The sequence below is a fragment of the Solanum lycopersicum genome, chromosome 7 (assembly GCF_036512215.1).
Source record: "Solanum lycopersicum chromosome 7, SLM_r2.1".
NCBI classification, from domain to species: Eukaryota; Viridiplantae; Streptophyta; class Magnoliopsida; order Solanales; family Solanaceae; genus Solanum; species Solanum lycopersicum.
This window is the reverse complement of record NC_090806.1, coordinates 5,217,696-5,278,643: the sequence shown is the minus strand read 5'-3', so window position 1 is coordinate 5,278,643 and position 60,948 is coordinate 5,217,696. Positions and strand designations below refer to the sequence as shown.

The 60,948-nt window shown below is 30.7% G+C and overlaps 7 protein-coding genes across 7 annotated transcripts in view; 2 read left to right on the top strand and 5 right to left on the bottom strand.

Moving 5' to 3' along the window:
• Window positions 1-359: 359 nt before the first annotated feature.
• Window positions 360-4,259, bottom strand: ABCF3 (ABC transporter F family member 3). Its single transcript, XM_004242761.5, has 2 exons — window positions 4,058-4,259; window positions 360-2,810 (listed from the first exon to the last, which is right to left on the bottom strand). The coding sequence occupies exon 2, from the start codon at window positions 2,796-2,798 to the stop codon at window positions 612-614; it is 2,187 nt and encodes a 728-aa protein (XP_004242809.2). The 5' UTR covers window positions 2,799-2,810; window positions 4,058-4,259; the 3' UTR covers window positions 360-611.
• Window positions 4,260-7,675: 3,416 nt separating this feature from the next.
• LOC101256986 (receptor-like protein EIX1) lies at window positions 7,676-11,117 on the top strand. The gene has a single exon (XM_004242760.5). The coding sequence runs from the start codon at window positions 8,055-8,057 to the stop codon at window positions 11,028-11,030; it is 2,976 nt and encodes a 991-aa protein (XP_004242808.3). The 5' UTR covers window positions 7,676-8,054; the 3' UTR covers window positions 11,031-11,117.
• Window positions 11,118-11,290: 173 nt separating this feature from the next.
• LOC101256687 (receptor-like protein EIX1) lies at window positions 11,291-14,626 on the bottom strand. Its single transcript, XM_010325037.4, has one exon. It carries the CDS (start codon window positions 14,612-14,614, stop codon window positions 11,411-11,413), a length of 3,204 nt encoding a protein of 1,067 aa, XP_010323339.2. The 5' UTR covers window positions 14,615-14,626; the 3' UTR covers window positions 11,291-11,410.
• A 5,115-nt stretch (window positions 14,627-19,741) lies between these two features.
• Window positions 19,742-20,500, bottom strand: LOC138337185 (uncharacterized). The gene has a single exon (XM_069286816.1). It carries the CDS (start codon window positions 20,498-20,500, stop codon window positions 19,742-19,744), a length of 759 nt encoding a protein of 252 aa, XP_069142917.1.
• A 777-nt stretch (window positions 20,501-21,277) lies between these two features.
• On the top strand, window positions 21,278-25,577 carry LOC101263040 (histone-lysine N-methyltransferase ASHH1-like). Its single transcript, XM_069286815.1, has 10 exons — window positions 21,278-21,339; window positions 23,006-23,061; window positions 23,295-23,364; window positions 23,506-23,662; window positions 23,753-23,924; window positions 23,992-24,085; window positions 24,194-24,392; window positions 24,519-24,553; window positions 25,097-25,287; window positions 25,373-25,577. Exons 1-10 carry the CDS (start codon window positions 21,278-21,280, stop codon window positions 25,396-25,398), a joined length of 1,062 nt encoding a protein of 353 aa, XP_069142916.1. The 3' UTR covers window positions 25,399-25,577.
• An 11,255-nt stretch (window positions 25,578-36,832) lies between these two features.
• LOC101256393 (nucleotide pyrophosphatase/phosphodiesterase-like) lies at window positions 36,833-48,700 on the bottom strand. The gene is made up of 11 exons (XM_069286697.1): window positions 48,374-48,700; window positions 46,170-46,261; window positions 45,321-45,396; window positions 44,917-45,039; window positions 38,932-39,024; window positions 38,724-38,853; window positions 38,525-38,606; window positions 38,309-38,441; window positions 37,994-38,199; window positions 37,477-37,912; window positions 36,833-37,384 (listed from the first exon to the last, which is right to left on the bottom strand). Exons 1-11 carry the CDS (start codon window positions 48,605-48,607, stop codon window positions 37,079-37,081), a joined length of 1,911 nt encoding a protein of 636 aa, XP_069142798.1. The 5' UTR covers window positions 48,608-48,700; the 3' UTR covers window positions 36,833-37,078.
• Window positions 48,701-60,072: 11,372 nt separating this feature from the next.
• The window catches only part of LOC101255806 (probable inactive purple acid phosphatase 27), a 7,985-nt gene continuing 7,109 nt past the window's right edge, over window positions 60,073-60,948 (bottom strand). The window contains exons 11-12 of the mRNA XM_004242757.4: window positions 60,732-60,948; window positions 60,073-60,652 (exon numbers count right to left, since the gene is read on the bottom strand). The exon at window positions 60,732-60,948 is cut by the window's right edge and continues 93 nt beyond it. Coding sequence (XP_004242805.2) covers window positions 60,347-60,652; window positions 60,732-60,948 — 523 coding nt within the window. The 3' untranslated portion in view covers window positions 60,073-60,346. The remainder of the gene's footprint in view (window positions 60,653-60,731) is intronic.

Genomic DNA, 60,948 nt, shown 5'->3' with positions numbered 1-60,948 from the left:
ATATTTGAATGTCGATTTTAATGTGGAAAGTGAATCCTAAAGGCTAATACAACTGGATATCCAAGCTAAACGAAAAATATAATATCGAACTAAGCCATTCCAGCAACAAGAAGTCATTTAACAAGAAAAAACCATTTCCAATACCCCAAAGAGAAAGGAAGAATAAGCTGGCATATATTGCAATTTATGGACAGCAGCAGCATGGTATGAATCTGACTCAAGAAGTAGAAGTAATTCCAGCAACCATTCACGTTAAGAACTTATAGAACCTCTCCAGAGATCCACAGAAATGAAACAGCATAGATGTAAATGCTAGTTGAATTTGCAAAGTGAGGCAAATTTGAAAGAGACAGAGAGAATGAAAAGGGAAAACAGATAGAATGAGTAGCAAATTCAATGTTCCTTGACATTGTTGCCTGTGAGGCAAAACCATAATAAAAAGAAATAGACAAAATATGACACAGTACATATAACCCTAGCCACTATGTTCTCTTATACCCGCAACAGAAGATAACACTCTCCCTTCGATATGAAGTCGAAAAGAAAATCCTCCCTCAACAGAAGATTACACTCTCCCTCACGACAATACAATAGATAAGTCAGTTGCAACATCAATCATCAACTTCTTCCCTGATTTCCCTTACAAGTTCTGCCTTATACTCATCAAATGTATCTGGGAACTTTTCAACGGTCCCATTCTCAACTATCCAAATTTCACTTCTTTCTTCATCATCACAAACCCTTGATATGAGCCTCGAGTCGTGACTGACTAACACAACTCCACCAGTGAACTCATCAAGCGCATCTGCCAAAGCATCGATACTCTGCATATCCAAATGGTTTGTTGGTTCATCTAACAGCAAGATGTGAGGCTTTGACATAGAAATAGATGTAAATACAACTCTAGCTTTTTGTCCTCCGGACAACTTTAAAATGGGGGTAAGATGGTTATGACTGGGAAGTCCAAATTTTCCTAGCTTTGCACGAACAGCTTCTTGCTTACTAGGTCCTTCTTGATCTGGGTGAAGACGAAGCAGGTACTGGACAGGTGTTTCATCCATTGTGAGAAGATCAACAAAATGCTGCGAGTACCGTCCAATCCTCAACTTTTGGCTCCTGCGGGCTTCACCTTCTGTAGGAACTAAATCACCTGCCAAGAGGTTAAGCAAGGTCGATTTGCCTGCTCCATTGGGCCCAACTATAGCAACTCGAGTCCCCATATCAATTCCAACATCAACATCAGAGAGCCTGAAGTCTGGTCGATTAGGATAACTGAAGCTGACCTCAATTAGCTGAAGAAGTGGAGGTGTCAGTTCAGTAGGCTCAGGGAAGTGGAACTCCACACTGTAGTCCCTCCACTTCTGAGGGGCTTCAGGTGGAGTTTCATCTTCATCAACCCTATCCTTTCCTTTTTTCTTTGATTCTTTGGAAGCTACAAATTTGGCTCGGTCTTTTACCTTCTCCTGTTGTGCTCGACTTCCAGATCTCTTGGCAGCTTTTAACTGCTTATCATAAATCTCAAACTTCTTGTTCATCTCTTTGCGACGCTGTTCATATCCACTTTCAAAATCATCAAAGTTACCACGATAGAAGTGTAGTTTCATGTCATGGAGATGAATAATCTCACCGCAAACAGTGTTCAGAAAGTCTCGATCATGTGAAACAACGACCAAAGTTTTCTTCCATCTGCACAAGTACTCCTCTAACCATAGAACAGCCCGAAGGTCAAGATGATTTGTAGGTTCATCCAACAACAATAGAGTAGGCTGAACAAAAAGAGCCCGTGCTAGAGAAATTCTCATCCTCCAACCACCACTAAAAGATCGGGTAGCACGCCCCTGCATTTCCTTGGTGAAACCCAGCCCAGCAAGAATTTTTGATGCTTGGGCCTCAGCAGCATCTGATCCCATCAGCTGCAACCTTTCGTACAGTTCAGAAAGTTTTTCTACAATGTTGTCCCCATCAGCATCATCTTCATTCTCACCAACAGTTGCAGCAGCATTCTGTAAAGATGCAGCCTCTTCTCGGAGCTTGATTAGCTCCTCGTTAGCTGAAACAACAGCTTCAAGTGCAGTCCTATCATCACCAACTATCTCTTGTTCAACCAAAAGTACATCAATGTTTTTTGGTACAGGAATCTTCCTCCAAGCAAGGAGTTTTAGTAGGGTGGACTTGCCCATTCCATTGGGACCAACTAAACCATATCTCTTCCCATGAGATATCTTAACTGATGTGTTCTTTAAAAGATCTTTTCCACGAGCTGCTACAGAGAAATTCTCTATAGTTATATCCTTAACATTTGCATCAGCATCATCTTGACCTTCAAGGACAGATGCCCTGCTACCAATAACAACAGTAAAAGCATCATGATCGTCCCTAAGGGCCTCCTTTTTTGCCACCTCAGCTGCCTGAACAGCAAGCATATCCTTCTTTTCTCGTTTCTTTAGCTCTTTATAACTTATGGAGGTATCAATTGGTCCTGCTTCATTCCTTTTATGCCTTCTATTACCATCAATCTGTTCTTCCACTTCTTCGGGGCCAGGAAGATACTCTTCCTCGTCATCAGAGGGAGGAAGATCAATTCCATCAGTGTAAGCTGATGCTTTTGGAGCTGCTTTAGGCTTGGCTTTACTAGCACCAGTGGCTGAAGATCCTTTGTTGGGCTTCTCAGGTTTCTGGTCCATGCTGGCAAGCATGGCAGAGACAGAAAGCTTCTCCTTTTTCCCTTCCTTGGAATCTTTGCTGCTTCCCTTAGCCTTCGCACTTACACCAGCCTCATCTGTTTTTTTCTTCCCCATTGAATTTACAATCTGTTGTAACCAAAGAGAACAATTAGTAAATTTGAATAAATAGATCATCAGTACACCAGTCAACTCATCCAATTGAACAAGAAACTACACATACAAAATAATAATGTAGAGGCTTCACACAAAACATAAGAACATTATAGCAAGAAATAAGAACAATAGCATAAATAGAGAAGAGATCAGCATAAAATCACATTGAACAAAGTAAGAAGAGCACAGAAGGACAATAAAAAAATTTATGGCCGAGGTGCATCTGAATGATCCAGAAAAATATGAAAAGCTTTAATGGCATTATACAGATTCAAACACTGGAATGTTACAGGAGAAGTTAAGAGCAACACAGTGACAAATCTGATCATTCTAAACTTAAGGGGAACATATGATACAGGAAAAAAGAGAGCAACACGGTGACATATCTAATCAGTCCAAAGTCCAAACCTTACGGAACATTTGTTTCACACTGATTAGCACAAACCAGTGAAGAAAACAAGAAGGTTATGGTATAAAATTTCAATCATACCCCTGCTACACTCCCCTAGTAAATAAAATACTGTAAAATGAATGTTTAAAGCAATCATAAAATATTAAGTTCAATTATTCTTTCTCAAAAATGAAAACCAAATATTAAGTTTGTTTTACTCCAAATTGAATCTCAGAAGAATTCTCAAAAACAATCTGCAGTTTTTATCCTGGAAAAGAAGCACCAAAGCTTCATCCAATATTCAACCAAACCACTATCCCCACAATCCCCAGCTAAATAAGATCAACTATATGAATCCTCTTTATCCATTCCACTTCAAAACAGCATCATAGTTAGCTACTTTTATATAATAGTGTACTTTGTATCAATCCATTTGAAACACCAAGATTCAATTTTTGTCTAACACTCATTCCCGACTTTGTGGATCATTCAGAATCTATCACTTTGATTCAGTTTCATCCCTCTATAAATATCCTGAAAGTACTTTAATCCCATGAAATTAGAATACTATGATTTTAAAAAAAAAAAAAAACCAACACTCATAGTTCTATATTCAGCAGCTAAAAATCCCAATAATATTACAAATATCTCATCATTAGTAACACTCAAAAACAGATTAAAGCAACGTTTCTTCATAGATTTGTACCAGCTAAACTAAATCGAAACTTAATTCGTAAATTATAATCACATCACTAAAAAACAAATCACAAAAAGGAATCAAGATTCGTTTCTATTATAAAAGAAAAAAACGATAAATAAAGATGCTTACAGTAACAGAGAAGAAGCTCAGGAATACGAATTCGGCGGAAGAGGAAGATCGCCGCCGATGAGTTCTCGCCGGAGATATGAGTCAAGATGGTAGACGATAAGAGAGAAGAAAGCGAGTTACCTATAATTTAGTGTGGGTTTGGGGTTGGGCTGGGCTTTTATAGAATTAGAGAAATCCTAAGCCCAAAAGGAGTTTCCAATCTATGGTGATGATTAAAAAATGGGAAAATTATATATAATAGCAAATTAATAATCTAAAATAAATGGAGTAATTAGGGTTTGATTTAATTGTGATTCATAGCAAACGTTTGTAAAAAAAATTCAGGCGCCTCTCTCCCAATTATCTCGCTCGCCACTCTCCTCCAATCTCTCGCTCGCTTCCTCACTTTTTATACAAAACAAGTGTATAAAAATTGTTTTAATTGTATAAAACAGAGAAAATTGTATAAATACATATATTTTTATCCCCCTCTCTCCCCTCTACCAGATCTCGCTTGCCACTCTCCCAAATCTCGCTCGCTCCCTCGCCTTTCTCACTTATACAAACAATAGTGAAATGTATAAATTGCATTTCTGTTTGTATAAAGCGTGAGAAAATTATATATACACATGCAAGTACATATATTTTTCACTTATAATTATACAATAAAAATACTCTCCTCCCCAGTTTCTTTTGTCTTTCTCTCTTTCTCGTTTTATACAATTTTCAAATTGTATCTAATTTCTCTCTTTCTCGTTTTATACAATTCGATTCAATTGTATATTCCTTGTCAAGTCTCTTTTGTCTTTATCTCTTTCTCATTTTATACAAATTCAAATTGTATATAATCGTTCTATACACTTATAATAATACAATTCGTTTCATACACTTTGTTTTTATACAGTTTGTCTGCCCAAGTGTCTTTCTCTTTCTTGTTTTATACACTTCGTTTTATACAATTTGCTTCAACTGTATATGTATAGTGAATTATACAGTTTCTATGTTTGCTATGGAGCGCAATTATGCAAACTTTGTTATAGCATACAAATATAAATTTTTTATTTGCTATATGTGAAAGTTTCCCTTAAAAAATCAAATCGAATTGTAACTCGAGTTAAACTGATTTTAAAAATTGAGATTTGGTAAGATTTGGTTTAAATTATGAAGACTGATATCATTTGTTTTGGTTTTGATTTTTAGTTAAACAATCGAAAAATAGCCAAACCAAACCTAACCTAGAAATTATATATAAAAAATTTATAATTATTTATTAGTAAAATATAAATATTTTGTTAAATTTAAATTAATTTAAGTTTTTATCTTTATCATTTTCTCAAGTATAATAATTAAGTTTTAGGAAAATACATAAGTACGCTTAAAATTTCAGAGACACACTTATGCTATATTAAGATCCTATTATCTCTTGAACTTATTTTATAAATAATTTTCTACTCCTTTTCGACCTACGTTGATTTAATTGGAAAATTGTGTAGACCTTTCGTTTACACCAATGTCAGAAGAAGTATATTTTGATCGTTATCATATAATTAAACAATGTCACGATGAATTCTATATGCAAATATTGGGTTATGAGTATAATGGTAGATGGCCAATATTAGAATTTTATGAAGTATTAAAGCAAGTTGAGATTTTCAAGAATAATGAAACAGCACTAACACAACATATTTGTTATTTAGCTTTTGAACGTCAAGTTAAGGATAGTGTTTCGCATATCAAAAGACATTTTAGATTATATCCACATGAAGAGGCGATAGAAGAATTATGTTTAGCCTTAGATCCGAGTATGATCATCCATCAATATTGTCCTTATTGCTTCTTAAACATGTAGTTATATGTATTATTGAAGTTGTTAGAGAGTATACATGAGACACTTATTAGTTATTACCATTTATTAGTTATTACAAATGAAATTTTGGATTAAGGTTTGCATCGGTCTGTTCGGTTAATGTATTATTGAGTTTTGGTTTTTAAATATGTTAAATCAATAAACAAATTCAATAACGATTTTCGATTTTTAAATATGGTAAACCAATAACCAAATCAATAAGAGATTTTTTATCGATTTTGGTCCTTATGAAAATACTTATAAAATAAATATATGACTTCTCTAATAAATTTGCGATAATGTAATGAGAAAATTATACAAGTGTAATGCAAAGAGAAATTAAGAGAATAGAATTCTTAGTTTTTGAAGTGAATTGAAGGCTAAAACATAAAACGGTAACTAAAGTATTGAGATTAATATATAATATTTATGTACAAGTAACTGTAGCAAATTACAAGCTAAAGCATTAAAAAGACAAAAATATTTTCATTTTTCCCTTTTCAAACAATTTCCTCCATCTCATTTTCATTCATGTTATCAAGCATCTCGTTCGTTCCAACAATCAGAATATTAGCTTTCTCGACCATTAGTAGAGCAATACTAGGATTATCGAGATAATATCTCAGACAGTCATTCAACTATGAATTCTGTTCTGAGAAAGTCATTTAACTTGCTTTTTTTTTTTAATTTAAAAGTCACACTCAACTAATTTCTCGATTATTATATTTATTTGAAGATTGCTCGTAAAGTTAAAATAGCATAAATCATTTTTCGTACAAATTTAATTTGTATTTTATACCTTTTTTCCTTTCAAAAATACATTAATCAGTCAATTTTGCTACAAACACTCAATTGTTTAAATCGAATGACAACGAATGATTTACGATTTAATTTTATAATTGATCACCCAAATTTTAAAAATTGTCTACCAAAACTTTTGTTTTTTCTTTTAGAATCTTAAAATCATTGAACTATTTTTGTTTTTCTTAAAAAAAATATTAAACACCATAGACAAATTCTATTATTTTTTAAAGAATTTTATTAGTAGTTGACTCTTCAACGACCAAAGATAAAAAGTATACTACTACTGCCTGCCTTCATTCATTTTACTGATTAAGTATACTATTTTTAAATGTACAAAAAATACTTGTTAGATTTATAAAATCGATAAATAATTTATTATGTTATGCTTATTTTATTCTTATTATAAAATATTATTTATTTTTTAATATTTAGATACTTATATTTTATAAGGTGATTTGATAAAATTACTTTTATTATTTATCTGTACGCCAAGTTAATAATAAACAACTATTGTTGAATCGACGAAGTATAAATAATTTGAGTCACCATCCTAGGTGTGAATTCAATTTCTCATATCTTTGACCTTGGAGTTGAATTATTTTTTTATATGAATTACTTCCAATATTTCCTCTATTTCACATTAATGAAGATTGTTTTGTCATTTTTTTTTTCATTTTTCAGTTTACTCCACAGCCACAAAGGGTACAACTCTGATATCTATCTGTATTATTGACTTTAGAGTTGGCAAAGGAAGACTTTGAAAAATAATATATGTAGCATTATTTATTACTTTTTCTGTCCCAATTTTTATGAGATTGATTGACTTGATAAAAATATTTTTTAAAAAAAGATTTTTGAATTTTGTGATTCAAAAGTACTACAAATCATTTAATTAAGGGAAAAGAGAAATTTTAAAGTTAAATTGTATCAAATTATCGTAAAGTGACATTCTCTTTGGGATTACTAATAAAAGAAAGTGTATCACATAAATTGTGACAGATGAAGTACTTATTTTTATTCCACTCAAGTCTTGAAACAAATCATAAAGTTATCTTCGTATGACTTACGATATCATGAGCTCAAGCCGTGTAAGTCGTTATTAATGCTAATACTAAGGTAGACCGTTTACTGCGGCCCTTCCCCGAACCCTGCTAACGTGGGATGCTTTGTGCACCAGACTTGTCTAGTTGAATTCGGTTGCAGCAAGTGTTGAATACAGTTATTGAACATTGCTTAATAAATACTTTCACAATTGATGCAAGGGTAGACTTTGACTTAGTTTCAAAAAATGTATATATCAAGTAATGAACACTCCCTTTAAACTAGCATTCAAACCTTCATTTGTTTCTTGCAAAAATAAAAATAAAAATGGATACCAAACAACACTACAAATCAACTCATTTGCTTTTGATTTGTCTATCAATATTGATCCTGCATCAATGCTCAGCTTTTGGATCAATGTTAAGAGGGGATCATGCAAACATTTTGTGCATAACAAAGGAGAGGGAAGCTCTTCTCGAGTTCAAACGAGGTCTCGTAGACGAACATAACATGCTTTCTTCATGGAAAAATGAGGAATGTTGTTCTTGGAGTGGTGTGAAATGCAGTAACACAACAGGCCATATACTAGTCCTGAATCTTCGTGGTAACTTCGACACGTCTTTGACAGGTAATATCAGTTCATCATTGGTTAAGTTGCAGTATTTGAAGTACTTGGACCTTAGTTTCAATGATTTTGGTGGACAAATACCAAAATTTATCGGTTACTTCGAAAGACTAGAGTACCTTAATCTCTCATCTAGTTTCAAAAACACTGGTCTAATTCCAATTCAGTTCCAAAATCTAGCACACTTAAAGACTCTTGATCTTAGTTTAAATTCTTTAACAGTGAAAAGCCTTGAGTGGCTTTCTAATCTAGTGTATTTGGAGTACTTAGATCTTCGTTTTTCCAACGTGCAAGCGAAAAACTGGTTACAGGAGATAATTAAGCTTCCTAATTTGAGGGAGTTGTATTTATCAGCCTGTCAACTCCCTGTAATCATTCCTTCATCACTTGTATCAACCAATATTTCCTCGTCTCCTCTTTCGATCCTTGATATCTCCTATAATGGATATTCGTCCCCTGCAATAAATAGTTGGTTATTTAACCTCACTAGTCTTACTAGCCTAGATCTTACGGGTAACGAGTTAGGACAACTGTCTAGTGGCTTTGGGTACTTGAAGTCTTTGGAACATCTTAAGCTATTTGGAAGTGGTATTCAAGGTGGGATACCAAAGTCTTTTGGGAGTTTAAGTCGTTTACGCTATATTGATGCAGATTCCAATAACTTGTTAAGTCAACCATTTTCTGAGTTGCTTGATAACTTAGCTGGGAGTAATCAATCGCTTGAATATCTGTCGTTTGAGGAAAATGCACTCACTGGTTCATTGATTAATCTTACTAGATTTTCATCCTTGAGGAAGTTAAGGCTACGAGGAAATTCGTTGAATGGCATTTTCCATGAAAGTTTCAGACAAATCTCCAGTCTTGAGTATCTTGATTTGTCTAATAACCAAATGACAGGGCCATTACCAGACTTGGAATTCTTTCCATCATTGACAGAGTTGAACTTACAGTCCAATCACTTTTATGGAAAGATACCACAAGGTTTAGGGAAACTTTCGGAGCTTAAAATCTTGGATGTGTCTTTCAATAGACTGCAAGGCTTACCGGATAGTTTGGGGAAACTTTTCGACCTTGAAAGTTTTGATGCTTCTAATAATTTGTTAGAAGGTACAATCTCTGAATCCCATCTTTCCAACCTTTGCAAGTTGAAAAGCTTAAACTTGTATTCCAACTCATTGACTTGGAATGTTAGCGTTGATTGGATTCCGTGTTTTCAACTACAAGTTATCAGCCTTTCGTCTTGTAATCTTGGACCGTACTTCCCAAAATGGCTTCAAACTCAGAATGAGTACTCAGTTCTGGATCTATCTCTTGCTAGTATCTCAGACACAATGCCTAGTTGGTTCTCAAAGTTGCCTCCCATGTTAACATACTTGAATCTCTCGTACAACCAAATCAGCGGAAAGATACAAGATTTATCATCCAATAATATCGGTCCCATTATCATAGATTTTGGTTATAACAATTTTTCAGGACCCTTACCAACATTTCCTCAACTGGTTAGTCAATTGCGTATTGACAACAATCAGATTTCTGGATCACTTAACTCCATATGCAAAATTCGTTCAGCTGTAACACTTGACTTGTCCGATAATCTCTTGTCCGGAGAGATTCCTGATTGTTGGACTCTCATGTCTGCTCCAATGGTCCTTAACTTAGCCAATAACCGTATATCTGGAAGCATTCCGTACTCTCTTTGTTCTTCGACATCCTTGAGCTCTCTATACGTGCGTAACAACAATTTAAGTGGACAGTTTCCTGCCTCTTTGAAGAATTGCAAAGGTTTGAAAGTCTTGGATTTGGGAAGAAACACATTTAGTGGAAAAATCCCAGAATGGATAGGGACTGAGTTAGAATATTTGGGGATTCTGAGCCTTCGATTCAACGAATTCTCTGGTATCATTCCTCCAAGTATATGTCAGCTTCAATCTATTCAGATACTGGACCTTTCTGGCAATCGTTTATCAGGAAGAATTCCGAAATGCCTCAGCAATTTCACCACAATGCAACTTTTGCAAGATGGTTCAAGTGTGAGCTATGACTTCGATTCATACACCCCTCGAGTAGGTACACTGTACCATGGCAATGCATTAGTCCAATGGAAAAACAAGGAGTCAGAGTATCGTAACATTTTGTGGCTTCTGAAAACCATCGATCTGTCTAGCAACGAACTAGTCGGTGACATCCCAAATGATTTTAGCAGAATGAATGCATTGCTGTCATTGAACCTATCAAGGAACAATTTGTCGGGAAGTATCATTGAAGGAATTGGTTTAATGAAGATGTTGGAGTCTCTTGACTTGTCGAGGAACCATCTCTCGGGGAAGATCTCAGTAGGGCTCGCTAACCTGACGTTTCTTAGCGTGTTGGATTTGTCAAACAACAACTTGTCAGGGAGAATACCATCGAGCACTCAATTGCAAGGCTTCGACTCCTCAACCTATGAAGGGAATATTCAGCTATGTGGCCCTCCTCTTCCAGAGTGTCCTTCATTTGCTCCTCCAAATCTTCATGTTGGTCATGACAGTAGTTTTCAAGAAAATGATGATGAGTTTCTATCAAAAGAGTTTTATATATCGATGGCGTTAGGGTTCATTGTTGCATTCTGGGGAGTGTTAGGATCTTTGTTCTTCAACAATGCATGGAGCAATGCTTACTTTCAGTGGCTCTATCTTTAGCTCAATATGTAAATGTTCCATGAATGGCTTGTAATCAAGAGAACTTCTTGTATATCTGATATTATAACTTTTTTTAAATTCTGGTAATTCTACTTGATGATAGACTCTTTCTCTCCCGATGCAAGGATCAACACCGAGTGAGAAATTAAAAAAGAAAATAATATGATAATTCCACTACACAACTAGCCTCTTTTCCTCCTCACCACTATTTTTAGGCATAATATATATTTAGACATTTTAACTTGATTGACAACGGAACGTTTCAACAGTGAAAATTAGACAAAAGCATTTTACTTAATCCATGTATACATCATCTATAGACAAATCATGACATATAAAATAGATGCATTTTTTCATGATTAGAAAATAAAATTTAGTCATCAGACCCTCAGTTTTGCCTTCAATCTTGCAAAGCAGATTGTTGATGAAAGATAAAGCCAATTCTGACATCCATTTAACCACTTGAAGTAGGCATTCCTCCATGAATCATTGAAGTACAAAGAGCCCAAAATTCCCCAAAACGCGACAATGAAGCCCAATGCCATCGAAATATAAAACTCTTTAGAAGGAAACTCATCATCATTTTCTTGAGAAGTTCTGTCAAAGACAACATGAGGATTTGAAGGAGCAAATGTAGGACATGCTGGAAGAGGAGGTCCACATAGCTGAATATTCCCACCATAGGTTGAAGGATCAAAGCCTTGCAGTTGAGTGCTCGACGGTATTCTCCCTGACAAGTTGTTTTTCGACAAATCCAACACACTGAGAAATGTCAAGTTAGCCAGTCCTATTGGGATATTCCCCGAGAGATGATTCACCGACAAGTCAAGAGCCTCCAACATGTTCATCAACCCAATTCCTTCAATGATATTTCCTGTCAAATTGTTCCTTGATAGGTTCAATGACAGCAATGCATTCATTCTGCTAAAATCATTTGGGATGTCACCGATTAGTTCGTTGCTAGAAAGATCAATGGTTTTCAGTAGCCACAAGGTGTTACTGTATTCTGATTCCTTGTTTTTCCATTGAACAAATGCATTGCCTTTGTACACTAAAATTCCTCTACCGACAGTTGGATTGAAGTCATAGTTCACACTTGAACCATCTTGCAAAAGTCGCAGCGTGGTGAAATTGCTGAAGCATTTTGGGATTCTTCCGGATAAATGGTTGCCAGAAAGGTCCAGTATCTGAATAGATTGAAGCTGACATATACTTGGAGGAATGCTACCAGAAAATTCGTTGAATCGTAGGCTCAGAATGCCCAAACCAGCCAACTTAGTCCCTATCCATTCTGGGATTTTTCCACTTAATCTATTTCTTCCCAAATCCAAGACTTTCAAACCTTGGCAATTCTTTAAAGGGACAGGGAAATGTCCACTTAAATTGTTGTTACGGACGTATAGAGAGCTCAAGGATGTCGAAGAACACAAAGAGTACGGAATGCTTCCAGATATATGGTTATTGGCTACATTAAGGACCGTTAGAACAGACATGAGAGCCCAACAATCAGGAATCTCCCCCGACAAGAGATTATTGGACAAGTCAAGTGTTACAGGTGAACGAATTTTACATATGGAGTTAAGTGATCCAGAAAACTTATTGTTGTCAACACGCAATTCACTAACCAAATGAGGAAATGTTGGTAAGGGTCCTGAAAAATTGTTATAACCAAGATCTATAACAATGGAACCGATATTATTGGCTGATAAATCTTGTATCTTTCCGCTGATTTGGTTGTAAGAGAGATTCAAAAAGTATAACATGGGAGGCAACTTTGTAAACCAACTAGGCATTGTGTCTGAGATACTAGCAAGAGAGATATCAAGAAATGAGTAGCTATTTTGAGTTTGAAGCCATTTTGGAAAGTACGGTCCAAGATTACAAGACGAAAGACTGATAACTTGTAGTTGAAAACATGGAATCCAATCAACATTAACATTCCAAGTCAACGAGTTGGAAGACAATTTTAAACTCTTCAAGTTGCAAAGATTGGAAAGATGAGATTCAGAGATCGTACCTTCTAACAAATTATTAGAAGCATCAAAACTTTCAAGATCGAAAAGTTGCCCTAAACTTTCCGGTAAGCCTTTCAGTCTATTGGAAGACACATCCAAGATTTTCAGCTTGGAGAGTTTCCCCATACTATCCGGTAAGCCTTGCAATCTATTGAAAGACACATCCAAGATTTTAAGCTCGGAAAGTTTCCCTAAACCTTGTGGTATCATTCCATAAAAGTGATTGGACCGTAAGTTCAACTCTGTCAATGATGGAAAGAATGCCAAGTCTGGTAGTGACCCTGTCATTTGGTTACTAGACAAATCAAGATACTCAAGACTGGAGATTTGTCTAAAGCTTTCATGGAAAATGCCATCCAGCGAGTTTTCTCGTAGCTTCAATTCCTTCAAGGATGAAAATCTAGTAAGATTAATCAATGAGCCAGTGAGTGCATTTCCCTCAAAGGACAGATATTCAAGTGATTGATTACTCCCAGCTAAGTTATCAAGCAACTCAGAAAACGGTTGACTTAACAAGTTATTGTTACTAGCATCAAGAGAGCGTAAACGACTTAAATTTCTTAAAGACCTTGGTATCCCTCCTTGAATACTATTACCAAATAGATTAAGATGTTCCAAAGATTTCAAGTACCCAAAGCCACTAGCCATTTTGGCTAAATCATTGCTCGAAAGATCTAGGCTAGTAAGACTAGTGAAGTTAAATAACCAACTATTTATTGCAGGGGACGAATATCTATTAGAGGATATATCGAGGATGGAAAGACGAGAGGAGGAAATATTAGCTAAGATAAGTGATGAAGGAATGATTTTGGGGAGTTGACAACCAAACAAATGCAATTCCCTCAAATTTGGGAGCTTACTTATCTGTTGCAACCAGTTTTTGGCTTGCACATTGGATAAACTTAGATCTAAGTACTCCAAATGCACTAGATGAGAAAGCCACTCGAGGCTATTAACCGTTAAATAATTGCCACGAAGATCAAGAGTCCTTAAGGAGGTAAGATTTTGGAGCTGGAGAGGAATTAGACCAGTAAAAACTCTGTACGTAGATGTGAGATTTAAGTAGTCTAATCTTTTGAAATATCCAATGAATTTTGGTATTGGCCCGTCGCCTCCAAAATTATTGGAACTAAGGTCTAAGTACTTCAAATACTCCAACTTAACCAATGAAGAAGTGATGTTGCCTGTCAATATGAGATCCTTATCAGGACCATCAGGGTTGGATTCAATTGTACCTATACGAAGATTAAGGACGAGTATACGACCAGTTGTATTACTGCATTCCACACCCCTCCAAGCACAACATTCCTCATTTCTCCATGATGAAAGAAGATTATATTCATCTATGAGACCTCGTTTGAACTCGAGAAGAGCTTCCCTCTCCTTTGTTATGCACAAAATTTTCCCTCTTGAGATTGATCCAAAAGCAAAGGTTTGATGCATGATCAGACAAATCAAAAGGAAATGAATTGGTTTGTAGTGTTCTTTAGTATCCATTTTTTTGTTGTTGTGAATGAGGATTTGAATGTGAGGATGAAAAAAGGAGTGATCACTAACTGTTGTATGCATCCATTTCAAACAAAGTCAAGTCAACTCATTTTGTAATATATGGTCTTTTTTGGGGGCTGATACAAAGATTTGGTTTATTAAAAGGGAAAAGGATCTTATACACCCCTTAACTTTGTCATTTAGAGCTGATATACCTCTCGTTATAAAAGTGGCTCATATATACCCCTACTTGTAAACAAATGGCTCACATATACCCTTTTCCTCTAACGGAAATGAAAAAAATAATAATTTTAATCTAAATTTTTATTATTTTTTTATAAAAAATATAACCTCATATGAGTAAATCTAATCCTCGTCAAACATATTTTTTTTTACTTTTTTTTTGTTTCAATGACTAATTTATAATTATTATTTTGATAATCAAATTTATTTTTGTTTCACTAATATTCTTGTAAAACTTATTGTAGATGACCAAATTTTTTCTTCGAATACGAAATTAAATTACAATACACACAAAAAAAATAGTTTAATTTTTTTATATTTAAACTAAGGAATGAAAGAAAAAAACAAAATAAGAATAAGAAACTCAAATTATTATAATAAAAGAAGTCAAAAAATAATTTTTGTATGAAAAAAATTAAAATATACCTTGAACTTTGATAGAAGAATCATATATACCCCTAAATAATTTTTTTAAAAAAATTAGAAGTAACGAATATATATTTAAAACTAATTTTTTTACTTCCGTTAAATGAAGGGTATATGTGAGCCATTTTCTAACGGAGGGGTATATGTGAGCCGTTTGTATAACGGTAAGCGCATATATGAGTCACTTTTATAACGAGGGGTATATCAGCTCTAAATGACAAAGTTTAGGGGTATATCAGACCATTTTCCCTTATTAAAATGTAAGATAAAAATTTCAAATTTATTAATTTTGAACTTAATATTATCTTATTATTAGGTTTTAGTAAAACACGTTAAATGCTAGTAGTTCTACAAGAAACATATCATGAATTTGTGTGGATTTAATTTCACATGGGCCTATATTCATTTCATGTTATAAATTACAAAAATAATTTCACTTATTTCTATTATCACCTATCATTTTTAAAAATCTCCAATTTTTTTTTTTTTTTATGTATCCGAGCTGCATATTAATGTATTCGAGTCAGTATTTAATACATCCAAACTACATATTATGTATTCGAGCTACGTATTAATGATACGAAACTTAGACTACTTGTTATTTGCATTATTTTCAAACAAAGTCAAGTCCACTCATTTTGTAATTTATGGAAGAGTTGGTCTTTTTGCGGGACGTGAATACAAAGACTTGTCCGATATTTATGAAAGACTTACCAATGCTTTTATGAAGATAGAGGGACTATTTTTTAATAGGAAAAAAAATTGTATATAATAGCAAACTAATAACCTAAATTAAATAGAATAGCTAGGGTTTGATTTAATTGTGCTCCGTAGCAAACATTAGCTAAAATTTGCCTACGTCTCTCTCCCAAAAATCTCGTTCGCCACTCTCCACTCTCCACTCTCGCTCACCTCTCTCGCTTTATACACAGAAGTGTATAATTTTGTTTCTGTTTTGTATAAAGCGAGAGAAAATTGTATATACACATGCAAAAGTGTATATCTTCGTGTTATACACTTCATTACACAATTTACAAACATTTTACTTCAAATATTGCAGAGAAAAAGGCCAACGAATTATACAATTGCGAATTATACAATTGCAGTGAAATACAATTTTCTCTAGCTTTATACAACAGAAGTGTATATAATGTGTTTCTGTTTTTGTATAAAGCGAGAAAAACATATATCTTCTTGCTATACACCTATAATTATGCAATATACATACATTTTAATTCGATTCAACTGTATGCAAAGCAAATTATACAATTGCAGCGAAATAGGTCAGCGAACTATACAATTTAGGCCAGCGAATTATACAATTTAGGCCAGCGAATTATAAAATTGTATATGTATAGCGAATTGTACAATTTTATGTTTGCTATGGAGCGCAATTATGCAAACTTTGTTATAGCATACAAATATAATTTTTTGTTTGTTATATGTGAAAGTTGCCCTTTTTAATATTAGACAAAGACTCGTTAGGAATAAATTATAGAGTGACCCTACTTTGATAAGAAGATTCATAACATTTTAACATCTACTTTTCTATTAGTTGGACTAGTAGCATAAACAAGTAGCTGGAGTCAAAAAGAAGATGAACTATTTGACTTTTATACCAAAATAAATTACTAAGAAAAGCAAAATGGGAGAAGGGTTCAACATTAGTGTAGGCCATGGTGAATAATGTTAATGTGAATCGATAAATTTCCATGGGCCAGGGCTAAAGCTTTTCATTTTTTTTTTTATTTTTTTTTTATAATAGTGATGTTCGGATCATTCAAAATGGACCTTAATTTCATAAAAGAATATATTACTTCTGAAACACGAATAAAAATAGTTTAATAACAAATCTTAATCATCCACAAAGTTCAAACATTTAATACACGTCAAAGTACATCAATTTAATCAATTGAACGTGTGAACTTTTTTTTTTCTTCTGTAATCCTAACTTTATTATGGATAGTTTAAATTGTCTTTCAATGTTTTTAACTTTGATTTATTCAAATCAAATATATCAAATTGTAGGAAATCTCTTAGTCGATTAAATTAAAAAAAAAATTGCTTTTATAAAGTATGTATAGATTTTTAGTGGTAAATTTTCGATTTTAACGTTAACTTAGTGAATCAAAGCATGAAAATAATGGTTATTCTTGAAAAATGAACGAAAAAAAGGAATAATAATCATATAACTAATGTTTATACGAGAAAATTGGAGTCACAATGAATAAATCGATCCGTTATTAATTTATGTCGACGAGAAGAATATTATAATTATTTATTAATTGTGGACTTAACATTATCTTATTATCAGGTTTTAGTAAAACAGGCTAAATATTTGTAGTTGTACAAGACACGGATAATGTATTGTAAAAATTAGGCAAATCACACAGTATAAGAAAAATATTACTTCCTATCCTTACTCTTTCATTAATTATCAAAGATATTTTTTTTAGTGTTTTTCGGATACATAATATTGTAGGCGGATACTTTAATTAATAACGGCCTGATACTTAAATTATTAAGTTGTTCTTATCAGTGTAAGTGTTAAATAGGGATTAAAACATAAATTGTAATTGATTCCCACAAATCACGCGTACGTTTCTTTCTTCAACCAATCCGTCATAAACCTCTAACTAAATTATAATTTTTTCAATTTTAAATTGTGAAACCTTCTTCCTGTTCTTCGAAAAAACAGTAAAAGTTTAATTCAAACAATTTTGAAACGCAATTTTGTGAAGATTCTAAATGAATATTTCCATCTTGTTAAGACATTTGTGATCACGGGAAAGTGATGTTAAGTGCGAGCAATGTGATAGTGGTTGGAGATAATATTTCGTTCGTAAATCTTATTTCAGTAATTGCAGCTTAATTGGACATTGATGAATTGAAAAAAATATCGAGATCAGATGCTTTTTTAAAGGTAATTCGTCTCCATTGTGTATTCAGAATGATATGGGGGTGAAATTATACATAGAAATGAAGCAACATGAGGTAGGATACAGTATATATCCACTACGCATTGACACATCGGATAAAAGTGAAGAAGAGATACAAAGTTTTGATGCAACAATACGTGCAATTGTGTGTGTTGAAGGTGAAAAAATGAACACAAACATGTATTTTCTTCCTGAAAGATTCTTGATGCTTGTTTTTAGAAGTACTTTTATGCTTCACTTTAATATTTCTCAATTTTGATATTTTATGAAGTACTTTTAGGTTACTATTTTATGAAGTACTTTTAGGCTACTATTTTATGATGCAATAAATAAAAAATGTTATGTTTTTAATTCTGATTACATTTTTTGATTCTTAATATTTGATAAACTTAGTTTGATATACATTGTTGTGTGTCTAATACTTAATTGTTTGTAAATTTTGTATGAAATATAATAATAATATCAACAGTTGTGATGTGTGCCAAAGTTTAAAGAGACCATGTAAAAAATGTATCATTTGAAGCAATGATATATCATATATATAATATCATTTGAGTAGCTTTGTCTATAGCTATTAGTTTCCCAACTGCTGGGTGTTATAGACAACATAGTCTTCTTTGCAAACAAATCTGGACATAAGTTCGGTAAAGAAATCCAAATTACAGCTAACGTTGTTTCCTCCTTAGGATTTATCTAGTGGACCATGAAAAAACCTTGCATTGGTGCTCCTCTCCATTGTAGAGAAGATAATTAATTAAGCGATATAAAGCTTGTACATAATCTTCATATTACATATACCATTAATCTAAATATGACTAACCAGTACTCCCTCTGTCTCTTTTTACTTGTCCACTTTTTAATTGACACACCTATTAAGAAAATAATTAATGACTTAGTAGTTTATCCTTTTACCTTTATTAATTATGAAGTTGATGAAAAGTTCTACATTTTTCAAAGTAATTAGTCATTTAATTGTGGATATAATAGGTAAAAAAATTATTTTTTCTTGATTTGTCAAAATAAACAGATAACTAGGAATAACTATAAAAGGAAAAGTGAACAAGTAATTAGGAACGAAGTATTTTTTTTTCTCTCTGTACTTATCTCTTGTCTTTAAAAAAGTAAAAATTCAAAAAAGAAAACTAAACTTTTAAAAACAACTAACTGTATATATAACTTCCCCCAATGAACAATTAACACATCATCAATAAAGATTTGAAAATATCTTTGACTTCCAAGAAATGGAGTCTTCATTGGTCCACAAATGTCGGTATGAATTAGTTCCAAAAATACACTTGTTCTCCAAGACACCCCTTTTGAAAAAGACTTCTTGTGTTGCTTTTCCATTATACAACTTTCACATGTATCCACCTCAGTATGTATCTCAGGAAGGCCTTGCACCATGTCCTTTTGCTTGAGAAGCTTTAAACCATGAAAATTCAAGTGTCAAAATCTTTTGTGCTAAAACCATGAATCATCTATAATTTCATTTTTTAATGCATTGTAATGAAATTGCAAAAGGAAGTTTCTTTTTATCATCTTTACTTCAACAATGACTTGATTTGGCTCAATTTTATCATAAATCTTGCAATAATTATCTCTAAACACAATAGAATAACCACTTTCCATGAACATAAAGAACATCATGAATTTGCTTACCGCATCCTTTCATGTTGATCGAAATAGTACCTTTACATTTCGCATCAACTAAGACTCCCATCTTCACTTTAGTAGTGATGGTATTATTAATTGAGAGGAAAGTCTTTTCATCTCCAGTCATGTGATTACTACAACCACTATCAACATACCATTCATTGTTTTTTGTTGAAGCATCAGATTTAGAAGCAAAGAAAAGATTTTCGTACTCCTGTTTTTCACAAAAATTTGCTTGCTCCCGTTTCTTGTGCCAACAATCCTTTTCAACGTGACCAAAATTTTTACAAAAGTTACATTGGCGCTTGCCTTTGTGCCAACATTTTTCTGCATTGTGATTAGTCTTTTTGCAAACTTTACAAAAAAGACTAGAGTTTTTCTCACCTTTTTCTTCAACCTTCTTGGAAGAACCATCATGATCCTGCTCCTTTTTTGGCTTTTGTTTTTTCTTCTGATGATTTTTTGAGAAATTTTGAGAATTCTCATTTATTTTAGACTGGAAAACCGTCTCTTTGGGTTGATCTTCACGAAAAAATCTTTGCTTCTCGTGTGCACGAAATGATCCAACTAGCTCTTTGATGGAAAACTTAGAAAGATTTTTCGTCTCCTCAGTGATAGCAACGATGCACTCATACTTTTCTGTGACATTAATTAGAATCTTTTCCACAACTTGTTGGTCAGAAATTGTATCACTATGATTTCTCATTTCATTAATAATATTCATGACTCTTGTGCAATATTCATCAATTTTTTCAGATTCTATCATCTTTAAATTTTGAAACTCTCTTCTAAGAGTTTGAAGATTTATAGTGTGTACCTTTTCGTCACCATACACCTCACTTTCCAGAAAATCTCAAGCTTCCTTTGCAGTCTCACAAATAGCAATTTTTGCAAAATATGCTCTTGAGACTCCCATTTGGATTTTGCTCAAGGCTTTTGCATCTTGACGATACTTAGCCTAAAGATTTTTCATCTCAGCTGCTGTAAGATCACCATCATTTTCTGGCTCTTCAAAGCCAAACCTTCAGCTTTCAAATGTGTTCTCATTCTTATCTTCCAGTATTCAAAATCAGTTCCATCAAAAAATGGAGTAAGAACAACTGAAGAATCAACACCTTCATTTGTTTTGGATGCCATATTTTTTTCTTCTCTTAATCCCAGATTAAGAACGAAAACCTGCTCTTGATACCAATTTGTAGGAAACATAGAAGGAAAATAATATCTTTAGAGAATGCTCAAGTTTAGTATTGGCTATTTAAGGCCACTTGAGATGATTACAATCATCAACTACATCACTATTTATACTACTCAAAATAGAAAACAAAAAGTCTTGCACAAATAACTAAATACATATATCACAATTTAATAGATACATATATTACGAAATTCTAAAAAGACTTCTTGAAAAATTAAAAGACAATTTTAAAAGACTAAACATTGATGCATTAATTCCAACAATACATGCCCCTTAAAGTTCAGCAGGATGTCGGAAAACTGTTTAACTTGCTTCTCACCATCTGATAGTGCGCTTTGGGCAGAGCTTTTGTGATGAGAACATGGGCTATCTGACTAGGAGAGTTGATATACTTAACTACAAGACCTTGTCGAGGACCTTCTCACGAATAAAATGAAAATCTATTTCCATGTGCTTTGTATGAGTGAAATATTAGATTTACAGATAAATAGGTTGCACTAAGGTTGTCACACCAAAGAATATATAGGTGCGGGCGAAGCCGGGCAGTCAATCTCTTAAAAACATAGATCGATTTCAACTATATGTCTATGTTTCCTTTCAGCACAACGATTTTGTTCATACAAATGTTATGCTATTTTTTTCATTGTTGAAAAGTGTTTTACCAAAAAGAGTCATATTTTAGAACTGCAAGTTATTATTTCAATTTAAAACGAAATTAAAATAAATTCTTTTAATTAGCTTAATAAATATGATAGAAATTTTTGGTTTTTTTTTTTAATGAAATTGTATTATTTTGGTCTAGCTTTTAATTAGTTTAATATATGTGTTAGCAATTTCCTTTTTTTTTTGTGACATTGTATTTATTTTGGTCTAGCTTTTAATTAGTTTAACGAATATGATACAATTTTCGTTTGTTTTTTCTTTTGTGACATTGTATTTATTTTGGTCTAAGATTTTAATTTTACATATACCATTAATCTAAAAATGACTGACTAGTACTCCCTCTGTCCCTTTTTACTTGTCCACTTTTGAATTGACACACCTATTAAGAAAATAATTTATGACGTAGTGAGTTTACCATTTTACCCCTATTAATTATAAAGTGGATGAAAAGTTCTACATTTTTTAAAGTAATTAGTCGTTTAATTGTGGATATAATAGGTAAAAAAAAATTGTCTTTTTTTTATTTGTCAAAATAAACAGGTAATTAAGAATAACTATAAAAACAAAAGTGAACAAGTAATTAGGAACAGAGATTTGTACTTATCTCTTGTCTTTAAAAAAATAAAAATTCACAAAAGAAAACTAAACTTTTAAAAACAACCAACTGTATATATAACTTCCCCCATTAACAATTAACACATCACCATTTTTTTGTCTTTAAATTGACTAAGAATAAACCGTTTTAATTTTCTGGATAACGAAAAAAAAAACTAAAAGAAGACATATACAAACACAAAAAGACTGAATTTTTTTTTCAAATTAATATGTACAAAGGTCCATTCTATATACTTCTCTTCTTCTTAGTTCATAAAAAATTATCTCCATTTCATAATTTATTGCCTTTTCATGTTAAATTTTATTGTATATTGCATATATATTGTCATTTTGTATTTTAATTTGTCGTCATGATAATATGTTTTAGTCTTGAATTATCATACATATCTTCTCAACATCTGCACATAGCGAAAGCTTAGTGCATCAGACTGTCTTTTTGTATATATGTTAAGCCAATGTGTATGATTTTTAGATTTTGGTAATTCTTTTAAAATTTGAATTATTTGATCTTTTGTGATTCCAAATTCTTGGTTGAAGGGAACCATATTTTTCTAGTTTTTACTTATTCATATGTAAGAACAAGAACATGAAACATTTTATTCTTGCATCTCTATAACAAGAAGCACAAAAATGGACGATTTTTAGTTCATAGGCACGTCCATTGCGTGTGATCTTGTACTCGGATATGAAATTGATGAAAAAATCTTTTACTTTGTTCGACTATTTATAGTTCTCCAGATTTCTGGCAAAAGGTTGCATAGATGGTGCATTCAGTCGAAGACAAAAGCAATGTGGTATGTCTTAGTGCTGCTGTTTTTATCAATTAAAAATTTTACGTATCGAAAAATTGGACTATGGATGATAAGTTTATGTAATCAATTTGTTGTTTGATATTTGATTTGCTTATTGTCTGTTGTATATTACAAATACTGTCTAATAGTAATGCATTGCTGTATAAGTACCATTTTATTTACTACATCAAGTAATGACGGTGAACTGTTGCCATTTTTTTCTCGTTTTTTTGAAGGTTCAACTGCCAGAAGGAGTAACGCCATTTATTCATATTACTCAAAATGTTTTTTTAAGACGAAAGTGAGGTCATATCTCTTCTCTCTGTAACATTTAACAATAATCTGGCCATTTATTGTTACGCCATTTGCAATTGTGGTTTTCAATTATTGCTGATCTTTGTTTTAGTTGATCAATTTTAATTGGATCGTTCAAATGTCGTGTTACAGACATAAGAAACTGAAAGAAGATGATATTGCTATTTGTCAATGTAAGTATGATACTAGCGATCCTAAAAGTGCGTGTGTAGATAGATGTTTGAATGTACTAACCAACACTGAATGTACACCGGGATACTGTCAGTGTGGTGATAGTTGCAATAATCAGGTAAATTAGTCGAAACATTTGCTCTGTTGTTTCTCTTTATTTGTATATATACTTTCACAGTGGTCTGATCGATTTATTAACATACGACAGATGTTCCAGCAACGTGAATATGCAAAAACTAAGTTGTTCAGGACTAACGAACGTGGTTGGGGTCTTTTAGCTGATGAGAATATAAAGGCAGGACAGTTCATCATTGAGTACTGCGGAGAAGTGATATCTTCTGAAGCAGCAAAAAAAAGATCTTATGTTTATGAAGCTCATGGTAAGTTATCGACATTAAAGATGTTTGTCAATAGTTCAGTAGTAATTTCGTATGATTTGTGGTGCAGAAGTCAAGGAAACGTACATGATTACTCTAGATACTAATTATGTCATTGACTCAACGCGAAAGGGAAATTTTTCAAGATTCTTAAATCATTCATGGTATGTGCTCTGAATCAACGGTTGTAATCAGTCCGTGGCACATTATGATTGGTTAATTGGTGTCGATTGATAGTACTGATGATTCTGTGTGTTGTTGAATTTTCCCAGTCGACCAAATTGTGAAACGAGGAAATGGACTGTGTTAGGGGAAACAAGATTAGGAATATTTGCGATGAAGGATATATCTGTTGGAAAGGAGTTGACAATAAATTATTATTTTGAGTGGTTCGCGGGTGCAACTGTTCGTTGTCTGTGTGGAGCTGCAAACTGTTGTATTTTTTTGGGTGCCAAGTCTCAACGATTCAAAGTAACTTTAAGTTTCTTGTGATGCTTTTTTCTGTTTTTTAAAAACAGAATAGATGCTTCTAAATTCGATATGAGTTTGTTCAATCTCATTTCTTATTCTTTACTTCTGTTTTTATCTTCGCCTCAGGAGTACAATCATGTCTGGAAAGACGGGAATGACAGGTAATGCTCAACTTTGTTTTGCTGTAGTTTGTACAAATCTTGCATTGGCACGGGCTTATTAATAGATCTTGCATGTTCGTTATGTCTTTCTATGAGTAGAGTTGCTCTTCCCTCTTCTTTTGTCTGTCAACAAGAGCTCAGTCCCTGGTTCAATCGATAGACGGGCTTTAAATGATATTTCTGGACAAAATGATCTGATCCTTCCATAAGCAGTACTCGAATTCTGTTTCATACTTAGTAGGTAGCCTTTCATTTCCTCTTAGTAAGAAACAAATGTATACATGGTATGGATCTGCACCGAATGTTGTGACATATAGTTGTCAATGAAGTGGACGAGAGTCATGATGTCCCGGTTCAGTCAATATTATCCGAGCCTTGGTAGACAGAGTTAGTCAATACTTGTGTTACCTGGAAGTTAGTTGCGTATACCTAGTGAAATTAGTTGAAATGTAGGCAAATGCAAATGATATAATTGTCAACTGTATTAAAGAGAGAATTTCCAAGTAGTGCCTATGATACTATAACCTGGCTTTATTACTGCAGATATAAGGTGAAACAAAGTAATATGTCACATAAGACTTATAATATTGGATCTGGTTCAACAACGAAGATGAAGTCTCAACGCATTCCCAAGTGGAAGAAGTTACGGAACATATACCCAAACGAAAGCTCAAATCTTCTAGTCGTTAAGCAAGTCATCAAAGGAAGCACGAGAAGAAGTTACCAAGTACGAGGTATGATTAGTGATTACCATTTATTTGCAACACTTCATCGCGTAGACAACTTTTCTTTCATATTTTTCTCAATAATGTGATGCAGGGGATATGAAAACAAACTCACTCTGAAGCTCAACTCTGCATATGAAGAAACTCGCCCTACCATTGAAGAGCATGGGCGGGACAACCAGGATACTGTGCCCACCAATGAATCAAATCAAACTGCTATAACTCGAAAATAATATAATTTTATAATAAAAACTCATCATACTATTATAGTAATAATAATGCTAGTTACTATGCGTCAATCTCAAGCAAGTTTTGATTGACTATGAATTTTTAGTATCCATAACGTGATTCCATTTAAACCTTGTTATAACATGTGTACTTTCCTTGTAATACAATTGTTTTTAACTTTTTTCCATATTTGTAAAAGTTGTATACTAACCATATCATCATAATTCATAACTATATTTTTAAAAGGTAAGTAATAACATTTCTATATCATATTTGTATATATTTATTTCACACGTCATACTCACTTGAAGTACTAAACTAGCTAGTAAGGTTAAAATTGAGTGGAATAATGTGGGCGCTCATCGTAAAACATAATGCATAACAATAAACTTTGAATTGATGCCTCCAAAATATAACATAGTTATTACTAAAAGAAAGATTAAATTATGATATTGATAATTCATTTTTTAAAGATAATTATATGAGAAAAATGAAATATGACCAACAATAAATAAAGCAAGAAGAAGAAGGGAGGTTTGAATTGAATTTACATTTCAAAATCATTGTAACCTATTTATTATTGGGTGAAAATCATTTATACCAACAAGTTTGATGATAAAAAGAATTAATAAAATTAATTGCATGAAAATAAAATTTTATTAAGGAGTATACATAGTTCAACAATAAATACATAACTTGGAAAAAGGTCATTTTTTATGTGAAAAAGAATATATCATTTTTCGCAATATAATACTTTGATTTTAATTCTCAAAAATATTGCTACTATATTAGCTTAGTTTAATTTAAAATTTAAAAACATAGAAAAAGTTCTGTAGTGATTTTACTAAAAACTTAGAAGTTGGAAACACAAGTTACTATACTATTAATGTCAAAACTATATACAAGGACATATTGAATATTTTTGAATATTAATTGTGTCCTGAAACAAAGATATCTCAAGTGTATGCATAGTTCAACAATAATAATATATACATTAGTAATCTTTACAAGCAATCATATTGAAAATTAAAGAGTCTCAATAATATTAGTGACCTAAAATAAAATTGTATTATAAAATATCACGTGTATACATTGCTCAACAATAATAACATGGGCATAATACATTATTAATGACCATTAATATTTAAACTTGTATAAAATTGTATAAATAAACACATTCATCCTACATGACATACTACCTGACAATTTTGTGTCATATGTGGCGTCCTACTTATATTATGTCACGTAAAAAATGATAATTATATAAGAAATGAAATATGACCAACAATAAATAAAGCAAGAAGAAGAAGGGGGACTTGAATTGAGTTTACATTTCCAAAATCATTATAGCCTATTTATTATTGGGAGAAAATCATTTATACCAACGAGTTTGATAAAATTTGTATTAATAAAATTAGTTGTATAAAATAAAATTTTAGTGAGAGAGTATATATAGTTCAACAATAAATATATAACTTTAGAAAAAGGTCTTCTTTTTTTAAAAAAAAGTGGGAAAATGTTAGTCATTTGTTGCAATATAATACCTTGATTTAATTCTCAAAAATATTACTACTATATTAGCTTAGTTTAATTTAAAATTTAAAAACATAGAAAAAGTTCTATAGTAATTTTACTAAAAACTTAAAGTTACAAGGACAAGTTACTATAGTACTAATGTCGAAACTATATACAAAAAAATAATAAATATTTTTGAATATTAAAATATAAATAGTGATCTCACAAGCAAATTTGATCATATTGATTATTGAAGATTAAATAGTCTCAATAAAACTAGTGACCTAAAATAAAATTCTAATTCAAGACTTCAAGTATATACATAGTTCAACAATAATATTATGGGCATAATATATAAACATACCGTTAACATGGCGTCAGTTGACAATTATAACCTTTAATTTTGGGTATGCACAAGTAGACACTTAAACTTGTATTAAATTGAACGAATAGACACATTTTTTCTACATAACACCCTACCTGACAATATTTTCTATCATATGTGGCGTCTGACTTGTATTATGTCATGTAGAAAATGTGTATCTACTTATTCAATTTTATATAACTTTAAATATCTACTTATATACACTCAAAGTTGGAGAGCTGTTAATAATATGTCTATGGTAATATCATAAAGGATTTGATAATAGATAGTTTCAATAAAATTGGTGGCCTAAATGTTAATAAAACTAATAGAATGTATGCGTCCACTATCAGTCAATGGACCAGGTCCCTTGATACAACAAGAATAGTGCAGAAGAGTAAATAATAAGGAAACAAGCAATTTACGTGAAAACCTCCTTGCTCAAGAGAATAAAATCACGATCTGTCACACAAGATTTTCAATTGTTTTCACTAATGTCTTCAAGCAAAAGTGAAACACAATTACAAACAGAGTGAGAAGAAGTTACTAATCTCACAACTAAGCAATAACTCTATTACTTAACGAGGGAGTAATATTTATGAAGAAGAGTCGCAACTTTTTTGAGGTCATGTCATTGGCCAAGGTTTCTACCTCAGTTCGAGATTGTGCACCAACCAATTGTATTTTTTACAGTCTGGCAGTTGTGTGTAAATTTACACAAGGATCAGGTCCCAGGTTAATCAAATTATCAAAACTACAAATAACAAATATACCTCAAGTATGTACATAGTTCAACAATATATTAGTGTTATTTCACAAACGGGTTTGATCATCGAAGAGTCTCAATAAGGTTACTGGCCTAAAACAAAATTATTATAATAAGAGACCTCAAGTATATACATAGTTATTGTTTTTAATCATGGCTAGTTATTTCATTCAAAAACTTTGATAAACTTCAATACACCAAAAATATTGTTATAACAAGTGTTCTTGACACACATCAATAAATCGCAAGAAAATTATTAATATATAAAAAATATACTTGAAAAGATTATGAAAATTTACGAATTCAAAAGAGAAAAAATGATGTTTCGTTGAAAAAAGAGAGTTTGTAGTTGTGAGAGAGAAAAAAGGAACACAAAGAGCAAGATATATGATGGTATATTATTCTATAACTTATTAAATAAGTCTGAATGTTGATAAGAATCTTCTACACATTTGATTTGTTCATAAGAGACTTTTTTTAAAAAAAAAAAAAAACAAGTGGATTTAGTAGGTCGGTAAACCTGAATAATTTAAATTCAAACCTAAAAATTAAATGCATCTAATGAGCATTATTAATATTCATACCTCCATTAATCCATTAAATGCGAATAAATAAGACTTGCATTTCCATAATAAATAAGGAATAAAATAATCATTGTTTAAAAAATTTAAAATTTATCGCTACTCCATAATAGCATAAGAGAAAGACATTGTTAAATGACGTAATTTCCATTAGATGATAAATAAGAAAAAAAAAGAAGGTTTTTTAATTATTTATACTTATGATTTAATAAAGGAAAAACACTGTTTCAAATTTATTTTAAAAAAATTTATAATACGTGTTTATTTTGGTATAGAGCTTCTAATCCTTATTATTGATTGTAATTGTGTTTCACACTCTTATATACATCTTACTTTCGTGCAACAAATCTATCCTTTTAAGTTTTAATATTCAATTGGAAAATGTATAAGTACCTCCCAATCTATGCTCGAAATTTCAGAGACATATTTATTGATATTAAGGTTCTATTACCTTCTGAACTTATTTCGTAAATAATTTTCTATCTCTTTTCGGCCTACGTGGCACTATCTTTTGGGTCCAGCACGTGTTGACTTTTTTTTTTAAGTAAGTGTCACGTAGATCGAAAAAGGGTAGAAAATTATTTATTAAATAAATTCAGGGGTAATATGACTTTAGTATAATATTAGTGTGTTTCTAAAATTTCGGATATAAATTAAACATACTTATGTATTACAACTTTGTATTGAATCATCATACGAAGAAGCTTCAATGGGTTTGTATTCGATGTAGCTATTAGTTTTATCTTATTTTCACAAGTCTCACTTGCCATGTACGTACAATGTTTTTAAATAGTAGAATTATTTTTCATTTTAATGCTTGTATGTATCTATTTAATTAAGGACTATAGCTTAGAATATCTATTATTCTATACAATTTTAACTTCCAATTTGTTTTTTACTGCTTTATTTTCTTGTAATGTTGTACATAATCATGGGTGCCACAATGGTTTAGTGTTGACACAAGCACGAAAAGTGAAGTATTTTTACTTTAAAAAATATTAGACTGGTCTATCACAAAAAAGAAAAATAATAATTTTAATATATATATATATATATATATATATATATATTCCTTTTTTCCAAAAACTAGTCATGGAACTTTTCCACTTGTTTTACAAAGTCAGACACACATTTGGTAAGTTTACAGCAGACCTTTGTGATTGATCATGATTTTTTATCGTATTATTTTTGAGTTTAATTTCGAAAATCATGTTTAATCATAAAATTCTGAAAAATTATGTTTTTACTATTTTCATTTGTTTTAAAAAACACTCACAAAGTTTGAAAACACTTTTATATAATTTCATAATAAAATACGACTTCAAACATTATTTTTTACATTTAAAAAAAGTTACTTTTTTTTTATTTTTTACGATGATACATGGTCAAACACCTATTATAGTGTGTATTTTTCTGTTCATTTTTTCTTTGATCAATTACTTCATCTACTTCAAATGAACGGTAGATATTTCACTCACAAAATTAATGTTGATGCTAAAAATTCAAAACATTTTTCTTGTACCAAAGTTGTTAAATCACATAAAAAAGATGCATCCAAGTACAATTATTATATATCTATAAAAAGAAACACTCCATATGACCCAATACACCACATTTCCTTCTATTTTTTTTATTAACTTTTGTTTAGTTTTCAAAGGCTAAAAAAAAAAAAAAAAAGTTCAATAGCTCAGTTGTAATTTTCCAAAATGTTTCTTGTAGCATAATTATTACTACAACCTTATATAATCATAGCCAAACATTAGACCCAAAAAGAGATAGTCTAATTATCAATATAATTTACTATATTTCAGTAAAATTATTTTTCTATCTTTCAAAACTCACGATTAATCAAAGGTTGTGGGAAAAGAATGAATCAAAGATGTCTCCTGATTTTTAAGATATGTAAATTTCATGTCTCGAAAAGGAGATGTAAGGATACTTAATTATTTATCTTATTTCAGATTCATTCTTTTCATAACAAGATTTAAACGTGAGTTTTGGGTGGTAGAAAGGTGATTTAACTTATTCATAGTGAATTATTTTGATAAATTATACTATTTCTTTTTGTCTGATGATTGGTTATGGTTATATAAGGTTGTAATAATAACAATGCTCCAAGGAACAATATCAAAGTGAATAATTTTTGTGACCAAATGAATCCTAAGAAAAATGACTAGACACATTGAATTTAATTAGCCAAGATACTTACTTTTATTATATTAGAATTCCGTAAATATTTTCACTTAATTCATTATATTTCATAGGTTAGAAGAGCTATACAGAGTCAAGATAATTTAAGCTCAACAAAATGATATAGTTTAACGCAATTCGATTAATGATGCAAATTTTCATTCATTAAGTTTATAATTAAAGAACTATTTTAGACCTACTGTCATAATTCATGAACCATTTATAGCAACATTTTTTCTATATTTCACTCATAAAATTAATGTACTATAAAAACTCAATACTTTTTAAACGTATCTAATTTGTTAAAAAAGAGTTGGGAACCAAAATAAGCCACAAAAATATAAAAGTAACTAAAATAAGCCACTATTTTAGTAAGTAACTAAAATAAGCTTAGTGGAAGAAAAAGTTCCACTATATCCAATTTTCTAAACGTTTTCCGTTGATGTCATAACGTTTATTTTTAATATATAACGGAACTTTTTCTTTCACTTTATAAAGTGGAACTTTTTATTCCACTTTATAAAGTGGAAGAAAATCTTCCAATTTATGAAAAATTACCTTTTCATTTTCACCTTCACCTTCTCTCATTTTTCTTTTCATGGCTTCCAAAAAAAAAATCACTTTGAAGATGGTCATCTGCATCAAAAATTCACTTAAAAAAATAAGTGTTAGACATAGCGATAATCATCTGCGTCAAAAGTAGGCGAGACATGAAAATTTGAGGATGTCCCAACATTTTCCGTCATTTCAAAGTGTGAGGACTAACCAAAATAATTATTTAGTCCATAACTTGAAGCAATATCCCTATCTTGCTGAGGTAAACCGCTACAAAATATATAATAATAAGAATAATAAATAATATAAATTAATAAATAATTGACAAAATCAACAAACAATAATTGAATATAATAATTGAGCATTACCGATCACTATCATTGATAGTTTTGTTTAAATCAAAATCATATCGGCCGGTAAGAGTATTTTGATAATGAGCCATTTTAGGAAAATCAGTAGATTGAGTTATCGGAAATTCATCAATGCTATTATGATTTTCTAATTAGGGATGAACATCGACTGATAAAGGAGAACGTTGTTGACTAATCTTAGGCTCCTTCCTAACATAGATTCCAAGTATTGTTGACTTGATTTGATCTATATAGTAACTAGTGAACTTAGCCGCGCTTTGCACGGTGATAATTTTTGAAATAGTTATCACTTATTAAAATTTAAATTTTAATCTAATTGATAGTTACCATTTGCTTTTCATTAAATTGTATCATTTGAAAGTGTAATATAATTTGAAGAAAGATTGATCCCTTATATTACCTTATGCCATCGAATGGGATAAAAATATATTTACTCTACTTGAGCATGTGAAAGTAAACAATAATACTTGATTTTTTTCACAGCATCTCTTTAATGAGTTTTGCTGTATAATTTTTATTTTCCTTTTTTCTATATTTTAAAATTGTTTTTTTCTCTTTTCTTTGTTGAATTTTTTTTTATCGTCGCCCTTTTACCATTTTGATCATGAAACATTATTTTCTTGAGAGTTAAATTCTGAAACAATTATTCTTTGTAATATTCACAATTTTTACACTAAACAACGCATTAATCCTTGTCTTTTCTTTACCTTCATTTTTCACATCCTTCTTTTTACTGTTACTTCTCGGCTCATATTCAAAATAAATAAGTATTTCCACAAAATAATATATTTTATTGATTATAACATCACAAATTAATAATGGCAATTTTGTGGGTGTTTGTTTATGTATTATTTTGTCCATGAGTATTACTGTACCTTATCCTTTATATAATTATTTTTTTTAAAAAAAAGAATGTTATAAGACAAATGATTGTAGCTTAAAAAGAGAAAAATGTTAATAGCTGAAATTAATTTATACTTCACTAAGAAAGTGAATATTTGCTAACACTTAATTAGTAGCATCTGAAGAAAAGTTTGTAAAAGATATCGTAATTAATAATATATGACGGATAATTAACTAAAATTTGAATGATTTTTAGTAGTGTCTTTTTCTTCTTTGCATGTGTTGTAAAATCAAACTTTGTCATCTCTAATTTTTTAACCTCTCAAGAAATGTTTTGAATCCTTTTACATGTGGTAGTTGTCAATACTTCAACAATTTTAAAGTTTTTGATAATCAATAAAGAACCTTCAATCAACTTGATCTGAACCTGCTAACCTAATTTCTTTTGACGATATGATTCATTGAATTATAATCATAAGTAATTTAAGAATTTAAATTTTTTAAAAAAGAATATTGTGTAGAAAAGACTAATATTCATGGAACAAGATTTTTTTTCGTCAACAAAAAATTTATTCAAATTGATTAGTTCGTCATGTTCTTGAAAGTAATCACATTCCACATTTTGTAAATCCTAACCATTTATCATCAAATTGTCTCTATATGAAATCTAACTTGAAAAAAATATGGCATGCTAACAATCCAACTGAAAGCAAGATATATAGATTAAGAAAACTACATTAGGATATGATACAGATCTGATCTATGTGTAGCACAAAGTAATAGACAAAGAAAAGACAAAAAAACTAATTAAAAATGTATTTACTCATATATTAATATACACATCCATAGCCATTATAAGTCCTTTTATTTAATAGATTATATATTTAAAATTGGGAAAAAAATGAAAAGTAAAAATAAAGATAAATTATAATGGCAGTCTTACAAGAAAGTATGAGATCAATTCGTCTATGTTCCACTTTATTTTATATATATAGAGTTCAACAGATCTACACAATTAGTATTATAAAAATATGTAATAAGATATTGTTTAGTCAATAAGAATTATACCCAGATCAATCAAATCACAACTTTTCTTGAAATATATTGCATTTTCACGTTCTTCGAATTTTATTCCTTATCATCAAATCATCCATATCAGTAATGATCAACACTGGAAAAGAAGAAGAATATGTCAGATTAACAATCTAATTAGGAGCAAATGAGTAAGCAACCTACAACATAAAAAGAAAAAAAATTACTTATCATCAAACCATCTATATTACATCAATACCATAAAAAAAAGAATATGCTAGATTAACAATCTAATTAAAAGCAAAATAGAGTAAGCAAGTTACAACATAAAAAGAAAAAAGAAATCCCAATCTATATAAGATATTTTTTAGTCAATAAAAATTATACCCAATTTAATCAATTCGCAACTTTTCTTGAAATATATTACACTTCACGTTCTTCAAATTTTATTTCGTATCATCAAATCATCCATATGAGTAATGATCAACACTGAAAAAGAAGAATAATGTGTCAGATTAACAATCTACTTATGAGCAAAATGAGTAAGCAAGCTACAACATAAAAAGGAAAAAAATCCTTATCATCAAACCATCTATATTAGATCAATACCGTAAAAAAAAAGAATATGCTAGATTAACAATCTAATTAAAAGCAAAATAGAGTAAGCAAGTTACAACATAAAAAGAAAAAAGAAATCCCAATATATATATAACACTAATACATAGAGTATGGAAAGACACAAAATTAATTAACATAAAATAACTCAAAAATTAATACATATTAAAAGCAATTATATGTACAAATTAAAAATAAGTAACTGTTGTTTGAAAAACTGAAAGGGTAGATACATTCCTTTTAAGGAACGTTACTATTAATTTAATTCTAAACTTTATGATCAAATTAACATTCATTATTTGGTTAAATGCTCATAATGAGGGAAGAATATATTTTCTTTTAACAGATATTTTAATAGAAAAAAGATGAAAAAAATTAAAAATTATGGAAAAATAGATATATAGTAATACTGGCCATTGAGGCATGCCACATCAGCAGATTGATATTCAGATTTATATATATATATAGATTTGGAACCCTTAAAAAGTCGGTCAACGATTCGTCATTATATATAATTCACTCTCCAAAATTTACTTGTCCATGTGATAAAAATGAAGTAGGGTATTTTTCGGCTATAATCAAATTATAATTGTACTGTTTATACCCATTCATTTATAAATTGATGAGATAAATTTATGATATCGGACATTTATTGGATATTTAGCATTGTGTTTGTGAGGACAATTATAATAAATGATATTTCCGTCATGTATAATTTCGCCATCCCAATAAATTGAAACTTTAACTTTAGGTGTAGAAGATATTTTTTTTAGATTGAAATGAACAAATATAGAAGACTTTATGTTGTAGGTGCTATCGACTATGTATAAACGTCCTTAAATAGATTTTTCAAAATAAAATAATAAAAATACATAATGAAATATTTTTTCCATTTTAATGACATATCAAATCAATATAATTTATATGACAACACTGAAAAAGCTTATTCAAGACGTGAAAAATATTTTTCTTGCAAAGTGTAATAAAAAGTTCCACTTTATAAAGTGGAATAAAAAGTTTCACTTTATAAAATGGAATAAAAAGTTTCACTTTATAAAGTGGAAGAAAAAACTCCACTTTATAAAGTGTAAGAAAAAGTTCTGTTATATATTAAAAATAAACATTATGAAACTAACGGAAAACGTTTAAATTATTGGATATAGTGGAACTTTTTCTTCCACTAAGCTTATTTTAGTTACTTACTAAAATAGTGGCTTATTTTGGTTACTTTTATATTTTTGTGGCTTATTTTGATTTCCAACTCGTTAAAAAAAAACAAAACATCCAATTAGACCAGTACAATTATTTCACATGACCCAATACACCCTATTTCCTTTTATTTGTCTCTACTTTTCAAAAAGCAAGAAAAAAAGTTCAATAGCTCACATGTCAATTTTTCAAAAGGCGTAATACAATTGAATCCTAAATTTGACTTTAAATTTTAACTTTGACCTCCAATCTTCATAATGTACAACCAGACCTTTAACTATCTAACTTTTAAATAAATAAATGCATGAGTCCTACATGGCAAAATACACGTAATACACCATGTAGGACAAAAATGACATGTAGGACATGTGTGTCTATTTGTTCAACTTTATACAAGTTTAAGTGTTTACTTGTGCACACCCAAAGTTGAAAGACATAAATGTAATTCGAAACAAATTAAAAAGCATATTTATGTATTATGCTTTTTCAAAATGTTCCTTGTTGAATCATTATTACAATTAAACGAAAATCATATGCTTCAAATATATTTTTTTTATCACAATTTTTTAGGGAGGATTTGGATGGTAAAAAAGCGATTTTACTTGTTCATAGTGAAATATTTTTATAACTAGATTCTTTTTTTTTTTGTTCTCATGATTGGGTGTGGTTACAATAATAATGTCACAAGGAACAATATTAATGTTCATGCTTCTTTATCATCTTATATTTTTTTCCCTTTCTCTTGAACTATAGAGAATAAGAAAGCAATAGGATATATATAACAAAGATATGCTTTGTAATTTAAGTTTAACAAGTACTTAACATCTTTAATTTAATTTATTCACCTTTGATAGTTCAAAATTTTGAAATTTAAAAATTATGGCACTACATGCAATCAAAATTTTACCATTTAAATAATAATTAGATAGGAGCCATTGCACATATGTAGATTGTTCTATATAAGAACTATTTTTTTTTTTTTTACAACAATATACCTAATATAATTTTATAAATATGGTTTGAAAAAGATGATCTGTATGCTGACCTTATCTCTACCTTCACATGTTCTTTTCTGATAAATCTATGACTAATGCAATATTACATATAGAGTAGGTAACAATGTATAACATACCCAATATGAAGAAAATTTTGTGTAAGCATTCTTGCTTCTACTCGTAAAGGTGAAGAGGATTTTTCTGATATAGTCAATCGACTCAACTAGAGCAATAAGACATAATAGTTTGCAAAGTTTCTTCACTTGTGGACAAGATAAATCCACAACTAGTTCACAAAATATGCCCCTTTGCTTCATTTTATTAAGAAAAAGTGCCAGTTTACATCCACTTACAAGGAGGCAATATGAAAGCCAAAAGAAGCATAATAAGAGAGCAAAAGAGACAAGATCTAAATACTACTAGTTCTAGAACAAACTAAATGGATTCACTCAACGCGAATCTAGATAAGTCGGGCCAGCAGGCTTCAAGGTACCGGTTGGTTAAATCGGCACATACACTTCAAGACATATTTGAGTTTAACTAGCCAAAGTAGTTGGTTCACAACCATCATGGACACATGCTAAGACATCCTTATAGTCTCTTGAGATTGTAAAAGAATCATACACTTTACCATCTTTGCTCTTCTTGTACTCAAACAAAAGGTTAGATTGGTCAAATGCTGTGAGTTTCACAAATCCATAGTCATAATCTTTGAACAAACTCCATGTCGTGTTAATGGTAGTGAATCTATTCAAATGAGCTCCTCCTCCACCAACAACAACATGAATCGTTCCGTTCACTACGCCAGAGTAGTGTGATGTCTCTTTGTTCACACATTGATTCTGTCCATACAACAATTTTTGACATACAACAAAATGAATGGTCTTTCAATACATCTAAGTGAAATAAGTATAAAATGTGTATATATATATACCTGGTAAATGGGGCAAACTCTTTCATAGTTATGAACGTGCCCGAAGAATGCCATATCAACCTTATACTTTTGCCAGAGTTTTTGCAAATGCTCCCTTCCCATGGGCTCTTCAAATGAACCTTCATTAGCATACCATTCATTGGATGAGTAACCAAGAACACGATGAGCAGCGAAAATCAACCAAGGTTGTTTATGTCTATTGGCTGACGCAAAGCATTGCTCGATGAACTTGTACTGTTCAGAGCCCTCTCTCCAATCATGCTCAGTGTCTCCTATACAGAAGTGGAACATCCCATAATCAGCTGCATACCAGAACTTAGCTCTGTTTTCCGCGGGAACATAGTATAATGTTTCAGCTGGTACACCACATTCTCCACCCGAGTCTAGACCGTTATATAATGATCCACTATTCTCCCAAGTTCTTTCATGATTACCACTGCAGAACAAATTTTGTTTGCTAAATGAGATTTCAAAATATTTAAAAGCAAACTATCCACAATCACAATGATGAACAGACCTTGCAATCATGAAAGGTACTCGTGATGCTATTGGCTCTACTTGCGCGGTAAATTGATCCCATTGTGAGAGATATCCGTTTGCATAGGGGAGATCTCCAATAAGGAAAACCGCGTCAATGTTATCAAGGTCTTTAACAAGGGTGTCAGTTGTCATAAGTGAACCTGGCTGATAATTAGCATATTCATTTGAACCATCGCGCTCTTGCTGAAACAACAAACATAGGAAAACTACATTCGTCAAAGCTTAGAAAGGAAGATATATGATTGATTTGATATATATTGTGTTAGAACAACTGATATTGTTACTATATTACCTTCCCCATATCTCCAAATATCACGATACGTTGCAATGACTCTTGCCCCGGAAAAGGAGGAGATTTAAAAGAATATTGCTTGCTCCAAACAATTGAACCACTATTTAACATGTGACCTAACTTGTATGTGTACCTGAAATTTCACAAAATAAGACCTCAAAATGGTGTATGACATGTCAACGATGAAATATCAACGAGCCATAAAAAATAACTTACTCCATGTTTGGCCACAAATCTTTGAGGAAACTTGTATGTATGAATCCAGGATCACGCCATCCCACACTTCTTGCAGGTGTTCCTACAAACACGCTCATAAGTCATAACATTATTCAACAAGTTTATCTCTCCTACTCTATCTTTAACTTAAATCAGAAAAAAAAAAACAGAGGAAAAAATCAATCTGTTGTCGTCATACCACACATGCTGTTCCGATGAAATGTGAGTGTCCCTGCAGGGGAGCGCTTTTGTTCTTGGCCCTTCCAACCCCATTCAACGAATGGAACAGCCTCGTCTATATTGTAACCACTCGTCCAAGTAACCGTCATCTAGGAGAAAAATATAAATAAGTTAACCTCATGATACGAACACGAATCTCTAATATGTTTAGCAAGTGAAAAACTTACAATATCCCATGACTTGCCAAGAGCAAGACGCGGATAAAGAGGCGCTTTTGGATTGGCAAATGCAACGAAATTTGAGATGCTGATCAACTTTGGCTGTAACAAACATGAATTTTATTAGTCCATATCCATCACACTAGAACAAAAAGAATTATAATGATCTTGTTATGGATCAGCTCCAGCCCCATAACGATACGAACAAGTATATCACATAGATAGGTTTCGGGACAAGTAGGCCCAATACAAGCAACAAGGTCAGGCCTTCACAAAGAATAATTTGGATCCATACTGAGGGTATTGTTAAATAGAAGATGGCATCACTATGAGAGGGCATTGAATGAGTTATCGTGCAAAGACATTTCTGTATTCTCATCCCGATTCTAAAGTCTAAGCTTCTTATCTCTATCATTACTTACTTATTTCTACATTTTCATTGTAATTCGACAGTTTGATTATTGCAATTACAATCTTAGAGTTGTAATAGTGTTCCACCGCTTATATTAATATATATACTGAAGATTTTGTGAGGTCCATCCCCATGTACCAAACTTTGAATAACTTTGTGCCAATTTCAAAGTTTGGTAGAGTTGGTAATCTATAAAGAAGAAAAACTTGTTTTGTGCCAATTTCAAAGTTTGGTAGAGTAGGTAAGCTATGAAGAAGAAAAAAATGTTTTTCTTCTATAGCACATTTGGAGGGTAGTGTATTTGTTCTCTATAAAAGGGAGGAGAATTCTTCATTCTAAGTACACCAAAAAGAATTACAAATGAGAGAAAATAAGAGTGAGGCATCACAGAGGAAAATAATCTGTGAGGAAAAATAGAGAGTGTGAGCTATATTGTAGTGAGGTGAAAAAATCAAAAGAGTGTTATTTCTTTTGAATGTGTAGTGGTCTTTGGAGTTTTACTCAGACATACAAGTGTAAAATCCTTACTATAGTGATATTCGTTGCTCCTCTCGGGTCGTGGTTTTTCCCTTATTTAGAAGGGTTTCCACGTAAAATCTTGGTGTCATTATTTCTCTTTTATTCTCGTTGTTTAACCGCATTGTTGTGTTCCGCATTTGTTGCATTTATTACTGCAAATATTGTTTCTGTTACGGATTTATTCCCAACAATTGGTATCAGAGCACAGGTTCTGCTCATTTACAGAAATATTTTTTGCAGCTCATTGTACTATACTCAATAAAAAAAATGTCTGGAGTAAAGTACGAGGTAGCAAAATTCAACGGTGATAGCGGTTTCTCAATGTGGCAGAGAAGGATGAAAGACTTGCTCATCCAACAGGGTTTGCATAAGGCACTAGGCGGCAAATCCAAAAAGCCCGAATTCATGAAACTTGAGGATTGGGAAGAATTGGATGAAAAGGCTGCTAGTGCAATCAGATTGCACTTAACAGATGATGTAGTTAATAACATCGTCGATGAAGAGAGTGCATGTGGCATTTGGACAAAGTTAGAAAATCTATACATGTCCAAAACGCTGACAAATAAATTGTATCTAAAGAAACAGTTATATGCACTACATATGGATGAAGGTACAAATTTTTTGTCTCATTTAAATGTACTTAATGGACTAATCACGCAGCTAGCAAACCTCGGAGTAAAGATCGAGGATGAAGATAAAGCCATAGTGCTCCTAAACTCGTTGCCATCTTCCTACGATACTTTATCAACAACCATTTTACATGGTAAGGACTCTATTGAGTTGAAGGATGTCACATCAGCCCTTTTGCTTAATGAGAAGATGAGAAAAAGGCCTGAAAATCACGGACAGGCTCTCATCACGGAAAGTAGAGGCAGAAGTTACCAAAGAAGCTCAAGTAACTATGGTAGATCCGGAGCTCGTGGAAAGTCCAAAGTCCGATCAAAATCAAAGGCCAGAAATTGCTACAATTGCGATCAACCAGGACACTTCAAAAGAGATTGTCCAAATCTAAAAAGGGGCAAAGGGGAAAGCAGCGGCCAAAAGAATGATGACAACACAGCTGCCATGGTGCAAAATAATGACGATGTTGTTCTCCTCATAAATGAGGAAGAAGAATGCATGCACTTGGCAGGTATAGAGTCGGAATGGGTGGTCGACACAGCAGCATCTTATCATGCCACACCGGTAAGAGATCTTTTTTGCAAATATGTAGCCGGTGATTATGGCAATGTGAAAATGGGTAACACAAGTTACTCAAAGATTGCGGGGATCGGAGACATTTGCTTAAAAACAAATGTTGAATGCACATTACTGTTGAAAGATGTGCGCCACGTACCTGATTTGCGGATGAACTTGATCTCGGGAATTGCTTTGGACCAAGATGGATATGAGAACTACTTTGCAAATAAAAAATGGAGACTCACCAAAGGGGCATTGGTGATTGCAAAAGGAGTTGCTCGTGGCACGTTATACAGGACAAATGCAGAAATATGTCAAGGTGAATTAAATGCGGCTCACGAAGAAAATTCTGCAGATTTATGGCATAAAAGAATGGGTCATATGAGCGAGAAAGGATTGCAAATTCTTTCCAAAAAGTCACTCATCTCTTTTGCCAAAGGTACAACGATAAAATCTTGTAACTACTGTTTATTTGGTAAACAACATAGAGTCTCATTTAAGACATCATCTGAAAGAAAGTCGAATATACTTGATTTGGTATATTCTGATGTTTGTGGTCCAATGGAGATAGAATCGGTAGGAGGTAATAAATACTTTGTTACCTCTATTGATGACGCTTCTCGAAAATTGTGGGTTTATATCTTGAGAACCAAAGATCAGGTGTTTCAAGTATTTCAAAAGTTTCATGCTCTGATAGAAAGAGAGACAGGTCGAAAGCTAAAACGTCTCCGAACCGACAATGGAGGTGAGTACACTTCAAGAGAATTTGAAGAGTACTGTTCAAACCATGGAATCAGACATGAAAAGACAGTTCCTGGAACCCCACAACACAATGGTGTAGCTGAGAGAATGAATCGCACCATTGTTGAGAAGGTGAGAAGCATGCTCAGAATGGCTAAATTACCCAAGACATTCTGGGGTGAAGCAGTTCGGACAGCGTGTTATCTTATCAATCGTAGTCCATCAGTTCCGTTGGAGTTTGACATTCCGGAGAGAGTTTGGACCAACAAAGAGATGTCTTACTCGCACCTAAAGGTGTTCGGTTGCAAAGCTTTTGCACATGTACCGAAGGAGCAAAGAACCAAGCTAGATGATAAATCAGTTCCTTGCATATTCATCGGATATGGAGATGAAGAGTTCGGGTACAGACTATGGGATCTTGTGAAGAAGAAGGTCATCAGAAGTAGAGATGTAATCTTTCGAGAAAGTGAAGTTGGAACTGCTGATGATCTATCCGAGAAGGCCAAGAAAAAGAATGGTATAGTCCCTAATCTTGTTACCATTCCTTCTTCTTCTAACCATCCCATAAGTGCAGAAAGTATGATTGATGAAGTTGTTGAGCATGAAGAGCAACCTGATGAGATTGTTGAGCAGGGGGAACAACTTGGTGATAATACCGAGCAAATGGAGTACCCAGAAGAAGAACAATCTCAACCTCTGAGGAGATCAGAAAGACAAAGGGTAGAATCAACCAAATACCCTTCCTCAGAGTATGTCCTTATCAATGATGAAGGTGAGCCAGAAAGTCTTAAGGAGGTGTTGTCTCATCCAGAAAAGAGCCAATGGATGAAAGTCATGCACGAAGAGATGGGATCTCTACAGAAAAATGGCACATACCAGCTAGTTGAACTTCCAAAAGGAAAAAGACCACTCAAGTGCAAGTGGGTCTTTAAACTCAAGAAAGATGGAAATGGCAAGTTGGTGAGGTACAAAGCTCGATTGGTTGTAAAAGGCTTCGAAGAAAAGAAAGGACAAGACAAAGAGCTGATTGCAAAGTTGAAGAAAGATTTGTCCAAGTCATTTGACATGAAAGACTTGGGCCCAGCACAACAAATTCTAGGGATGAAGATTGTTCGAGAACGAACAAAAAGAAAGTTGTGGCTATCTCAAGAGAAGTACATTGAACGTGTACTAGAACGCTTCAACATGAAGAGTGCTAAACCTGTTAGCACGCCTCTTGCGAGTCATCTGAAGTTGAGCAAACAGATGTGTCCTACAACAAAAGAGGAGAAAGAGGGAATGACTAAAATTCCTTATTCTTCAGCAGTGGGGAGTTTGATGTATGCGATGGTGTGTACAAGACCTGATATTGCTCATGCAGTTGGTGTTGTTAGCAGATTCCTTGAAAATCCTGGAAAAGAACACTGGGAGGCAGTTAAGTGGATACTCAGGTACCTAAGAGGTACCACAAGAGATTGCTTGTGTTTTAAAGAATCTGATTCAATCTTGAAAGGCTATACTGATGCTGATATGGCAGGTGACCTCGATAATAGAAAATCCACTACTGGATATTTGTTTACATTTTCAGGGGGAGCTATATCATGGCAGTCAAAGTTGCAGAAGTGTGTCGCACTCTCTACAACTGAGGCAGAATATATTGCAGCTACTGAAGCTGGCAAAGAGATGGTATGGCTGAAACGATTTCTTCAAGAACTTGGATTGCATCAGAAGGAGTATGTCGTCTATTGTGACAGTCAGAGTGCAATAGACTTGAGCAAGAACACCATGTATCATGCAAGGACGAAGCATATCGACGTGAGATATCACTGGATTCGTGAAAAGATAGAGGACGGATCTATGCAGGTCATGAAGATCCCTACTACTGAAAACCCTTCAGATATGCTGACCAAGGTGGTATCAAGGGACAAGTTTGAGCTATGCAAAGAACTTGTCGGCATGTACTCAAGCTAGAAACCTGGAGCTACCTCCTTCAGGTGCATGGGTCTGGAGGGGGAGATTGTGAGGTCCATCCCCATGTACCAAACTTTGAATAACTTTGTGCCAATTTCAAAGTTTGGTAGAGTTGGTAATCTGTAAAGAAGAAAAACTTGTTTTGTGCCAATTTCAAAGTTTGGTAGAGTAGGTAAGCTATGAAGAAGAAAAAAATGTTTTTCTTCTATAGCACATTTGGAGGGTAGTGTATTTGTTCTCTATAAAAGGGAGGAGAATTCTTCATTCTAAGTACACCAAAAAGAATTACAAAGGAGAGAAAATAAGAGTGAGGCATCATAGAGGAAAATAATCTGTGAGGAAAAATAGAGAGTGTGAGCTATATTGTAGTGAGGTGAAAAAATCAAAAGAGTGTTATTTCTTTTGAATGTGTAGTGGTCTTTGGAGTTTTACTCAGACATACAAGTGTAAAATCCTTACTATAGTGATATTCGTTGCTCCTCTCGGGTCGTGGTTTTTCCCTTATTTAGAAGGGTTTCCACGTAAAATCTTGGTGTCATTATTTCTCTTTTATTCTCGTTGTTTAACCGCATTGTTGTGTTCCGCATTTGTTGCATTTATTACTGCAAATATTATTTCTGTTACGGATTTATTCCCAACAGATTTCAGTTTGCTACATATCACTAGAATGAAGTAAACACACATATTATAGCATACAAGCCAAAGTACTTAAACCCTATATTGCTCAGACTTTCGAAATGCAGAAGGGTTTGTGTTAGATCTTTCAAAAATAGTACTACATTTTTAGAAAATCTGACACAAGTACAACAACATGTCAAGAGTCGAGTGTAATTCCACAAGTGTAGTCTAGAGAGGATACAGTGTATGCAGACCTTACTTGTCTCGTAGAGATACACGTGTTATTTTTTATACACCCTAAGACATTTGAAATGCAGAAGGGTTCGTGTCTGATCCTCCAAAAAACAGTACATTTTTTGAGAATCAGACGCAAGTACAAAATATGTCCAGTGTAATTCCACAAGTGCAGTGTAGAGAGGATAAAATATATGCAAACCTTACGCTTACCTCATAGAGATAAACAAGTTATTTCTGATACACTCTTAGACTTGAAAGAAAAAACGAAATAATGAAAACAAACAGAATAATATAATAATCAAAGTAAAAAAAAAACATTCAACTACCAACTAACTTACGTTTGACACACCGCCCGAGAAGAAGGCAAAGGAAAAATCCCCACGCTGATTAATTAGACGAAATTTCAATGAAGTCCTCCCAGTCTTTGTGTAGTTGGCATTTTGGTAATTTGCATATTTGAACTGTAACACCAAAAATAATAAAATTAAAATCAAATATATCAACATAAATTTAAATTCAAATTGTTGCCATATTTAGAATGTAGTTAATTTTGTCGTTTGAGATGAAATAAACAACAAATTGTTGAAGTACATGTTTTCAAATTTCAACCACCAAAATGATTAGATAATGTAAAAATAATTTTAAAATAACACTTTTTTTTTTACTTAAATTCAATAAATATTATCATGTAAATTTAAACGAATACGAAAAAATAACACGTATGAAATGAATTTAGAGATACCTTTAAGGGGGCAGTACAAAAAAATGGAGCTCCATATTTTTTTTCATCTTTGGAAACTGGGACACAAATGGATTCACTGCAATTAAAACATTTATTTGTAAATTAGATTAACAAAAAAAAAAATTGGTGCAATTACATAATTAAATTTAAAATTTTTCAGAGTCAAATATTGAATTTTTATATGAAGTAGAAGTTATTCTTTTTGGTCTTCTTTATGTCAACAAAAAAACAAAAATGCAGTTACTATAAGAATATTTATTTGTCCTTTAAATTTTTGAATAAATCTTACCATTGGAAAATAGTAAAAAGATATCAAATATTTTCCTATGACAAATATTAGGATATATTTATTTTTTATTAGAACAACATGAAAATAAGAACAGGAAAAGTAACATTTTTTATATGTAATTTTCATATTTCTTTATTTGATTACATTTATGGATATCTACTAAAGATATTATACAACTCATAACGCAGTTAATGTCCTATCAAAATATCTATTAAATTTTATGCCTTTAAATATATTACATGAAAATTTAAAATAATATTATTAATATATATATATATATGTATTTTTTTAAACGAACTTAAAAAGATTGATATATTTCTTTAAATATAGCCATATTTAAAATAATAAAGCTATACGTAAAGAATATGAATTTAAAAATAAAAACGGGGAACATTCTTAAACTAAATTATTGAACAGTAAAAGCCATTTTTAAATTAAATTATAAATAAATGATATTTTTATTTTTTTTCACATAGTGTGAAAGTATTTTTGATTTTTTTCCTTTTTAAAATAATAATAATAATAATATAGAATTTTTATAAGGGATAAAGAATATTTACTTGAACTTTGCAGGAGAAAAAACTCCAACCCAATCATCATCTGTGGGATTTGCATTTCTTAGGTTTATTGTAACCCATTCAAAATCTTCACCCTATAATATCATCATACAAATATCACATATTATAAATCCAATTTTTTTATCAAAAGGAAGAAAGAATAATTTTTTCTTTGGATAAATACTTATACACATTAAATAATTATGTTAAAAAATAATTAAAAAAATTATTATAATTAAGTGCAATAATAAAGTAAGCATACACATCACAGTCATATACTCCCTCCCGTCTTATTTTATATGACATTTTTCGCATTTCGAGATTTAAATAAATCTATCTTGACCGTAAATTCTTCATAAATTCTTTTAACATTTTGAATTATTAATTAGTATGACTTATTTACGTAGTTTACAAATATATAAAATTCTTCAAAAAAATAAAAATTTTCATGTGTAAATGTCTAATCAAAGTTAAACTGTTTGACTCAAATAACAAAAAGTGTCACATAAAATAGGACAGAGAGAGTAATAATTATGTGCATTTAATAATTATAAGAGTTTGTGGCATAAGAGTTTGAAATATATAATAACATTTCTATAGATTAATAAATCTTTGAATTTGAAATTGAACTTACAAAAATATATAATGTATTTATTGATTTGTTATATTATATACCTACTTTTTGCTTCTTGTTTTGGTAGGTGAGAGGAAAATTAAAAAAAAAAAGCAGATAAATTTTACTTTTTTTATATTTCTTTGTTAAAAGAAAATAGCGGATCGTTATTTATTCGTTACTTTTAATATTTTTCTCTATCTCAATTTACATATTAAATAATTAAATAATAATTGATTGGTTAAAGAGGTTTTTCTTTTGTCTTATTTTTTTAAGAAAAATAACACGCAGAGTGTGTTTGGTATGAACGAAAATATTTTTTCAAAAATGTTTTATAATTTTGTCATGTTTGGTTGGGACAAAAGTTTTGGAAAATACTTTCCAAATCAACTCATTTTTCTCAAAATTAAAGAAGATGACTTCCCTTCAAAAAGTTAAGAAAAATATTGTCCAAAACTCTCATCTTAATTCAAATTACATTTTTTTTTTGGAAAAAGCATCAATTTTAAAAAAATATTTTCAATTTCAAAATTTAATTTTTTCACCCAATCTCTGACCCCTCACCCACCATCGGCCAGCCCCCGCCCCCCAACCCCACCCTCTCCCGAAAAGATTAATTTTGCTTTTAAAAATATTTTTAGCTTTAACTTTTTATTTTTAAACTTCTACCCTCCTCCCTCCCCCTCCCCCCCCAACCTCCAAAAAAATTATTTTTGTTTTTTAAAAATACTATAAAGCTCAATTTTTTATTTTTTCACTACCCCTAGCCCCTCCTGCCTGCCCCCTCCCCCACTCCATCCCCACCCTCACCCCCCCCCCCCACCAACACCCCAAATAAAAAAAATTAAAAAATATTTTCAATTTCATAAATATTTTCTACTATAGTAAAAATAAAAGATGTCTCTAAAAAAACATTTTTCATTCATAAATCAAACACTAAAAATTATTTTCGAAAAATATTTTCTATTCACCTACCAAACATGAAAAAATAAATCTAAAATTTACTTATTTTCGAGGAAAAATATTTTCCTTCCTACCAAACACACCCGTAGTGTACATTTTTAGCAAAACGTTTTGTTATGATATACTATACTACTAGAATAATAAAAAGATGATACAAAATTTTGAAGGAGTTAACTATATTTTTTTTTTTGTGATAAAAGGTAGTTTCCATAGACACGTGGACGATATTTTGTCCTCAAATATATTTTGTAGCGGCAGATATTTTCTTTGTATGTTTAACCAAGTTTTTGGATAGAGGATTTAGAAGTGTTTTTTTAAAAAAAATGTTAAATTTTTAAAAAATTGTAGTGTTTTTGGTTAAACTTTTGGGAAAAGGGAGAGTAATAGAAGTTTTTTAACAAAATATTTTCAAAAAAAAAAATACGCTTGGAAGTATTCTTTAAAAAGCTTTGATCAAATAATAATAACTTTTCAAAAAGTGTTTTTAAATTTTTTTAGTGAAACACAAATTACTATAGAAATTACTTTTAAAATCTATAATCGAACGTTCGTTAAGCTCATATATCTAAATCTTGAACATTATTAACGAAGTTTTCGGCTTTGACACTAGAATAAGAGGAAAAATAATTACCTTAGAGCCAAGAATTTTAGGTCCTTGAACATGAATGGAGGCAAATTTAGTTAGTGCAAGAATAGTTTTGTGGATTTGAATTGCAGATAATGGTTGTTCCATTTGTTGCATATCACCATGTGTATGTTTTGGTTTCTCAAGAGTAATGTAATTTTGAGCTAAAATATGAACACTTTTATTCAAAGTGATCAACATAAAAACACTTAAAAGTAACAAATACAATTGGTTCCTCATTTTTATTCTCTTACTTAATTTGTTTGAGGATTTGGTGTGTGGAATGTTTACATTTTATAAGCATATACAATGAAGGGAGAGAGGGGCAGAGAGAGAATGGTTAAAGAGATTTTTACTATCAATATAATTTAATACTTTTTCCGTTTTACAAAAAATGATATAGTTTAATTTGACACGAAATTTAAGAGTATAAAGAAATTTTTGTATCTTGTGGTCATAATAAAAGTTAGGTAAATGTACAAAATTATCCTTTGATCTTGTAGCCTTAAACATGTCATGTGGAAAACTGAAATTAAAATGTTACCAAAAAAAAATCATTCTTTTTTAAACAGACTAAAAAGGAAAGAAGATCATTCTTTTTTAAACGGATGGAGTGATCGGTAGCTAATTTCAGAATTTGTAGTTTATCGATTTGATAATTTGAATTTTTTTAAGTTGTTGTATTTTATATTACTCTTTTGTCTCCGTTTATGTGCTAGTTTTCGAATTTTGAAATTTAAATAAGTCTATTTTTTATAGCGATTTTTTCATATACCTTTTAATTATTTTGTATTGTCAATTATTGTGACTTGTAGTACTTTTTACGTAGTTTACAAATATAAAAATATTATTCTCAAAAAAAATTAAGATTTCACACGTAAATTTCAAGTCAAACTTAAACGGTTTGACTCTCAAAAAATAAAAAATGTCACATAAATTGAACAAAGAGAGTAATAATTTATACGTTTATTTACTAAGATAGCAAGGACCCATTTGATAGGAGGTATTAATCAAAATAATCCATGAATTAAAATTTAGTCCAATAAAAATATTGTTTGGTTACTTTATTTAACCTAATACATGAATTAGTTATACCACATACAAGGTCTTATTTTATTCCTTTAAAATGGAGGGATAACTAATCCAAGGTATAACAATCATTTGGATAAGACCCCTAAATGACTAAATTATCTCCAAAAATATTTCCTTTTTATTAATTTAATGTTCCTTTTTACTCGTATGAAAATATTTATAAATATTCTTTAATTCTCCAAATTCGTTCCATATAATTTGATGATTTTCAAATTAATATTTTTTTCTCCATGTCTGATTTGTTACATTGAGTTGATTTTTCTGAATTTTTTTAAATGTAGCTCGTCGATTGATCACTTGAACAATTTTTATTTTTTTAAAAAATAAACCTTGCGTATTTAAACAATTTTGAGTAGCGTTACATCTATGTTAAGTTTAAGAAATTAGAAATATTACCGTGGTATCGAGGATCTCTATAGTGGCATATCAAACCTCAAAATTAATAATATTTTTATATAAATATATTTTAGAACTTAACTTGATTATTAATCAAATGAAATATAAAATCTCATAATAATTCAAGGATATAATAGGAAAGAAACTTTTTCTAAAGTTTTAAACTAGACAGATTAGGTGAAACACAATAAACAAAATGTTTGATAAAAACTAATTCATGCATTGTTAAATCTTGCATTACTAATCCATGTATTAGTAATCCACGCATGATGCATCTTTAATAATGATATTTTTATTGGACAGAATTAAAGTGTATAATCAAACTTTTAGAAGAAAAAAAATAAACCTTTTGAAACAGTAACATATTCAAATGTTCAAAACTAAGTATAAAGATAGATTAATTCAGAACTTTGGTCTGAGTACAAATTAATGCTAACATTATATATTTTAAGAATTTAATAATCAAACACAAACGGCAAAAAAAATTAGAAAATCTTTTCTAGATAAAAAAGAAATTCAAAAACAAGGTGTTTTAGTAAAAGTAAGTAACATTTTAGCCATGAAACGTATATCGAAATAATGAATTATATAATGTTATTGACGATGATGGTTTATGTCTTGTTACTTAGTCTGAATTTTTATTTTTTATCATTGAATACTATTTTACGTAAAATATAGCCTATATATATATATATATATATATATATATATATATATATATATATATATATATATATATATATATATATATATATATATATATATTATTTTGATGAACTGATTTTAATAATAATAGTTATTTTGAGAAAAAAAAAGTGAAACGGATTGATATACCCCTCAACTTTGTCATTTCGTGCTGATATGTCTCTCATTATGAAAGTGACTCATAATATATACCCTTATCGTTATAGAAATGACTCACATATATCTCTACCGTTACAAAATGAGCTTACATATACCTTTAATTTAACGACAGTGAAAAAAATAGTTTTAAATTTATGTTTTTGACTTTTAATTTTTTTTTAAAAAAAAGAATTATGTAAGGTATATATGATCCGTCTAGCGAATTTCAAGGTATATTTTAATCTTTTTTATACATAATTTTTTTTTTTGATGTCTTTGATTATCATTTTTTGATGAGTTTCTTATTCTTATTTTATTTTTTTCTTTCATTCTAGAGTGTAAAGAGAAAAATTTTAAACTAATCTTTTTGTGGCCATATTATAATTTAAAACTATTTTTTGACTATATTGTTATTTAGTTTTTGTATTAAAAAAAATTGGGTCATCTATAATAAAATTTACAAGAAAATTAGTGAAACATAAATAAATTTGACCATCAAAGTAATAACTATAAATTAGTCATTGAAACAAAAAACAATTAAAAAAAATATATGTGAGGAGGATTAAATATATCCATATGGGATTATACTTTTTTTTAAATAATAATAATAAAAATATTAAATTAAAATTAATTTTTTCACTTTTATTAAAGAAAAAGAATATATGTGAGTAATTTGTAAATCAATGGGAGTATATATGAATCACTTTCTAAACGATAAGTTGAAGGGTATATATCATTTTCCAAAAATATTGAAAACTACAAAATGGACTAATTTATCACAATTCACGTGGATTTAAAATGGAAAATGGGTAATTTTTATAAAATTGGATTAATTTTGATTGATTTGGGGATTTCCGTCAATTGAGAGATATAAATGATGAAATTAGTACCGGTGAAAGTATAAATAACTTTATTTTAATGGCAGGGATATATTCAACTAATTAACTAAAGTTGAGGGATATTTTTTACCCTTTTCACTATATTTAACAACAATCGCTTTATACTTTATTAAAGAATTGCAATTTTAGATGGTACTCCTTTAGTTTTTTAGTGGATTTACTCGGTACGAATCCAGATGAGTCGAGCTAGCAGACTTCAGATATCGATTGGTTAAACCCGATACATATACTTTGAGACATATTTGAGTTTAACTAGCCAAAGTAGTTGGTTCATAATTTTTTATGTAAATGTATGTGTCAAATTAAGTCGAAAACTTCGTTAAGAATGTTTAAAATTTTAATATATGCTTAACTGACGTGAATCATAGATTTTGAATGTAGTTTCTGAAAAATTGTTGTCTCCACTTAATTCACCCAACATATCCAAAAGAAAAATAGTTCTACAAAGGACTAAGATATATAGTCTGTTTCGCTAAACATTTAAAATCTGCTTATTTTAAAAGAAAAATAATAAGAGGAAATAGTTTATGTATCACCATAACATTTTTTTAAAAGTAATTAGCTTTTTAAAGAATACTTCTAAGTGTATTTTTTTTGAAAATATTTTGTTAAAAAACAACTTGTGAGAAACTTCTATTACTCCCCCTTTTCCAAAAGTTTAACCAAATTAAACAATACACTTTTTAAAATCAACATTTTTTTTAAAAAAAGAAAAGCACTTTAAAACCCTATATCCAAAAACTTTGGTGAAACATACTAAAAAAAATCTGTATATTTGAGGACAAAATATCGTCCACGTGTCTTTGGAAACTACCTTTTATTTCTCACAAAATTAAATAAATAATTAACACCTTCAAAATTTTATACAATCTTTTTTAAGGATTATAAATAATTATTCTAGTATGGGAGTATATCATAATAAAACGTTTTGCTAAAAATGTACACTACGTGTAATTTATATAAAAAAAAACTTAGTAAGATAAAAAAAAATTAAACTCTTTATTCAATCAATTATTATTTAACTATGTAAATTCAGATAGAATTTTTTTTAATTAATCAAAAATTAAAACAAATAAAATAACGGTCTACTATTTTCTTAAACAAAGAATTAAAATAAAAGTCGAAAAAATTGAAAAAGGAATGAAATTCACGTTGTATTAAAATATTTAAATATATGTTGCTTCCCAGAAAAAAATAAACTAAAATCTATCTGCTTTATTTATTTATTTTAATGTTCCTGTCACCTACCAAAACAAGAAGCAAAAAGTAGTATATAATTTATGGTAGGTATCAAAACGTTTAGAGATAGAGTGAGAATTTTTGATAAAAGAGTTTAAAATCTGAAGAAATAGACATATGAAGTAGCACCAGGGGATTCGACATCTATTATATATAAAAAATTATTTCAATCATATAAAAAAATATAATTTTTCGTCGAATGAGGTTCATTCTATGGTGGCTCTTGCCAACGCTTATAACAAATCAATAAATAAATTACATTGTTTTTGTAAGCTCAATTTTAAATTCAAACGGTTTATTGACCTATAGATATGTTATTTCATATTTCAACTCTTCGCCACAAACTCTTCTAATTATTGAATGCACATAACTATAATGTAACTATGATTAATTGATGTGTATGCAATAATAACTATTATGTAACAATGATTAATTGATATGTAACATTTTAAGATATATTTTTTTCATCATATTAATATGCAAAAAATTGTAGTTTATAGTACTTTTCATATAGTTTTAGAATATCTAATTTTTATGTGTAAAATATCGAATTAATTTAATCTAATTTACTTTTGAAAATTAGTCAAATTAATTTTCAACAAGCGCAATATGACAAATGATTCTGGACGAATGAAGTATTATGTAACAATGATTAATTGATGTGTATGCTTACTTTATTATTGCACTTAATTGTAATACTTCTAATTATTTTTTTAACATAATATTTAATGTGTATAAGTATTTATCCAAATAAATATTTATTTCAAAAAGAAATTACATGAGTTTTAAATTCATATTTTTTACTTGTAGCTTTGTTATTTTAAATATGGCAAATATTTATGTAAATAAGTTTAATTATTTTTAATGTCACTCAACTATGAGATATAATCTCTTATTTTAAATAGTTTAATTATTTTTAATATCACTCAACTATGAGATATTATCTCTCACTTTAAATAATTCATCAGTACGATAAACTAGTAATCACATAAAATATTATATATTTTTTTAATAAAATGTTAAGATATTATTTTTATCATATATTAATAGTTTGATCCACTTCGACAATGACTACAACCGCCTCATGATCAACGTGCTTGCTGACTATGACAATATTTTTGGAATTTACTGTGAATTATTCCTTGAATTGTTTGGTTTGGAGTAAGTTATTTTATAATTAATTATTATTTTTTGTCTCATTTCATATGACATTTCTTTATATAAATAGTTGATTTATATTATTTGATATTTCATAAAATTGATACATAAATTATCATATTGTTATTATTTTATTATTGTGAGTTATTAGCCTTGAAAATATTTATTTGACTAACTTAAAAAAACTAAGTAAATGATTCATGTCCTTTGGTTAAATTAATTGATCAAAATAAATTAATTCATATTCATTGATTAAAAACTTGAATTTCAATAAGGGTAAAAAGGTAAAGTTATATTATTTCTTAATACAAGTGAAAAGTAAAAATGTTACATATAAAATGGGAGGGAGAGAGTATAAAATTAGTTATTTTAGGATAACTTATCAGTTATCACTAGAGGTGTCAAAATGGGCTGGCCCAACCCAACCCAACCCAACCCAATCCTAAAGGGCTAGAGAGTTAAATGGGTTGAGGCGGGCCGACCATTTTAATTAAAGGGTCAATCCATTCCTAAGCGGACCACAGGTTGGCACGTGTTGACCCTTCAACTAAAAAATAAATAATATTACTCTCTTAGAAAGAGTATCAAATGTTGACGTCTATAAACACAACACCAATTCATACATGAATTCATTCATAAATCACACACTTTGATTAATACTTACAAAAATACATTTATGAATCACACACTTTGGTGAATACTTGCAAAAATACATTATAGCCAGCGTAAGATTTAGCGGTTAAATGTTGATCATTCCATCATTTCTCCCACAAAAAAAATTAGCTGATTTAAAAAATTTGCAGCAACACAATGCAACTTAAATACTTAACAAATCTAAATTTTTAAATATTACATGACTTATTAAGTAATGTTTAATAACTCCGCTTCTACTTTCACCATCGATGACATTTGAATCAACATATGATATTATTTCCTTAAGAAGTTCATCTTCATTTACAATTCACCATGCAAGATGATATTACAAAATACATTCATAAATTTTTTACAAATAAAACACTATTAAAAATATATATAAAAATATTTTAAAAAATTAATAGCCTAGGGGCTGACCTCTGAGGCTTGCGGGTTGGGCCTACGAGGCTAACGCGTCACATTGGGCGGGCTAAAAAGCCTTATTTGTAAATGTGCCAAAAATATTAAGCCCAAGCCCACTATTTCAAGGATTGGGTTGGACCGGCCTTGCGAATCAAGCTCATTTTGACGGCTCTAGTTATCACACCATATATAAAATAATTTATCTCATCATATAATGAAACAAGTTATCCTACATGTGACAATCAAATAAGACACCAAAATTTTATTTTTTAATTATATTTTTATTCTAAAACATTTATTTTTGTCCTTTACACTAAATAAACCCGTAATTAGACAGAATTATACTCCTATTATGCCTATTTACAAAAAAATTCATATGAGTTTTCATAATTAACTTTTGACCCTTTAATAGTGCTACTTTTCTTCGTTGCCTTTGTACCCTTATTGTTCTATTTTTTCAGCATAATTTTCCTGTATATTTCGGTAATTATCATCAACTTTATAGGCTAATGAGTGATGTAGATATGATAATTAATTGAAATTACTTTAGCCACCTATCGGTGTCAATAAAAGACTTTTGAATCTTATTATTTAAAATTATATTAAATATATTTAAATTTTTTTTTAATTTTGTAATCTTTTAAATATGTTACATAACAATTTTAAAATTATAATATTATAAAAAAATATGAGTCTTTTTAACAAAATAAGCTTAAAAAAATTAATTATTTTTTAGTAAAGAAAATATTTATTTATAAGTATTTTTTTTAAAAAAAAAATTTTCTTCTTCAAACATCAAAACAAAGTAATGCGGATAATCACATGAGATAGAACCATTCATTTTTCTTTGTTTTTTAGCAAATTTTCCTAAAAGAACACATGCATTTTTCTTTGTGGCCATGAAACAATTTGGCTATAAAGTCTTCTTATCACTACTTAATTTGATTGGACTTTTGCGCACAGATAAAACATATCACTAATTTTGAAAGGGAAAATACATAAAAATCCTTTTGAATTTGTCTGTTAAATTTATTTTAGTTACTACTAATTATTTATTTCCCTATCTCATATTGTGTGAATCAAAAAGCTGATGTGACTATTAAAAAACTAAAAGCGAGTGAAAATCAAAAAAAATAAAATAAATAGGTCCCTTTTTTTTTTCTTTTCAACCAATAAGATTTCATCTTCCTCACGTCGCACTATCCCACCACTTTCATCCACCAACAACCCGACCCTTTCGTTCTTCGAACCCCCCCATCCCCACCCCTACCCTTCTTTCTTCTATCTCGAACCCTGTCGCCAGCCATATTTGTCTCACCACTTTCTTCTTTTTCGAGCTTCCCTCCCCACCACCTTCTTTTTCTTCTTCGAAACACCCCCACCTATTTTTTCATTTCAAAGTATTCTTGTTTATTCTTAGAAGTGATGAATAAGAAAAAATGAAAAATTCAACAACTTGTTATTGCTTCAAGATCTTACATATGGAAGGATAACTTTGATATCTTCAATATGTATAAAAATCAAATTCATGAGATTAACGAATTAGTATAAATTTGTGTTCGAAGTTGGCTCAAAATATGTGCGCCTGTATCTTCAACTTTGCACACACGTGGAAGAAAATTCATAACTTGGAGTAGGAGCACCGGAATAAGGAGCTTCTCTTTTTGTTGGAAAGATAACTTAAAGATCTTCAGTCTGTACAAAAATCACGTCTATAGGATTTACGAATTAATGCAAATTTGTCTTCAAAGTCAGCTGAAAATTTGGGTGCTTAACTCTTCATTTGAAAAAATTAACATGATGTTCACATGGCGACGTTATATTTTTTTCTTCTTCTTATGACTTAACCTAGAGTAAAAATACTCTAAGCTGCCTACGTACCTCAGTGAAGAAGATCAAGTCATAACGTAGTTCAAAAAGCGAGCTTTAATCATATTGTTTTGTGTCCTAACTTTTGCCTAAGTCGCCTTTTTCGAGATTTTCAACCTAGCTTTCTCTCTGATTGTACCTGGTTATAGGTTTCATTAACTAAGATACTAGCGAACATTTTTTTTAGAGTGAGTTGAAATGTGTGGTCAGCAAAAAGAAATAAGTGTTTTTGAGTCAAATCAAATTCGGATATTGAGAAAAAGCAATAAGTAAATAAATTCAGAACATTTTCAGAATTTTGGTCAAGTACAAATTGTTATTTTAATATTGACAAAATATATCTTTTAAATTAAATAATCAAACACAAAGTACTGAAGAAAAAATAAATACCTTTTTAATAAAAGAGTTTCAAAATAGTTGAATTTTAAAAGCACATCTATGATTCAATAAAAAAAAAAAGATAACATAATTCAAACTTTATAAACTTCTAGGGTATGTGCGGGGCTAGGAGTGTCAAATTGAAACCAAAATAAAGATTTCGATCAATTTATTATGACTTTTTGGAATGAGTTCAAGATAATTTAAGATTGGGTAAGTTTTTTAACTCATTCGAGCATTAATCTCAGTTTAATTCTCAAATTCAATCCGCAATCTGTTTTAATTAAATTAAAGATATTGTTTAGATTAAGCGAATTATCACTCAACATGTTTTAAGCTTAGTTTAGCACAAAATAAATTTGACGGATAATGATTGACTTCAATATTTAGTTCAACTTATATATAGTATTTTAAATTTCAGCTCAATCCGCCTCATTTAACACTACTAAACGAGGCCGATACATCTCTTCTCATCACTAATTATGGAGTACTTTGAAAAAAAAGCTTTAGTAGCTGAAATGAAAATATGAAGTAGATAATAACTTAATGGTAGGTACAACTATAATCTTTTAATTTTTTTTATATATCACTCACAAATTAATGTGCGATAAAAACTCTTTTTTCATGTGCCAAAAATGTTACATCACATAAAAAGGTGCATCCAATTAGACCCAGAGAGGGCAATTATTATACACCTATTAATAAAAAATTAGGGATAATACATATATTAAACTTTAAATCTGATTTCAAATTTTAACTTTGACGTCAAACTTTCATAGTGCATGAATAGACACTTTAACTATCCCTGTTGAATGCCTTGAATCGGACCCGTTACAACAGAAAGGACGGGGGTCTCGCTTAGCATTATATATAGACGCTATGACAAACCCTACTCTGTATTCTGTTTTTGCCTCTCCATGATAAAACTGCTCCCTCTCTTCCCCGTGGACGTACCAATTTATTGGTGAACCACGTAAATCTGTTGTCTTGTTTTTCGCGTTTATATTTTCTCGTATTATCTCGAATTCCGCACAACAATCCCATCTTTCAATAAATAAACACGCGATTTTTGGAGCCAAAGTGCGTGAAATGCAAATGCTCCCACGTGTATTAGTGAGTCAATCAGTGGCTGCCAACTAATTAAACATTTTACACGTCTTTTTTTTAAAAGAATATCTTACACGTCATTTTGAAACTAAAAAATAAATAAAATTAATTTTAGTTAATATAAAAGAAATTCATTAAGGGTAGAATTGTCATTTCAACATTCTTTTACCGATGTGGGCCTCAAAAATTAGCCCTCACTCACACAGAATGCGTGCATTTCACGCATTTTGTCAATTAGGAATCGCGTGTTTATTTAAAGAAAGATGATATAGTTAAAGTGTCTATTTGTGCACTATGAATGTCAAAGTTAAAATTTGAAGGCAAGTTTAGAATCTAATATGTATATTATGACTAAAAAATAATCTCCACGTGACCTAAAATGTTTTTCTTCTAGCATTATCATTACAACAACCTTGTAACCACACCCAATCATGAGACCAAATGAATTGAGTCTATTTTTTATCAAGATAATTTAGTAGGATTTAGTAAAAATTACTTTTTTACATTTTAAAAATCACAGTTAAGTAAATATCATGTGAGAAGAATGAATAAAAAACGTCTTGTGATTCTTAAAGTATGCAATCATGTCTTGACAAGGAGACGTTAGTGTAGACAATAAAATTCGCGTCGAGAAAATAATAATCAAGAACGGAAAATTATAGCAACAATCAATTTTATTATTTCAAATGCGAGTGTTACAATCTCTATAATTCCTCTGCAAATATAAATTCAAGGACTTTAAAGCTTGTTCTTGAATCTATGATGAACTTGAACTTAAACTTTATCTTGACTTTTATTTGAATTCAAGGGCTTCGAGCTTGTTCTTGAATTCGGTGGTCTTGATCTTGATCGTTCTTGAACTTGAATGCTTGAATTCTTAAACTTGTAGCTTTATAGAGAATTAAATGGCGTTTGTACCACGAAGTTTCTCTAGCTTCTTGTTTAGAATTTTTTGTCTTCTTTGTGAATTATGAGGACCCCTATTTATAGTTTTAGAATAGAGAAGTTGCGATTGGAATAAAATTTTATTCAGCCAATCATATTTAAGTAAGATGACATTTGAGCTTTATGGAGCGGACTTGTCATCTTTGACACATGTCATGATTCTATTGGTTTTCTTATTTGACTTGGCATGCCACATCATCTGCACACGTGGTGCAAAGATGGGCTCTAATATGAGATGAGATTGGATTTAACAAATTGGATTCATCTAATGTAGCCCAAATCAATTAATTTAGACTTTAATTAAATTCATATTTATTAGACTTAAATATTTAACTCAATTATATCAATCCATAATATTTATTTGGATTAATATATTTATGAATTCAGTATAATCCGAATCATTTCATAAATTTATATTTAATAAATTTTAAATGATTACAGTAAGAATACTTAATAATTTCTTGCTTCGTATTCATTTTTCTTATTTTTGGATGGTAAAACAACGATTTCACTTATTCATATGAATTATCTTGATAATTAGACTATTAATTAGGGTTAGAATGTTTAATTACATGCTGTGACGACATTTGATGCTTTAACTGTGAATTAATGTTAGTTTTTAAGCAATTTAATTATTTTTCTATTATGTTAGACGGGAAATCATTCAAAGAAAGGAAGAAAAATGAAGTGCAATTTGAGTGAATCAACAAAGTAAATCCATGATTAGCTACCCCAATATGCTCCTCTTCTTTATTCCAAAATTAAAAGGAAAATTGATAGTTTATTTAAATCCATTTCAAAGGAAAAAATATGAAAGCCAAAAGAAACATAGTAAGAGAGTGACAAGATTTAAATACTACCTAGCTATAGAACCAACTTGATGGTACTCCTTTAGCTTTTTAGTGGATTTACTCAGCGTGAATCCAGATAAGCCGGGCTAGCATGCTTCAGGTATCGGTTAGTTAAACATGTACATCCACTTCATGTCATATCGAGTTTAACTAGCCAAAGTAGTTGGTTCACAACCATCATGAACACAAGCTAAAACATCCTTATAGTCTCTTGAGATTGTAAAAGAATCATACACTTTACCATCTTTGCTCTTCTTGTACTCAAACAAAAGGTTAGATTGGTCAAATGCTGTGAGTTTCACAAATCCATAATCATAATCTTTGAACACACTCCATGTCGTGTTAATGGTTGTGAATCTATTCAAATTGCTTCCTCCTCCACCAACAACCACATGAATCGTTCCGTTCACTACGCCTGAGTAGTGTGATGTCTCCTTGTTCACACATTGATTCTGTCCATACAAACAATAATATGAATGGTTCTCAATATATAAGTGAAATAACTAAACACTATAGAAGTACAATATGTACCTGGTAAATAGGGCAAACTCTTTCATAGTTATGAACGTGCCCGTAGAACGCCATATCAACCTTATACTTTTGCCAGAGTTTTTGCAAATGCTCCCTTCCCATGGGCTCTTCAAATGATCCCTCCTTAGCGTACCAGTCATTAGATGAGTAACCAAGAACACGATGAGCAGCGAAAATCAACCAAGGTTGTTTATGTCTATTGGCTGACGCAAAGCAT

Bases quoted from the DNA above. Each gene is read 5' to 3' on its own strand.
- ABCF3 (XM_004242761.5), bottom strand. From the start codon at position 2,798: ATGGGGAAGAAAAAAACAGATGAGGCTGGTGTAAGTGCGAAGGCTAAG.
- LOC101256986 (XM_004242760.5), top strand. From the start codon at position 8,055: ATGGATACCAAACAACACTACAAATCAACTCATTTGCTTTTGATTTGT.
- LOC101256687 (XM_010325037.4), bottom strand. From the start codon at position 14,614: ATGCATACAACAGTTAGTGATCACTCCTTTTTTCATCCTCACATTCAA.
- LOC138337185 (XM_069286816.1), bottom strand. From the start codon at position 20,500: ATGAGAAATCATAGTGATACAATTTCTGACCAACAAGTTGTGGAAAAG.
- LOC101263040 (XM_069286815.1), top strand. From the start codon at position 21,278: ATGTCGGAAAACTGTTTAACTTGCTTCTCACCATCTGATAGTGCGCTT. The intron at 23,663-23,752 runs GTAAATTAGTCG...AACATACGACAG, and splicing joins GTGATAGTTGCAATAATCAG to ATGTTCCAGCAACGTGAATA. The intron at 24,554-25,096 runs GTAATGCTCAAC...TTATTACTGCAG, and splicing joins TGGAAAGACGGGAATGACAG to ATATAAGGTGAAACAAAGTA.
- LOC101256393 (XM_069286697.1), bottom strand. From the start codon at position 48,607: ATGAGGAACCAATTGTATTTGTTACTTTTAAGTGTTTTTATGTTGATC. The intron at 39,025-44,916 runs GTAAGTTAGTTG...TGTTTGTTACAG, and splicing joins TCTCGGGCGGTGTGTCAAAC to CCAAAGTTGATCAGCATCTC. The intron at 38,854-38,931 runs GTAAGTTTTTCA...TTTTTCTCCTAG, and splicing joins TTGGCAAGTCATGGGATATT to ATGACGGTTACTTGGACGAG.